At 32.5% G+C, this 72,089-nt stretch overlaps 1 protein-coding gene across 2 annotated transcripts; it reads left to right on the top strand.

Annotated features, from left to right (window-relative positions):
* The first annotated feature begins 39,192 nt into the window (after window positions 1–39,192).
* On the top strand, window positions 39,193–42,342 carry LOC112290071 (stearoyl-[acyl-carrier-protein] 9-desaturase 2, chloroplastic). Of its 2 annotated transcripts, XM_024536036.3 has the most exons (3): window positions 39,196–40,268; window positions 40,431–41,523; window positions 41,802–42,342. In XM_024536036.3, the coding sequence occupies exons 1-2, from the start codon at window positions 40,105–40,107 to the stop codon at window positions 41,518–41,520; spliced, it is 1,254 nt and encodes a 417-aa protein (XP_024391804.1). In that variant the 5' UTR covers window positions 39,196–40,104; the 3' UTR covers window positions 41,521–41,523; window positions 41,802–42,342. The 2 variants fall into 2 exon arrangements, with proteins under 2 accessions (XP_024391803.1, XP_024391804.1); XM_024536035.3 differs by having other exon boundaries at window positions 39,193–40,268; window positions 40,431–42,342.
* Window positions 42,343–72,089: the final 29,747 nt, after the last annotated feature.

Genomic DNA, 72,089 nt, shown 5'->3' with positions numbered 1-72,089 from the left:
TTTTTATAGGAAGAGGTGATATTTGTCTTTTTCTCGAGATATTCACTATTTTATATGACTCAAGAAGGAACATGTGAAATATATGGTGGATCTTCATAGACTCTAATAGATATAATCAATAATCAAGAAGATTGAATTATTCACTAATAAGAAAAGGTCTAAGTCAATAATAGTCCAACAAGGACAAGTAGTCTTGATATTACAAAAAAGTAACTATACCTTGTCACCTACATTGAATTGTGGTTGTTCCTTGCAATAGGCAATTGCATTAATTTTTTTGTCATTCTTAAGCTTCTTTTAACTGCACCTTCATTGTTACATGTAGCTCTAAGAAACTATTTTCCAAATCTTTTTCCATAAGATTATCAACTTTTGAAAAGTCAAAAATATCAAGTTGTAGATGATAACCATAGTTGACTAAAAAAAATATTTGTTGAATAGAAGAATGTATCAAATTATTGTATACAAACTCTACAAATGGTAAAAAAGTTGTCCAATCATTTTGATGACAGTTAATGGTACACCTCAAGTATTATTTCAAAACTTAATTCGCTCATTCTGTTTGCTTGTGAATTTGATAATGAAAAGCTAAATACAGATTTATATCTATCTTTAAAATCTAAAAAATGATTCTTCAAAATCTTGATACAACTTAAATCTCTTTATCTCATGAAATATCTTTAGATAATGCATGATTGCGATAGATGTTGTTAAAAAAAAACTTAGCCATTTTTTTTCCTATGATAGATTTTATATATGATACAAAATATGCCATCTTGGTAAAATAATCTACTACCATAAATATAGAATCATACAAACTTGAGACTAAAGGATCTATAATAAAATCCATAAAAATGGAAGACCACAATTGTTTTAGAATAGGTAAAGATTGATAAAGTTTGTAAGGTCGATGGTAAGGAGTTTTGGATCTTGAAGAAATATGACATGATCTTACAAAGTCTTTGACTGCCTTCTATACTTGAGGCCACCAAAAAATTTTCAATATTAGCTCCAATGTCTTGTTGTATTCAAAATGTCTAATTGCTAAAAAGTCATGAAAAATTTGAAGAATATATAACCATGCCCCACCTTCTAGAATGTATAATTTTTCCTTAAAATAGAGTAAGTTGTTCTTGAAACTTGACTTAGAAGTATTATGAGACTTAGAAAAATTATTCTTGATATTATGGATAAGAGGATTAGAAGACATGCTTGATTGAATTTTCTTAACAAACATTGAATCAATGATAAGTGTTGATTTTATTGTTCAAAGATGAAAATATTTTGGCATGAAGAGAATCATTTTTTGTTGATCAAAAGATGCATCTCCTTCTTTTGGTATAAAATAAGAACGTCTAGAAAGGGCATTCAACAAATCTTATTATTTTTCAGATCAATAAATAATCTTGTAATCAAATCTTCATATGGACATGCTTCAACAAGCTTGGGAACAATTTAAAAGATATGTTGACAAGAAATAATTGAGGTTCTTGTAATCTGTATACATAGTGACTAAATTCAAGGCACCTTTTAAATAATGATGCCATTCTTAAAATGAATCCAAGATTACAAAGAGATCTCATAATTAATCATGGTTGCTAAAATATTTCTAGAATAGAAAGCTATTAGATGGAATTTGTCATTTGCTCTTATTTATAATAATACTACACGCAAGGCAAAGTCTAATGCATCTATTTCCATAAAAAATACCTTGGAGAAGTCAACATGATATAAAATTGGTGCAAAAATAAATTTATTTTTTAAAACATCAAATAATTCTTTGGCTTCTTTACTCCACTCAAGTTTGTCTTTATAAGTCAAATGTCTAAGTGGAGATGCAACTTAAGAAAAATTCGTGATGAAGATTCAATAATAGTTAACAAAATTCAAAAAGTACTACACATCTTTTATTATTTTTAGAATCCTCCAATCCATGATAGTTTAGACTTTTTTTATATCCATCATTAGTCCTTCATTATAAATGATATATCATGGAAAGTTAACTTGAGTAGTGTAAAATACATATTTTTTTAACTTTACATATAATCTTATATTGTTAAAATTTTATGATATACAACAAACATAAACTTCATGCTCTTCTCTATTCTTAGAGTAAATTAAGATGTTCAAATAACAGATGACAAAATCACCAAGAAATTTATAAAAGACATCATTCATTAGTTGTTAAAAAGCAATAAGTGCATTCATGAATCCAAAAAGCATGACATTATATTCAAAATGTCCATACATGATTTAAAACATAATTTTTCATTCATCTTCTTTTTTAATGCATATTAGATTATATGCACCTTGTTAATCTATTTTTCTATAGATCTTTTTTTGATTGAATTGATCAAGAAGTCATAAAATCAAAAATAGATAATACCCATTCTTTATAGTGATCTTGTTGACTCCTTGATAGTCTACACACATCCATAGAGATCTATTTTTTTTCTTCACAAATAAGATAGAAGCCTTAATATCATATTGTGGTTTTGCTATTATGTGAAAATATTGTGTTTATATATTTGATATATGATTTACTAAATAACATGATAATGGCCATGTTAATAAATTTTAACTGGTTGTAAAATAGAATTAGATTACTATCCTAAAAAGAAGTTATTTAAAAGACTATTGTAAGAATTTATATAACTTTATTTTCTTTTGATAGTGATTTTTGAAGTTGATCTTATTAGTAGTAAATTTTAAATATTTAGATTCATCGTTGGTAGACATTGGTGATCCTTGAAGTTTTATTTTGGTTCTTTTATTTGGTATTTAGGATATATATTATATAAATCTTATTAGAAAAAGGCTTAGAGAGAAATCTTAGAAACAAAAAAAGAAGTTAGGGCATCTATATAAATGAATGGAAATAGAAGATGAAAATTTCTATTCCTATTTATCAAAAATCATGCCCAATAAGCTTCAAGGAGGTTGCATGAGGCCTTATTTGGAATTAAGACTATTCTTTTGGAACCATTTCAGCTTTAGAGACTAGTGTCAAAAACTTTAGATTTTTGGCTATGATTTAGGTGCAAATTTTGTATCATTTGGAGTTTATATAAAAGAGATATGGGTGTTAGGGACATATTCGTTAGAACTTTCTAGAGAGAAGTTTTTAGAACCTTCTAGAAAACAAGCCTCTGGAACCTTCTAGAAGAGAAGCCTCTGGAACCTTTTAGAGAGAAGTTTCTAGAAGCTTCTAGAAGGGAAGTCTCTGGAACCTTCTAGAAGAGAAGTTTCTAGAAGCTTCTAGAAAGGAATCCCTTAAAACTTTCTAGAAGCTTCCTAGTTAATAGAAGTAGCTCGAGAAGCTTCCTAAGTAGGAGTATATATAGGGATCGAGGCTGAAGAGTTCTTCAGTCTCGACAACACATCTCTTGGAGTTCTAGCTCACCTTTCTGGTGTTGTTCTTGTACTCATCTGTTTAATCTAGTTCTGCCACTTCTTCTTGAACTTCTTGTTAGATTTCAAGTCTGTATTTTGTGTCCGTGATAGTTTGTCGAGACTACACTAACTTGAGATATCAGAGCTAGTTCTTTCTTAGTAGAGTGTGGATTACCCCTCTACTTGAAGGTATACTAGCATTTTTTAGAGGTTGCGGATTACCCTCTTCTAAACTGATACTTCTTCTGTTACAATATTGGAGTCTTATTCTTCTTGGAGAGAGTGGATTACCTCTCTTCTTGAAATTCTTAAGGCATTTTATAGGTTGTGGATTACCCTCCTATAAACCAATATTGCCTCTTATAAGGTCATTTTTGTCCTTCTTTTAGAATGGCCGGAGGTCAAGACATTAATATGACAGAAAGTTCGGAGTCTAAGTTAGATGCTATTATGAATGCCCTTGCTACGTTATCACAAAGAACTGCGGAGATTGAAGGAGTGGTGGCAAGGCTTCATAATGATGGAGTATGTGGGATAACACAATCTAAACTACACCAGCCTCAAATTTCAGCACTTGAAGAAACAACTTTACCTCAGGTTCGACAAGAACCACTAGTTCTACAACATAAGGAGCCTTGAGTAAGCCTTCCAGATAAGTTTGATGGAACACGTTCGAAGTTTCGAGGATTCGTCAATCAAATTAGGTTGATAACAATTTTACAGCCCGAACGATATCCAACGGAGGAGTCACGTGTTGGGCTTGTTGGAACCTTACTTATAAGACAAGCTCTATCATGGTTTGCTCGTTTGTTTGAAAAATGAACATCCATATTAAACAACTTCGAAACCTTTTTGGAAGCATTTGCGGAAGCATTTGGTGAACATGATAAGGTTCGATGGGCTACAACAAAGATCCGGTCGCTACGACAGGGGATGCGTTCTACATCAGTCTATGCTTCGGATTTCAGGCAATTAGTATGCGACATTAATTGGGATGAAGAAGCATTGATGAGTCAATTCTATTGGGGTTTAAGAGATGATGTGAAGGATTTGCTGTTAACTCTTCCTGATCCACGAACGCTCAATGAAGCCATTAGCCAAGCTGTGAAGTGCGATAATCGCCTATTCCAACGTCGCCAAGACCAACGCTCAAGACAACATACAATTCGCCATGCTCCAAGTATGTCGGCAAGCGGTGTGAATTCGCATTCAGAGGTGGAAGACATGCAAATTGATGTGGTACGTATCAAATCTCTTACTATAGAAGAAAAAAAGCGACGTATAGAGGAAAATTTATGCTTGTATTGCGGTGGAGAAGGCCACAAAGTCAGAAACTGCCCCAAAAAGTAAAATCGAGGCATAATCAAGACTAAGGGAGTATTTGTTCAGGAAAACGAGGATGCCCAGCCACAGTAGGAACCGTGCGGCTGGACAATGAAATATCCCAACAACAATCAGGTTCCTTTCTTTCTGCCCAACCTGCACTTTGTTTTACAATCCCTTTGTTTATCGGCCTTCAAAAACTGAGAACCTTAGCACTACTAGACTCAGGAGCATCTGCTTGTTTTTTAGACGAAGAATTTGCAAAGCGTCATAAAATCCCTTTAGTACAAAAATCAAAACCTGTTCATGTTGAGGTCATAGATGGGCGACCTTTATTGTCTGGTAGCATCACCCATGAATCAAAACCTATAGAAGTAACGTTTAAAGACCATAGTAGTCATATTATTTTTAATATTATTAGAATTCCATCAAATCCTATTATTCTTGGTCTTTCTTGGTTGAAAAAACATAATCCATTGATAGATTGGAGGTTGCGGAAAATGACTTTTCTCACAAAACCACCCAAGAAAAAACCTAGTAAAAAACCTCGAAAAAAGAAATCCTTATTCATTGGAGCAAGAGCGTTTATAAGATCATCTAAGGAAGGCACTCTATTTGTCATTTATGCGGCTCCAACTACCGAGGAGAAGATCTCAACAGCAAGTATACCGGAGCAATATAAAGATTTTGAAGACGTATTTCAAAAGAAGAACGCCGACATACTACCGGAACACCGACCATATGATTGTGCCATAGACTTGCAAGAAGGAGCACAACCACCTTTTGGCCCAATCTACAATCTATCGCAAATGGAGTTGGTAGAGTTACGAAAGTACATCGACGAGAATCTAGCCAAGAACTTCATTTGTCATTCAAAATCATTAGCTGGAGCACCCATCTTATTTGTGAAGAAGAAAGATGGATCATTACGGATGTGTGTGGACTATCGAGGCCTCAACAAGGTAACAAAGAAAAATCGTTACCCATTATCCTTGATTTCTAGTCTCTTAGAACAACTTGGACGTACGAAGATCTTTACAAAAATTGATCTAAGGGGAGCTTATAATCTCGTACGAATCAAGGAAGGAGATGAGTGGAAGACAGCATTCTGTACAAGGTATGGTCATTTCGAGTATAATGTCATGCCTTTTGGTCTTACCAATGCTCTAGTGGTTTTCCAACATATGATGAATGACATCTTTCGAGAACACCTCGATGATTTTGTTGTCATCTACTTGGACGATATTCTAATATTCTCTAAAAACGAGGAAGAACATGAGAAGCATGTTCGTTTGGTCTTGGAGAAACTACGCAAGCGAGGACTATATGCCAAATTAGAAAAGTGTTTATTTCACTAGACAGAGATGGAGTTTTTGGGATTCATTGCGACTACAGAAGGTTTGAAGATGGATCCCAAGAAAGTAGAAGCAATCATGTCTTGGGAGGTTCCGAAGACGGTTAGAGACGTACAATGCTTTCTTGATTTTGCTAACTTCTATCAGATCTTCATCAAGAATTATTCTCAAGTTGCTGCTCCTCTCACTCGATTAACATGCAAGGATAAGTTGGAATAGGGACCTTTGGCGGAGAAGGCGTTTCAAGATTTGAAGACAGCATTTACTACAGCTCCAATTTTGGTACATCCAGACTTTACAAAGGCCTTCTATTTAGAAACTGATGCTTCAGATTTTGCTTTGGGAGCTGTGCTTTCACAAATGAGTGAAGATAAGAAGCTCCATCCAGTTGCATTCTATTCTCGGAAGTTCTCTGTTGCTGAAATCAATTATGAGATCCACAATAAGGAACTTCTTGCTATAGTGGATTCTTTCAAAGAATGGCGTCACTTTCTTGAAGGAGCTGCACATCCAGTAATCGTATATATGGATCACAAGAATTTGGAGTATTTCATGTCCGCTCGAGTTTTAAATCGGCATCAAGCTCGATGGAATATGTCGCTATCTAGATTCGATTTTGTTATCACATATCGACTTGGAAGGCAGCAAGGACTATCCGATGCTTTATCAAGGAGATCGTATCTTGCACCAAAGGTTGGAGAAGCAGCGTTTGATCAACAATGTACAACGTTATTGAAGCCAGAGAGATTTCAACTTTGTGCTACTATTGTATCATTTGATGCTGACTTCCTAAACCAGGTACATGCTATGACCATTAAAGATTCAGTAGCCATTGATATCAAGCAACGTACCAATGACGACAAGTTCAAGGTGGAGGGAGATCTTTTATACTTTGAAGAGCGATTTTACATTCCAAAAGGACTAGTACGACCCCGAGTTCTTCAATCTCGCCATGATTTTCTAGCTGCGAGACATTTTGGATTCAACAAGACCTTGGAGCTTATTTCCCAAGATTTTTGGTGGCTCCAAATGTGGAAGGATGTGAAAGATTTTGTCCTCTCTTGTGACATCTGTTCAAGATCCACGAATCCTCAGCATCGCCCTTATGGACTTCTACAGCTATTGCCAATTCTACGTCGACCATGGTCTTCAATTTCTATGGACTTCATCACGGACTTGCCATCATCAAACTCATTTGACAGCATCTTTGTCGTGGTAGATCGGCTTACGAAGATGGCACACTTTGTTCCTTGTAAGAAGACATCGTCTAGTGAAGTCACAGCAAGACTCTTTCTCGATAATGTGTATCGATATCATGGACTACCAGATGATATCATATCAGATCGAGGTACCCAGTTCGTGTCAAAGTTTTGGAGATCTCTCTTTGGGATATTGAAGGTGGATATCAAGCTTTCTTCATCTTTTCATCCTCAAACTGATGGCCAAACGGAACGGGTGAACCAAGTCTTGGAGCAGTACTTATGATGCAGCATCAACTATCAGCAAGACAATTCGACTGCATATCTACCGCTAGCCGAGTTTGCATATAACAACACCCTCCATGCGTCGACTCAACAAACACCATTCTTTTCCAACTATGGGTATCATCCAAAGCTTGATTTATTGAGTCCGTCAACAAATAACAATCCAACAGCTGAAGGATTTGCGAAGCAACTATCAGAGCTTCAAACTATGTTGAAGCTTCAATTACAATCCGCTCAAGAATCCTATAAGACGTCTGCAGATATATTTCGGAATCCAGCACCTACTTTCAAAGTTGGAGACAAAGCTTGGCTTCTTCGACAAAATATCAAGACCAAGCGACCATGTGATAAGTTGGACTATCGAAGATTGGGATCCTTTATCATCCAAAAGCAAATTAATCCAGTGGCATACCGGCTGGAGTTACCGGCTTCTATGAAGGTACATCCAGTCTTTCATGTTTCTCTGTTGGAACCTTATCGAGAGTCATCTTTTCCTGGAAGAGTGCAATGTCCGCCACCTAGTATTGAAATCGAGAACCACGAAGAATACGAGGTTGAAAAGGTATTGGATTCACGGCGAAGGTGGAGAAAGTTAGAATATCTTGTTCATTGGTGCGGCTATGACATTAATGAGCGAACGTGGGAGCCAGCTGAAAATCTTACGAATGTGCCACAAAAGGTACAGGAGTTTTATCAACGACATCCTGATAAACCTAAATCAATTCGATGATAGCTTCTTTCTCAAGCTTGTTCTCCCAACAACATAAGAAAAGGGGAGAGCACCAGCAACATTCATAGTTGATTTCTCCAAGATAGATCGTAGTTTGGTCTTTTGATATGGATAGCCAAGAGATAGATACTATGCCAGTCAGAGTATCGCAACCGAGTAGCTCAAGAAGGCGACCTCGAGATGAAGAACTACATGTACCACAACGACGACGGAGGATACCAAGTAACCGATCACTGGTGATCGTATTTGAGATTGAGCCTGCTTACGATGGTCAACCAGAAGGTGTGTTTGCAGGAAAATTTCACAATGAGGACACGGAAGTTCATGCTTGGTCAGAAGTCAAAGGCGTGGGCCACTACCGTTGGCTTCAAGGGTCGATGAACCACTTGCCTCGTGAACAACAGTTGGAGTTCATAGCAGAAGTTATGCGACAGATCTTCATTTTCTTGCGTTGGTACTGATCAACAACATTGCTTCTCAGAGACCTCGAAGCTAAAGGAGGGGGTGATGTTAGGGACATATTCCTTAGAACTTTCTAGAGAGAAGTTTCTAGAACCTTCTAGAAAACAAGCCTCTGGAACCTTCTAGAAGAGAAGCCTCTAGAACCTTTTAGAGAGAAGTTTCTAGAAGCTTCTAGAAAAGAAGTCTCTGTAACCTTCTAAAAGAGAAGCCTTTGGAAGCTTCTAGAAAGGAATCCCCTGGAACTTTCTAGAAGCTTCCTAGTTAATAGAAGTAGCTCGAGAAGTTTCTAGAACCTTCTAGAAAAGAAGCCTCTGGAACCTTCTAGAAGCTTCCTAGTTAATAGAAGTAGTTCGAGAAGCTTCCTAAGTAGGAGTATATATAGGGATCGAGGCTGAAGAGTTCTTCAGTCTCGACAACACATCTCTTGGAGTTCTAGCTCACCTTTCTGGTGTTGTTCTTGTACTCATCTGTTTAATCTAGTTCTGCCACTTCTTCTTGAACTTCTTGTTAGATTTTAAGTCTATATTTTGTGTTCGTGACAATAGGTGCTCAAAGGTTAAGATAATGATTTTGTATCTACAATGATTCTTTTGGACTAAACGTGTTCATACACAGAGCAATTAAGGATTGGAAAGTAAGGTTGAAAAAAGTAGTTTTTTAGCTACAGTTATGGCATATTATTTAATAGATTCTAAGTTGAGATGAAGGACATTGCAGGTTGAAATTAATGCTTACAAATCTAAGAGTAATAAGTGATCCAATTCACTAGTGGTTGTATTTTGAGCTCTATCTTAAGTACTTTGATGAGATTTTGGCTCAAAATTTTTTAAAATATGTATAATCATGTTAATAAACTTTATGCACAAATTTTGTAGTGTTTGAGTTTTGGATTTTTGAGATATGAAGAAAATAGTATCCAAGTACTTGTAAGTTAGGATTTAGAGAACTTGCTAGGGTTTCTAAGTTTCTAAAAGATCAATAGGAATTTTACAATTTGTTTTTTTTTTATAGTAAATTTTAAGGATAATAACTGCATTGTATAAGAATTTGAGAGAAATTAAATGGTTGGATCAAAAGATATGAATTTCTAAAGTTCAAAAAGAAGAAATTTTTTATAAAAAAAATATATTTTGAGGGATTTTTTTATAATTTGGATATTTTATATAAAGTGGAGAGATTTTGGAAGCCAAGAATTTGTATATAAATTAAAGGTGGAATAAATAAATTATTAGAGCTTATCTAATAAGTTAAAACTAAATTCTCTATAGCTAGATATCCTATGTATTTTTAGATTTCAAATTATACCATATGATATTAGTTGGAGATTTAGAATGATGTATGAAGTTCTTAGATAAGTTTTCATCAATATATTCCTTGAGTGCAATCAACTTGTTTTGTGATAGGCTGTAAATTGGTCGAAATGGTAGTTGAGATCTTTTGTGAAGATCAATGGAACAGATATAAGGGCAAGCTCTAAAAGAATATCTACTTTTTTTTTTCAAAAACCTCTTAGAAATCTTGATAGTAGCTAGGAATATCACTTGACATCTTTTCATTCTCAAAAATAGGCATGACATATAAATCAAAAGATAACCCTTCTTTTGTGACTTGCATAAAAGTTTTTGCACGTATCAATAAGAATTTGGATGTACTAGACTTATGTATTTCTAATTAACTAAGGAGATTTTGAGTTAAATTATCAAAAAATTAAGGTTACAAGAAATCCAATCTATTTAAAGATAATATCTTTTTAATGAAGATAATCATAAAATAATTAGATTAGATGAAGATCTTATTACATTAAATATTGCTATACTATTACAATATTTAATTACTACATCTAAAAGAACAATCTCATGTGTAACATCTCTAAAAGATAGTAAACAACTAAATAATACTTCTAAATGTATATGTTTAATTTTTTAACTAATAATATCTCTTATTTTTTGATAAAATCTTCATCTACAAAAAGGCTGAGGATCTTGAATCTAACAAAGCTAAGACTTTGTAATTTATTGTCCTAAATAAATTTCTATAGTAAAACAAGGTGAGAGATTTGAGGAACGAATAGGACCTTTAGTAGGAGTTATGCAAGACTTCTTTCAATTACACAACTTCTATTATCAAATTATCAAGAATATAAATTTCAAAGAATAAAAATCCTCAATACACTCTTCTATCACTGAAAAGAACTAGAAAGTCATTGAAAGATGATATAATATTGAATTAGAATGGCTATTGCCAAAAACAAGAAGATTAAAAAGTCTTGAAATAAGACTAAAGACTAAAAATGTGTTGACAAGAGTGAAGAAGGCTTCACTCTTGCTTCCATATATATTCTTAATTAGGACCTATGTGACAATGTCCTATAAGACCTTCAAAATGTATTGACTTTGCAAGACATCTATGTTAACCTACAAGGTAAGTTTTTTATATGTGCGCTACATAATAAGCTTGTTCTGCAAGCTATCAACATGTAGTTAACTTGTTGACCAAGTTTCTAACTTATCAATAAACCACAAATACATATAAAATCAAAACAAGGTTCATAAAGCTTCTAAAAAGCTTTTCTTAAAGGTATTATGAAATTAACCTACTTTCATTTACTTTTATCTATTTCTACCTAATCATATAAGTATTTCCACAAATGCATATGTATATCCATGACAAACATGATTGTTATCTTATAAAATAAGTTTCATATATATGCACCATATGATTAGCTTGTACTACAAAGACATATAATACATGGCTAATTTGTTGGCCAAATGTTCAACCTATTAATCACTTTTAGACATGTATAAAGATAAAACCATGTGTATAAAATTTTTAAGAAGATTTTTTATAAGTTATTACTAAATTAATTTATTATTAATTATTTTTATCTATCTTTATTATCTAGATAATTATAAGAATAATTAAGTATATTTGTGATATTATTTTTCTTCCTAAGAATAAGTTCTACAAAGAATAATGATCACATATTGATGAAGTTCAAAATGCAATGAATTGTATTTGCAACATTTCTTTATTTTTTTAAGATAGTTGATAGGTCTTTTTAGCCATTAATAATGTCCTATTTTAGTGCAAAAAAATAATCTTGTTATTTGATTATTCTTGAAGTCTTTATAATTTCTTTCAAATAAAATATTTATAACAATATCAAGAATCATTTCTATCTCTAATTAAATTACCAAACATTAGAAGTCTCTTCCGAGGTCATGATATCAAATGTATTGAAACTTGCTAAGTATTTGAAGAAGAACATGTCATTCTTAAAAGTATTTGTTTTTATTATGTTATCTCAAAAGTTGTAACAATTGAAATATCTTAATTAATAAGTCAACAAACCATAGTTTTTGAATTGAATTTTTTGATTGTTGATTTTTTTCGTCTATAGTGCCATAAATTTACAAAAACTGCAAACAAATATAAAAGAGATAATAAAATATTTTTTGAATTATGCCTCTTTTATAAAAAATATTTGCTTAACTCTTCATCTTGATTTTGATGGATGTTATTGATAAAAATATTTGATCTTCTTTATTGCATTTGCAAGATTTTTCATTGGTTCTTATGTGCATATATTAATATTATATCTTAATCAATAATATATATATATATATATATATATATATATATATAGATAGATAGATAGATAGATATATAGATATATATTTTGATGCTTCTTTGAGTTTAAGACTTCTTCCACATTAAATTCTTGATTATTATCTACTTCTATAAGAAACCATAATATTTATCTTCTTTCCAAAAAATTCACTATCTTACATGGCTCATAAAGAGATATGTGAATTTTGGGATGGATCTTCATAGACTCCAATAGATGTAATTGATATGCAATTGAATTGATTTATTCATATATAGAAAATAGTTGAAGTTTATAGTAATTAAATTTGTCACAAGAACAAATAGTCTTAATATTATGACAAAATAATCATACCATATTTTCAACATAGAATTAAAGTTATTTTTTATAATAGGCATCTACATTGATCTTTTGTTGTTCTTAAGTTTTTTTAGTTATGCCTTTTTTATTGTATGTAGCTCAAATAAATAATTTTTCAAATATTTTTTAATAGGATTATTAACTTTTGAAAAGTCAAAAGTATGAAGTTGTAGGTAATAATTATAATTAGCTAAAAAGCATATTATTTAAATAAACAAATGTATTGAATTATTATAAGTAAACTTTGCTAATAGATAAAGAATTATCCAATCATCTTATTAGTAGTTGATGGAATATCTTAAATACTATTCAAAAATTTAATTTATCCACTCTGTTTGTCTATCAATTTGAAGATGAGAAGCCAAAGATAATTTTTTGTCTATATTTAGAATCTTAAAAAGAATTTTCTAAAATCTTGATATAAATTAAATCCTCCTATAAAATATAATATTCTTGGGCAATTCATGATAGTGATAGATATTATCAAAGAAGAACTTAGTTATTTCTTTACTTAAGATAGATTTTGTACATAATACAAAATATGCCATCTTGGTGAAATAATCTACTATGACAAATATAGAATCACAAGAACTTAAAATTAAAATATTTTTAATAAATTATATAGAAATAGAAGACCATAATTATTATAGAATAAAAAATGACTAAATAAATTAGTGAAGTCAATAATAAGAAATTTTTATTTTAAACAAATATCATATGATTATACAAAATCTATGACTTCCTTTCACATATGAGACTACCAAAAATCTTTGGATATTAGTTCAAAAGTCTTATTTTATCCAAAATATTTGGTTATTAAAAAGTCATGACAAGCTTAAAGAATACATAATTATGTTTCAACTTTTAGAATAATTAAGTGCTTTTTAAAATAGAGTAGATTTTTTTTGAATTCAAACTCAGAAATATCATGAGATTTTGAAGTTTTTTTTAATATCATAAATAAAAAGATCAAATAACATACTTGATTGAACTTGCTTAAAAAAATTTCAATCAATAATTACTATAGATTTCATTGCTCAAAGATGAAATTTCTTTGGTTTTAAGAGAATTTTTTGTTATTTATTAAAATTTGAATCTTCTTCTTTTATTACAAAATATGATTGTTTAGAAAGTGCATTTAACAAAACTTATTATTTTTTTAATTAATAAATAATCTTAAATTTAAATTTTGACAAAGACATATTTTAATGGATTTGACAACATTTTAAAATATATATTGACATGAAATACTTGAGGTCTTATGATCCATATACTCAATGACTAGATTAAAAATTCCTTTTAGATAATGGCGCTATTCTTAAAATAAATTTGCAATTGTAAAAAGTTCTTTGTTGTGAATCTTATAGTTGATCTTAGTTGCTGAAAATTTTCTTGAATGAAAAGTTACTTGGTGAAGCTTATCATCTGCTCCTATTTGTGATAATACAATACCCAAAGCAAAGCTTGATGCATTTTTTTCTATAAAAAATGATATTGATGCACTAACACTTATATGGATCTTCTTTGATATTATCTTTTGTCACCATGGATTATCCTGTGTCATTATTTTAAATTAGAATTCACGCTTTATGGGAAGTATTTGGCAAACTTTATTCAAGCTACTGAAAACACAACTTGCCATATCTATAGCCTTCCATCTTCAAAAAAATGGACAAACAAAGTTTACAAATTGAAGCTTAAAAGATATGCTATGGAAATTTATAGTAGCTCATCATAATGATTGGGATGAATATTTGACATCTTTGAAGTTTGTTTATAATAACGGTATTTAAGCAAGTGTTAGTTATTCATCATTCTTTCTTAATACCGATCAACATTTGATTATGCCAATAATTCTTTATCATTCTATTGACACCAACAACTTAATAATAGAGGAGTTTATACAATGACTTATAATAGCCTTATAAGAGATACAATACTACATCTTTATTATGTAAAATTGACAAAAATAACATACAAATAACCATCAATAACATAAGATCTTTCAAAAAAGTGTCAGGTGTTATTCTCCAATGACAACTTTTTACTTGTTACATCAATCTAAATCTGTAAGTTGGTACCTCAATAGCTTGGATCTTTGCCTATTTTTGTAGTCATTTCTAATATTGAATATTGCTTCAAGCTTCTACTACATATTTGGATCCATCAAATCTTTCGTACTCATCCAAGGCACTTTCGAGACCAATATCAACCACCACCACCAATTGTGTTTGATAACCAAGAAGAATGTAAAGTAGACACATTTTGGAGCATCACTACTTTTGCCATGGAAATAGACATCTACAACTTCAATACAAAGTCCTTTGGAAAGGTTATCCTATCTACAATGCAATATGGAAACTTGCACAAAACCTCACCCATTATCAAAAGTAATTTGGAGATACCATTGAGAGCAAAACAAGGACGTTTTGCATCAATGGAGGGAAAATCATTGTAATGGGATATGGATAAGATATTTGTATTGTTGACACATATACATAGATAATTGAAGCTATATTTGAGAAGTTTTTTGAAGTTTTTAGAATTAAGGCTAGATTGGTGGTCTATATGGGATCCACCATAGAATATTCTAAAAAAGCTTAAGGTAGTTATTCAAGTAGGATCTATCATTAAGAATATTCTAAAAAGTTCCAAGATGGTTGGACAAAGTATAAATAGGACTCACCATGGCCATTTGAATATCCGATCAAATATAGATTTAGTTCTTTTTTTTTTAGTAAAGTTTGATTTTGTACTTTTTTATTCAATTTTATTCTATTCTATTTGACTCTGTTCTATGTTTCATTTTCTATTCTATTTAATTTTGTTCACTTTTGTTCTAGTTTATATTGTCCTATATTATAACAAAATTTATATTACTATAGATTGAAAGGATCTTAGATCTTAGGGATAATCCATTCTTATTTCAATACTAGATTGTATACTCTTATAGATCTATTTTGATATAGATCTATTTTGATATAGATCTATTTTGATAAAGATCGTAATTTGATTCAATTGGTTAAAAAGTTGAATTATCAAGGATAAAAGATACATATTCTTGATGGTAATCTCATTAAGTCCTTGATAATCCATTGTCACGGACACAAAATACATACTTAAAATCTAACAAGAAGTTCAAGAAGAAGTGGCAGAACTAGATTAAACAGATGAGTACAAGAACAACACCAGAAAGGTGAGCTAGAACTCCAAGAGATGTGTTGTCGAGACTGAAGAACTCTTCAGCCTCGATCCCTATATATACTCCTACTTAGGAAGCTTCTCGAACTACTTCTATTAACTAGGAAGCTTCTAGAAGGTTCCAGAGGCTTCTTTTCTAGAAGGTTCTAGAAACTTCTCGAGCTACTTCTATTAACTAGGAAGCTTCTAGAAAGTTCCAGGGGATTCCTTTCTAGAAGCTTCCAGAGGCTTCTCTTTTAGAAGGTTACAGAGACTTCCTTTCTAAAAGCTTCTAGAAACTTCTCTCTAAAAGGTTCTAGAGGCTTCTCTTCTAGAAGGTTCCAGAGGCTTGTTTTCTAGAAGGTTCTAGAAACTTCTCTCTAGAAAGTTCTAAGGAATATGTCCCTAACATCACCCCCTCCTTTAGCTTCGAGGTCTCTGAGAAGCAATGTTGTTGATCAGTACCAACGCAAGAAAATGAAGATCTGTCGCATAACTTCTGCTATGAACTCCAACTGTTGTTCACGAGGCAAGTGGTTCATCGACCCTTGAAGCCAATGGTAGTGGCCCACGCCTTTGACTTCTGACCAAGCATGAACTTCCGTGTCCTCATTGTGAAATTTTCCTGCAAACACACCTTCTGGTTGACCATCGTAAGCAGGCTCAATCTCAAATACGATCACCAGTGATCGGTTACTTGGTATCCTCCGTCGTCGTTGTGGTACATGTAGTTCTTCATCTCGAGGTCGCCTTCTTGAGCTACTCGGTTGCGATACTCTGACTGGCATAGTATCTATCTCTTGGCTATCCATATCAAAAGACCAAACTACGATCTATCTTGGAGAAATCAACTATGAATGTTGCTGGTGCTCTCCCCTTTTCTTATGTTGTTGGGAGAACAAGCTTGAGAAAGAAGCTATCATCGAATTGATTTAGGTTTATCAGGATGTCGTTGATAAAACTCCTGTACCTTTTGTGGCACATTCGTAAGATTTTCAGCTGGCTCCCACGTTCGCTCATTAATGTCATAGCCGCACCAATGAACAAGATATTCTAACTTTCTCCACCTTCGCCGTGAATCCAATACCTTTTCAACCTCGTATTCTTCGTGGTTCTCGATTTCAATACTAGGTGGCGGACATTGCACTCTTCCAGGAAAAGATGACTCTCGATAAGGTTCCAACAGAGAAACATGAAAGACTGGATGTACCTTCATAGAAGCCGGTAACTCCAGCCGGTATGCCACTGGATTAATTTGCTTTTGGATGATAAAGGATCCCAATCTTCGATAGTCCAACTTATCACATGGTCGCTTGGTCTTGATATTTTGTCGAAGAAGCCAAGCTTTGTCTCCAACTTTGAAAGTAGGTGCTGGATTCCGAAATATATCTGCAGACGTCTTATAGGATTCTTGAGCGGATTGTAATTGAAGCTTCAACATAGTTTGAAGCTCTGATAGTTGCTTCGCAAATCCTTCAGCTGTTGGATTGTTATTTGTTGACGGACTCAATAAATCAAGCTTTGGATGATACCCATAGTTGGAAAAGAATGGTGTTTGTTGAGTCGACGCATGGAGGGTGTTGTTATATGCAAACTCGGCTAGCGGTAGATATGCAGTCGAATTGTCTTGCTGATAGTTGATGCTGCATCATAAGTACTGCTCCAAGACTTGGTTCACCCGTTCCGTTTGGCCATCAGTTTGAGGATGAAAAGATGAAGAAAGCTTGATATCCACCTTCAATATCCCAAAGAGAGATCTCCAAAACTTTGACACGAACTGGGTACCTCGATCTGATATGATATCATCTGGTAGTCCATGATATCGATACACATTATCGAGAAAGAGTCTTGCTGTGACTTCACTAGACGATGTCTTCTTACAAGGAACAAAGTGTGCCATCTTCGTAAGCCGATCTACCACGACAAAGATGCTGTCAAATGAGTTTGATGATGGCAAGTCCGTGATGAAGTCCATAGAAATTGAAGACCATGGTCGACGTAGAATTGGCAATAGCTGTAGAAGTCCATAAGGGCGATGCTGAGGATTCGTGGATCTTGAACAGATGTCACAAGAGAGGACAAAATCTTTCACATCCTTCCACATTTGGAGCCACCAAAAATCTTGGGAAATAAGCTCCAAGGTCTTGTTGAATCCAAAATGTCTCGCAGCTAGAAAATCATGGCGAGATTGAAGAACTCGGAGTCGTACTAGTCCTTTTGGAATGTAAAATCGCTCTTCAAAGTATAAAAGATCTCCCTCCACCTTGAACTTGTCGTCATTGGTACGTTGCTTGATATCAATGGCTACTGAATCTTTAATGGTCATAGCATGTACCTGGTTTAGGAAGTCAGCATCAAATGATACAATAGTAGCACAAAGTTGAAATCTCTCTGGCTTCAATAACGTTGTACATTGTTGATCAAACGCTGCTTCTCCAACCTTTGGTGCAAGATACGATCTCCTTGATAAAGCATCGGATAGTCCTTGCTGCCTTCCAAGTCGATATGTGATAACAAAATCGAATCTAGATAGCGACATATTCCATCGAGCTTGATGCCGATTTAAAACTCGAGCGGACATGAAATACTCCAAATTCTTGTGATCCATATATACGATTACTGGATGTGCAGCTCCTTCAAGAAAGTGACGCCATTCTTTGAAAGAATCCACTATAGCAAGAAGTTCCTTATTGTGGATCTCATAATTGATTTCAGCAACAGAGAACTTCCGAGAATAGAATGCAACTGGATGGAGCTTCTTATCTTCACTCATTTGTGAAAGCACAGCTCCCAAAGCAAAATCTGAAGCATCAGTTTCTAAATAGAAGGCCTTTGTAAAGTCTGGATGTACCAAAATTGGAGCTGTAGTAAATGCTGTCTTCAAATCTTGAAACGCCTTCTCCGCCAAAGGTCCCTATTCCAACTTATCCTTGCATGTTAATCGAGTGAGAGGAGCAGCAACTTGAGAATAATTCTTGATGAAGATCTGATAGAAGTTAGCAAAATCAAGAAAGCATTGTACGTCTCTAACCGTCTTCGGAACCTCCCAAGACATGATTGCTTCTACTTTCTTGGGATCCATCTTCAAACCTTCTGTAGTCGCAATGAATCCCAAAAACTCCATCTCTGTCTAGTGAAATAAACACTTTTCTAATTTGGCATATAGTCCTCGCTTGCGTAGTTTCTCCAAGACCAAACGAACATGCTTCTCATGTTCTTCCTCGTTTTTAGAGAATATTAGAATATCGTCCAAGTAGATGACAACAAAATCATCGAGGTGTTCTCGAAAGATGTCATTCATCATATGTTGGAAAACCACTAGAGCATTGGTAAGACCAAAAGGCATGACATTATACTCGAAATGACCATACCTTGTACAGAATGCTGTCTTCCACTCATCTCCTTCCTTGATTCGTACGAGATTATAAGCTCCCCTTAGATCAATTTTTGTAAAGATCTTCGTACGTCCAAGTTGTTCTAAGAGACTAGAAATCAAGGATAATGGGTAACGATTTTTCTTTGTTACCTTGTTGAGGCCTCGATAGTCCACACACATCCGTAATGATCCATCTTTCTTCTTCACAAATAAGATGGGTGCTCCAGCTAATGATTTTGAATGACAAATGAAGTTCTTGGCTAGATTCTCGTCGATGTACTTTCGTAACTCTACCAACTCCATTTGCGATAGATTGTAGATTGGGCCAAAAGGTGGTTGTGCTCCTTCTTGCAAGTCTATGGCACAATCATATGGTCGGTGTTCCGGTAGTATGTCGGCGTTCTTCTTTTGAAATACGTCTTCAAAATCTTTATATTGCTCCGGTATACTTGCTGTTGAGATCTTCTCCTCGGTAGTTGGAGCCGCATAAATGACAAATAGAGTGCCTTCCTTAGATGATCTTATAAACGCTCTTGCTCCAATGAATAAGGATTTCTTTTTTCGAGGTTTTTTACTAGGTTTTTTCTTGGGTGGTTTTGTGAGAAAAGTCATTTTCCGCAACCTCCAATCTATCAATGGATTATGTTTTTTCAACCAAGAAAGACCAAGAATAATAGGATTTGATGGAATTCTAATAATATTAAAAATAATATGACTACTATGGTCTTTAAACGTTACTTCTATAGGTTTTGATTCATGGGTGATGCTACCAGACAATAAAGGTCGCCCATCTATGACCTCAACATGAACAGGTTTTGATTTTTGTACTAAAGGGATTTTATGACGCTTTGCAAATTCTTCGTCTAAAAAACAAGCAGATGCTCCTGAGTCTAGTAGTGCTAAGGTTCTCAGTTTTTGAAGGCCGATAAACAGAGGGATTGTAAAACAAAGTGCAGGTTGGGCAGAAAGAAAGGAACCTGATTGTTGTTGGGATATTTCATTGTCCAGCCGCACGGTTCCTACTGTGGCTGGGCATCCTCGTTTTCCTGAACAAATACTCCCTTAGTCTTGATTATGCCTCGATTTTACTTTTTGGGGCAGTTTCTGACTTTGTGGCCTTCTCCACCGCAATACAAGCATAAATTTTCCTCTATACGTCGCTTTTTTTCTTCTATAGTAAGAGATTTGATACGTACCACATCAATTTGCATGTCTTCCACCTCTGAATGCGAATTCACACCGCTTGCCGACATACTTGGAGCATGGCGAATTGTATGTTGTCTTGAGCGTTGGTCTTGGCGACGTTGGAATAGGCGATTATCGCACTTCACAGCTTGGCTAATGGCTTCATTGAGCGTTCGTGGATCAGGAAGAGTTAACAGCAAATCCTTCACATCATCTCTTAAACCCCAATAGAATTGACTCATCAATGCTTCTTCATCCCAATTAATGTCGCATACTAATTGCCTGAAATCCGAAGCATAGACTGATGTAGAACGCATCCCCTGTCGTAGCGACCGGATCTTTGTTGTAGCCCATCGAACCTTATCATGTTCACCAAATGCTTCCGCAAATGCTTCCAAAAAGGTTTCGAAGTTGTTTAATATGGATGTTCATTTTTCAAACAAACGAGCAAACCATGATAGAGCTTGTCTTATAAGTAAGGTTCCAACAAGCCCAACACGTGACTCCTCCGTTGGATATCGTTCGGGCTGTAAAATTGTTATCAACCTAATTTGATTGACGAATCCTCGAAACTTCGAACGTGTTCCATCAAACTTATCTGGAAGGCTTACTCAAGGCTCCTTATGTTGTAGAACTAGTGGTTCTTGTCGAACCTGAGGTAAAGTTGTTTCTTCAAGTGCTGAAATTTGAGGCTGGTGTAGTTTAGATTGTGTTATCCCACATACTCCATCATTATGAAGCCTTGCCACCACTCCTTCAATCTCCGCAGTTCTTTGTGATAACGTAGCAAGGGCATTCATAATAGCATCTAACTTAGACTCCGAACTTTCTGTCATATTAATGTCTTGACCTCCGGCCATTCTAAAAGAAGGACAAAAATGACCTTATAAGAGGCAATATTGGTTTATAGGAGGGTAATCCACAACCTATAAAATGCCTTAAGAATTTCAAGAAGAGAGGTAATCCACTCTCTCCAAGAAGAATAAGACTCCAATATTGTAACAGAAGAAGTATCAGTTTAGAAGAGGGTAATCCGCAACCTCTAAAAAATGCTAGTATACCTTCAAGTAGAGGGGTAATCCACACTCTACTAAGAAAGAACTAGCTCTGATATCTCAAGTTAGTGTAGTCTCGACAAACTATCACGGACACAAAATACAGACTTGAAATCTAACAAGAAGTTCAAGAAGAAGTGGCAGAACTAGATTAAACAGATGAGTACAAGAACAACACCAGAAAGGTGAGGTAGAACTCCAAGAGATGTGTTGTTGAGACTGAAGAACTCTTCAGCCTCGATCCCTATATATACTCCTACTTAGGAAGCTTCTCAAGCTACTTCTATTAACTAGGAAGCTTCTAGAAGGTTCCAGAGGCTTCTTTTCTAGAAGCTTCTAGAAACTTCTCGAGCTACTTCTATTAACTAGGAAGCTTCTAGAAAGTTCCAGGGGATTTCTTTCTAGAAGCTTGCAGAGGCTTCTCTTTTAGAAGGTTACAGAGACTTCCTTTCTACAAGCTTCTAGAAACTTCTCTCTAAAAGGTTCTAGAGGCTTTTCTTCTAGAAGGTTCCTGAGGCTTGTTTTCTAGAAGGTTCTAGAAACTTCTCTCTAGAAAGTTCTAAGGAATATGTTCCTAACATCCATACACATTCAGAATGATGAATTTTTTTTCTTCTCAAATAAGATTAGAGCTCTTGCTAGAGATTTTGAATGTTATATGAAATTTTCAACTAGATTCTTATCAATGTAATCCTTGACTTTAGCCAATTCATTTTGTAATAAATTATACATTGGTTCAAATGGTGGTTGAACTCTCTCTTGAAGATTTATTGAACAATCATAGTAGCAATGATTTGAAAGAATATCTACAATTTTTCTTCTCAAAAACATCTTTAAAATCTTAATATTGACTTGGAATATCACTTGAAGTCTTTCTATGATTAAAAATAGATGTGGCATAAATAACATAAGATGATCTTTTTTTTGTAGAATGCAAGAAAGTTCTTAAATCTATAATATGAATTTGGTTGTACTAGATGTATGACTTTTTATTTAGTTAAAAATATTCTTAGTTATATTATCAAAAAAAACAAGGCTATAATTAATCTAATCAACTTGAGAGTTATATTTTTTTAGCCACGATAAACTTAAAATGATTAGATTATAAAAAAATCTAATGATATTAAATATTAAAAATTTATTATGATATTTTGTTGTTATTTCTATAGAGAGGGTTCCATAAGTAATATCTCTAAAAGACAATAGATGACCATCTATGATTTCTACATGAATAAGTTTAGTTTTTTAATTAATGATATACTATGTCTTTTAAAAAATTCTTCATCTAAAAAATAAGTTGAGGTTCTTAAATCTAGCAAGGCCAAGGCTTTGTAATATTTAGGTCTTAAACTAATATCCATTATAAAACAAAGAGAGGATTCTGAAGAAACAACAAGACCTTTATTAGGTATTGTACAAGATTCTAATTGCATGGTTCTTATTGTAGCTAAAAAAAACTTATTTTTTGATATATTTTTTTTTTTGACATCCATACTCTTTATTTTATAATTAAATTAATTTTTTGGATAATATTGAATAATGTACTTAGATTTTCCACAACATAAATATAATCCTTTTCAACAACAATAAGTCTTTTTTTATTCAATAAGAGATTTGAAATATACCACATCAATTTACATATTCTCTATTTTTGAATGCATGTATTGAGAAGATATTAGTATTACCATTGAATAGTAATAATATTAAGTCTCACTTTTGTGACTTTTAAATTGAAATTCAAAAAGTTGGTTGGCATACTTCACAATAGAGTCACTTGTTTGATTTAATGTTTGAAGATCAAGTAAGTTAAGCATTAATTTCTTTACTTCATATTATAATTTGTAAAGAAATTGGCTAATGAGTACATCATGTTTTTTATACATGGATCAAAATTCTACCAAAAAAACATCCAAATTATCTAATATTGAATCATATTATTTAAGAAAAGATGAAATCAATGATAATAAAAGACTTGAAAGATATATTTCAATAAATTTGATTTATGATCCTAAAATTGGATAGCTTTGGAGTTGAAGTTCAACTACCAATTGTACTTAATTAATCAATCCTTGAAACTTTGATCTTGTATCATCATATTCATCATACTCATCATACTCATCATACAAGGTAATTTTTGATTATCTATTATAAATATATTCTATACTTGCATTATCTAATATAATACACTTATTTATATTATCTAATGTAATATACTTATTTGTAATATCTATATAATATAATGTCTTATCTAATATAATATACTTGTAATAACAAACTGACAAGAATACATTTACATTAGGTTTATTATAAGTGTATTATGTATTTGCAAGGTGATTCTTGATAATTCTTTTTTTTCTAATACACTTATGACTTATGAAGAGAAAGAGATAATACACTTTTAAGCAAGAAAGACAAAGCTTTGATATTATAAGTGTGTTCGTGTCAATTTTTCAAGGATAAGAACTCAATAAAGGTAAATAAAGAAATGAAACTTTTCTCAAAGAAAGATAGTAAAATGAAAATAAGAAAGTATGTATATCCAAAAAAAAAACTAGAATAGCTATTGCTAAAAGACAAGAAAACTAGAGATCCTTGAAACTAAATTAAAAGCAAGAATGGAATTGATAAGAGTAAAAAAGGATTCATTCTAGTTCCCATATATACTATCTAACTAAGAATTACATGGCGACATTCTATGGGACCTCTAACACATGTCCAATTGGCAAGACATGTATCTTATCTAGTAAAGTAAGTCTCTTACATGTATGCCACATGGTTAGCTTATACTACAAACACATACAACACATAGCTACCTTATTGGCCAAATGTTCAATCTACCAATTACCTTTAGACATGTATAAAGGTGAAACCATGTTCATGAAGTTTCTAAGAAGAATTTCTATAAGATATTATTAAATTAATATATTTTTAACTATTTTTATCTATTGATATTATTTGGATAAATATAAGAGTAAATACATATATTTATGACATATATGGATATTTTTGATATTTTGACAAATTTTAGAAGTATTTATTATATTTTTCTTAGTTTTTATTCAGAAATTTATTAAGATTTATACATCTCATGGTGAAACTTACAAAAATGAATCAAATTATTATATTATATTTTAGTGTTTGAGTTAATTTATTTATGGAAAATTTATAAAGTGTTGAAATTTAATTTTAAAAAAATATTTCAACTGATAAAAGAAGAGGACTTAATTTCAATATGTAGTTATGTGATAGTTTGATATATATATATATATATATATATATATAGAAATATTCCAAAAAACCATAATGTCTTTCAAAATTTGAAAAATAATTGTATTAATTTGAATAATAATTATTACTTTGAAAATAACATTCTAAATCTATAAATCACACATGTAAACCACAAAATATATATATATATATATATATATATATATATTTTAATTATTTAGTTTTAATTTGATACAAAATTAAAGTTTGATTAGAAAAATAAGGTTAAATTTAAATATTATTGATTTCTATGTGAAAAATAAAATAAAAAGTGAAATCACATAATAAATATTTTACACCAGGACAGAATTTATTCATCATGGTATACTAAACAACACAACATTCTCAAAAATTGGAAGAATGGGCTTTTCCAATTTCCCTTCAACAATTATAATGTATGTTATGTATCCTAACTCTACAAAAATCCACACTCAAACATGTTTTACTTGGAAAATGTTCTTAAAATTCTGAAATTACATTCCATTTCCATTTAGTTTTGGTAGTTTTTTATTTTGTTAATTTTTTATTGCCTTTCCGTCTCTTACCTTTTCTTTCTTTTTCACTTCGTTTTCCATCTTCCCTTTTTCCTTTTTTCCACGCATTGGGAACCCCGCTTGCAAATTTCTCTCGAATGCGGGGATTGTGCGGGCACAAGCTGGGGCGGCGGCGGCGGCGATGGCTTTGTTCGTTCTCTCGAGCGGGAGCTCAACAACCACCGTAGCGACGTAGCGAGGGGCCGGAGGGTAATGAAGTCTTTGGAGGACCGTATTTTGGAAAGCGGAAGGACGGGAGGGAAACGAAGGCGGAGCATGAAGCGGAGGGTTAGTCACGGAGACCGACTTGTGGCTCCGAAGTCGTCGTTCTGGTCGTCGCCGTTGCTTACAATCGCCGTGCGGGCTCATTACCGGCGCTCAATGCGAATGCGATGCTTCAGCCAGCAATCTCCCTCGCTGGATTATTCAGCGTAAGCACTTCTCCGCCGGACTCTCCTTTGCCGCTCTGGGAGACATTTTTCTCTTCGCTGTGTTGTGCATTCGCTCCGCCTTGCTCGTGACCACCCGTCTCTCGTGAGACGTGATGTTTCAATGGCAGCGTGATATCACCCAATCTATGTTCATGCTGTTCAATCACCTCTCATAGCTTCCACACAAACCCTAAAAAAATCGTTGAGACCAGGCTTGGTTCACGAGTACTCGTCCGCCATAGCACTAATTTCACTTTCATTTAATTAACCTTGATTGATTTTCATGTTGCGTATTTATTTATTTTTAAATGATGTAGTGGCCTTCGAGAGTGAGTAGCTTATAACTATTGAACACTTTCAGGGTATTGCATTGGATTGATTAACTAGTGGAGCTTATGTAAGCTAAGAGTCAAGTTTATCTAAGCCGTAAGGAAATAGTGCAATGTAGTTATAAAATTTGTTGTTATTGTTAATTTATAATGCCCCTGATTGAGAAATGTTTTTTAATTAATTTTCCTAATTAAATTAAAACTTAAAAAATATTATTTAATTGTTAACCAAGTAACATTTGGAATTTATTTCTCAAATATGTTAAGGTTGTTTAGGTGATATGGAAGTTAAGTTGATTTTTTAGTTATTGTACATGTATGTTTTTTTAAAAAAAGAATTGTCTATATATATATATATATATATATATCAAGGAATGTTAAATAGACCCAAGTTTTTACTAAATTGATCCATTCTAACCATCATGAAACTAAATAAATAAATGATCTTTAGATTTATTTTTTCACGATTAGATTTGTAACCAATAAAAATTAATCATATTCATCATTATTACTATATTTTTCATTCCCATATATATATATATATATATATTATTAAGATGTAATTGTATGTAAGCATTGGAGAATAATTTGGATTTGTCTATAATAAATTGATTTATTTTGTATTTTTGATTATCATCTAGCATTACACAAACAACAACATGTAGAGCATTTAGATAGATATGGAATTCTTGCATTTGTTTTTGTAATAATCTTAATAGGATTATAATGATAAGATCAAGGGATTGAAGTGCATTGCTACAATGTGTTAAAATTATTTTTGGAATCATTTATTTTATGTAAGAAAATCAAAGGTATAATAAAAACTAAAGCTCAATATTAATAAAATCATTAATTATTATTTAAAAATCCTTAGGTGGTTGTATCTTTACAAGTGTTTGATAGTTTTTAAATTTTAGAATTGTTTTAGTTTTATACATCATGTCTCAAAACAATCCAAGCATATATATATATATATATTTATCTTAGATTAAGATTTAATCTAAATTTGTGACATTCTTTAGGTTGTAAGATTTTATTTTTAAAAATAACATTCAATGGTAGTAATTAATCATACATACATGTGTGGATGTGTGTGTGTATGTATATATATATATATATATATATATATAATCTAATAATAAATTCACAAATATTTTTGTATAATCTTTTGAAGTTTATATAACATTAATTAACTTATTAGAACAACAATTTCGACTTATGTGACATGACTCTCCAATAAAGACACCAATTTTGAAAATACATTATTATTTTATTTGTTGTTAAGATGAATTCTAATTTGAACATATCTATAGAATTTATACATAATATAAAATAAATTATGCTTAATAAGTGTATTAAACACTTTGTCAAAGGATGATAGAGAATATGAATCTTTCTAAATTATAATATATAGGCATTGTAAGTCTATTTAAATTCATAGTTTAATATTTTTTTTTTTTTTTAAAATGATAATAATGATTTCTATGTTGACTTGAATTTTATCTAATTAAATAAAATAAAATAAATTATGTGATAGCTACAACATATTAATTCATATTTCTTTTTTAAAAATATTTCACATTCAACAGCTCAAATACAACTTAAACTTCTAAACTAATGATGGTTTTGTCAATATATTTGTTATATTTACTTTTTAGTATGACTTCTTTAAGTAGAAATTATTATAAGCAAAGACATTTTGAATTTTAAGAGATTTAAAGTATATATATATATATATATATATATATATATATATGTTTGGAAAATTATTTACTTAGTTCTCTGCCAAATTTTACTTTTAATTTATAAAGAATTTACTTTGGTATTTTCTAATGCATTTTTTTGTTAGATTAAATATCTTTTTGATGACTACACTTATAATATATGAAATATTTGGTCTAAAACACATCATTGCATACATAAGATTGTTGACTACATTTGCATATAGAATATCAAATATTTTCTCAATTTTGTCTTTAGTGCTAAAACAACATATCAAAGATATTTTTAAATAAAAAGGATATTTTTTGATTTTGATTTTTTGCATCAAAATTCATCATTTATGTTTTTTAAAGTATATTCTTTTTGTAATATTTAAAGTCTAGGTTCTCTTCAATCTTATTAAATATGTACATCTAAAACTCTTTTGGTAGATTTTAAATATTTAATGTCAAATACTTTACTTAATTGCATATTTAATTTATTTATATCATATTTTTCTTTTATTACAAGTAATATATTATCAATGTGTAATAAAAATAGATCATAATCATATAAGCCAATCTTTTTTATTTTTTTTGTAATACAAATATTTTTTAAAATTATTTGAAGTCTATTATTATTTTATTATAAAGATATTAAATATTTTACACCATTTCTAGTGGTTTTTCTTTAATTTTAATAATGATTTTTAATCCACATACGGAATATTCTTTTTTAAGTCTTCAAAATTCCTTAGCTTCATAAAAATAAATTTTTACTCACAATCATCTGTATAAAAAAGCTTTTATAAGATAGAATTGGTCAAATTCTAAATCATATTGTACAACTATTTTTAAAAACATACGAATAGAAGTTACCTTGACTATAAGATTTTTTTTTGTTTATATTAATATCTTCTTCATAAGCATATCTTTTTGCTTCTATTTTGGCTTTTTATTTTACTTTGCTTATTTCAAGAGATCTTTTATTTATCTAATTAACTTTACACATCTATTTATATTCTTTTCTTTAAATAATTTTATAAGTTCTTATATTTTGTTCTTATGAAATGAGTTGGTCTATATGTCTATTTCTTTATTTTATTTGTGTAGATTTGAAAAAAAAAAAAAAAAAAAAAAAAAAAACTATTGCTTTTCAAAATGCAAAGTTTTTAATCTTAATTGCAATTTAAGCAAAATTTATTAGACTTAGATAGTCAAATCTATTGCATTTATTTCTTTCTTTGTGACTTGTGCATTTAAATTAGTTGTTCTTTATTATGAACTACCTCAAGTGTAATTAGATCTAGGATCTTTTCAATACTTTGTAAAGATTTGGATCATTAATCTCTATCTCAAGAATATTAGATGTTATTTTTTTGTTCTTTTCTTTAATTAAATGCTTTGTTTTTCTTTCAATATGGATATTTTGTTAAATTTTACATATCAACTTCCGAAAATCTTATTTACATGTACATATCACTTCTTATATTATTTAATGATTTTTTTACAACCTATAAAAATATATTTTCTAATTTTAAGATCCAACTTTAATTCTTTTTATTTTATAAATTTGAATACATGTAAGGCATCTAAAAATTCCAAGTCTTAAATGAATTGCAAGCTTGCTACTTTATGTTTTATCATATGACTTATATTTAATAGATATAGATTAAAAAAGATTTATTAAAATACTTACAGTGTTGATAGTTTAAGCCTTTCAGGTTATCTCCAAATCAATATAATTAGACATATTTTGTTCTTTCTCTATTAACATAAAATTTAATTATTATATTTTATTATAGAGTTTTTTTTACTAATGAAATAATAGACAATTAATTTACCTTTTAAATCTTTAATTTAAAGTAATTAATTAATTTTGTCTCTTATTTTTAAATCCATAATATTTAATCTTCCTTCTAAAACAATTTTCTAGTTTTATTTTATATTTTGAAGATAGAAAGTGCTTTAAAGTTTTGCTTCATTATATATATATATAATTTGGCTTAATAAAGAAACTAATATAAGTTTCCATACATTCAAATATGTATAATCTAATGTATCTAAATTATGATAAATATATATAGAGATATATAAATATATATTTTTTAAAGCTTATTTTGTAATAATTTATATTTATATACAATATTATATCTTACAATAATGTACACATTTTTGAAAATTAGGACTTGTAAGTCTTCATTTACTTACATGACATAATTGCACAATTAAGTCATGTCTACCAGATTTTCTTTTTAATTAGATACAATTGCAAAACTATAGACAAAATAGTCTTCTACAAGTTCACAAAGTTTTCTAATTTCTATTAAATATATTACATCCTTTCTACATATTAAAGTTATGAACAATTGTTCAATTGATAGATGCAATAAATTTAAGAGAAGAAAATTTGTATGCTCATCTTCTGATTTGAAATTATTTTGCCAATCTACAAAAAATCTTATTGTAGTTATTTAAGTAATATAAAATACTTAATTTCTTCTTTATATATAAAATATATAATTATTGATTTAAATAAAGTTATTATGTTAATAGATTTATTGTATATAAGTTCTTTAATATATTCCACAACTTTGATATTAAACTTTTGTTTATTAAATTATATGACACTTTGTTTAAAAGATTCAAAAAAATTACTTTTATTCTTTTTTATTCTTATTTAGATGCATATTTTTAGCAAATTGTATAGTTGTTGTTAAAAAATAATTGTTTATCTTCAATTACTATAATCCAAAAAATTCTTTCTATTAAATTTATCTAACTCAAATTTTACATTTTAAATTTTTATTGCCATTGAATCATTTTAATTGTGCTTTAATATCAATTATTGAGAAAATAGAAAAAAAATCACATGCATAGAAAAATTAATATAAAATAATTATTAATACTAAGATCTCAAACTACACTTGTAATTATAATACTATTGAGTTAAATACTAGAGCTACTTATTTGCTCTAAAAAAATCTAAAAAAAGTCTTTAATACCTACCAATTAGGACATAGATTGTGCTATATAGAACATAGTCTCTTTGTCTTTTTAAGAAGAAATTAAAATAATGCATCTTTCTCTCTCCTTCTTTCATCTTTCTCCTTTTGTTTTAGAAGCCTTTATAGATATATTGTGAAGACATGGAAAATAAGCCTATTATAGAACATATTTTAATTTGATTAAAATATAATACTTTTACTAATTTTTGATGTATTTATAATTTATTTAATTTGAATCATCTTATAGAAATGTCTTCACTATTGGAATATAAATTATTTTTTCATAAATTTTATTATTTATTTAATTTTTTCATTTAAATTCTATTTTAAAGCACTTATATTAGTTAAAAATAAACCTCTCTAGCCAAATAAAAATAATTTAATTGTTTACATAACCAAACTATTTAACATCTTATAATATAATTTTATTAAGTTTTAAATTTTGATAATTATTTTATTAGTATTAAATAAATTGAATGAATTATATAAATCTTAATAGATTCTTTTAGATCTTTTATTTCTTTCAATTCTCTTATAACCAATACTATATATTTATTTGTTAATTTGACGTATAAATGCATATTTGTTAAGTTCATGTAATTGTAACATTTTTAAAAAATTGCTTCATTATTCTTGGTTAATTTATATTGGATAAAAAAAAATATTAATTTAATAAATTAATTTTGTTTATATACAACTATATCTACTTCAAAATTTTGTTAAAGCAATAAATAACAAAACAATCAAATAATTGATACACTCTTGTGTTACAAAAAAAAGTATATTTACTCAAAGATACTTATAATATTAAAATTATTATGACTATTGCCAAAGACAAGAAGATTAAAAACAAGAAAAAATTTCACAAGGATGAAGAAAGCCTTATTCTTGTCTCCAAATAAACTATCAAACTTAAGAGCTATGTGACAATTTTATATAGGTCATTTGATACATATCTAATTTATAAGGTAAGTTTCCAATATTTCCACCAAATTTACAATATATTAATCACTTACAAATACTTGGAAAGACAAATCTGCATCTATTAAGATTTGGAGAAGCTTTCTACTAGATATTATCAAATCAACTTACTTTTACTTATTTCTACCTAACTCTTTTCATATTAACGATTACTAATTTTGATGTGTATGTCGATGATAAAGCCTTAATTGAAAGTTAACTATTCTAAAATTAATTTAAAAATAAATATTAAATTTATTATGTAATAACAACATTAATAAAACTAATAAATCCTCTATGATATTTTTACTTATGTATTCTATTTCTTATAAAAAAATTATATAATTTATTTAAGATATATATATATATATATATATATAAATACATGAATAAATAATATACTTAATACATGAATTATGTCAAGTTTATTTACTATCATAGCTATTGTATAATATTTTATTTCTAAAATAATATAGAATAATCTTTTTCCTTTTTGGTGGTACAATTGTTGAACTAGCTTCTACTATTTTATACATTTTTAATTTTTTTTTCTTAATAATAGCATTTATCTCATTTTTTTCAAATAAAAGATGATCTATAATAAAATAACTCAAAAAATGCTTATAATTATTAACTTGTATGGAAAGAACATTTTAAAAGTTTTAGAGCAACTGATTTTTTAAAAATTACAAAAAAAATATTGTTTAGTATCTGAGCGAGTTTTTAAAATATTTTTATTTCATAAAAAATATTATATAGAATAATATTATGTATTTTTTTCCAATTTTCTGTAAATTATAGTTTGATAAAAGTAAAATTTTAATTAGAACTTTTAATTATTATATACAAAAGCTAAAAACTGATTTTTTTTGTTAAATTAATATTAGAACTTTTAATTATTTATTTATATTTAAAATTATTATAGAAAATTTGATATAAGATAGAACTAAATGTAGATAAAAAAATATTTATATAAATTTGTATTATTTAGATTTATAATAAACCTCTTGACATAATATAAAATTAAATGTAGATAGAAAAAATTGTTTAAAGGAAATTATTATAAATATATTATTTTTTAGTTATATTAAAAATAAAGATAAAATATTTAGTTTTAAAAATATTCTTATTTTTTAAAAAAATTATTTATACATAAATTTTATATAATAAGGCATGATTAGATTTTTCATTTTTTTTATTTGAATACAAAAAATAAAATTTTAATAATTAGATATTATAATGCTTTATATCATTATAAGTTTACTTGTAGTTGAAATGATCAAGTACCTAAAGAAAGTGGTAGCATGTAAATTTATTATTTCAAATAAATTGATAAAATGTTAATAGAATAAAATATAAGTACATTTTTAATCAAACAACCCAAAACATATAAAACTTAGTTATACTCCAGTATTTAGTATTTTAAGAATTACTCTCAAAAACAGGAATTTTTTGTACTTAATTTAATGAAATAAGATTATAATTATAAAAAAATATACTCGTTTTTTTTTCTAAATTAGATAAAAATTCATAATTGTAATAATTTTGATAACTATTTATTAAACACGTAAAACTAATCTATAGAAGAATATTTTACATCATTACTTCATTTTTTGTATTAATTCTAATATAGTTTAGTTTTATAGCAAAAATCTGAATCATATTTATTGTTTTATAATTTAAAAGTAAAAAATTTAAAGTATTTAGTTTCAAATTTTTAAAATTTAAATACAAAGAATTTTAATCTTAAATTATTTAGGAACCTTTGGTTTTTTAAATAAAAATAATTTGCAAAAATACTAAGATGACTAGAAAATCCAATATTAAAGAAATACATTCCATTAAAATACTTATTAGTTTTTATTATTGCTATCTTACGAAATATACGAAATATAGACGAATATATGTATATAAGAAATACGTATATATGAAATTAAATTAAAAAATATAAATAAATATGTTTATATACATCTCAATTTTTATAACATTCATAGAAATATAGTTTTGATGATTGTATGTGATGTTATAATATATATATATATATATATATATATATATGATTTTAATGACCATATAAATTTTGCTTAAGAAATTTAGTTTATAGAAGTATCAAAAGAATACAAAAATTAGAAGCATCTTAAAATACAGGATTGAAGCTGTTATTTATTTGTTGTGATCAATTTTTTTCATTAAACTCTTTTAAAAGTTTCTTTTAGATTGTAAGAGGTTAGATAAGTTCAATTTTTTTTTAATATTTTAGTACAATTGATTTTCAAAAATCTACATATAATTGTATTCCTACCATACTAAAATTAATGTTTTTATTAAATTAAATAATCACATAATATATTATTGGAATTTTTAAATAATATAATTGATATATTATTAATTCTAGTAAGAGTAAATTTAATGATTTTCAAATAGTCCTTTTGATATCCATATGTTTCACAAGTATTATATATGTACTTACACACATATATATATATATATATATATATATATGTCATAAAGAGATATAATCTATTTTTAATTTTTGAACCAATTATAAATATACACTTTGTGATCTATTGTAGTTCACAAGTTTTGCATGCACCTACTTATCTTACTATTTTTTTAGTTAATTCATACTTCTTTTGTGTGTCTTTATATTAATATATGTAATTTTTAAGACTATATCTCCAAGTGATATTGCAACAACCAACATGACTTCCTTGTAGACAACTAGATATATATATATATATATATATATATATATTTATTTTTTTTTGCTTTAAAATAATGTGTTAATTAAAAAAGAGACATCAAATATTTTATGAAAAAATATGTAGCAAGCTATTTATTTTATTTTATTTTTAAAAATTACTTTTGTCAAATATTTTTAAATTAAAACTAGCATTTTTTAAGGCTGCTAAAAACACAATTTTAAAAAATTTATTCTATTTTTTAATCAATATTGAAGCTAAACATTAGACTTCTAAACTTGACTTAAGCCTAGATGCACTTTTCTTAATCAATTTAAGTTGTGTGGAGGTCATGTGGGATGTAGCAATATCAATTGAGGATGTAGCATTGACAAGTCTTTATATACTTATATATATATATATATATATATATATATATATATATTTCTAATGATCTACAGCTCTTATTTGAAATAAAAAAATATTATAAAATAATTGTGAATTATTTTCTAGTATATTTTGTGCATTAGAAAAACTTTAAATTTTAATGTAATCAAGGCTACAATACTTATTTTTTAATATTTTAACACTATTTATTTTATTAATAAAAATTTAATGTTTTATTTTGTAAAAAAATATTATTACGCTTTTGCATAATAATTTTGAAAATGAAACTTAAATTTATTATAGTTCTTTACACTAAATTAGAATTAACCTATATGTATGTGTCTTTTATTTCAGAAATATTTTAATGCTTCCTATCATTTAAAAATATTAAATTTCTAAAATTTATCATACTTTGTACTTTTTTTTAAAATTTATTTTACCACCTTTTATATGCATAAATATATAAATACACACACACACACACACACATATATATATATATATATATATATATATATAGACATATATATATGTTTATTTTGAATCTTTTAGTTTCATTTTCAAGATTTTAGAAATGCAATTTTTATATATATATATATATATATATATATATATATATTGCATAATAGATTTGAATGTATATTTTACCAGAATTTCTATTTTAAGTGTACAGTTTTAAATTTCACATTTCACATTCAAATCTAAATGAAGTATTTCAATTCTCATTGAAAAAGTTTTTCCATGATCAATACAATAAATAATTAGTTTATAAAATGGTCTAGTGGCAGTAATCAAGTTATATAAGAATTTATTAGAGGATTAAATTGGTTATTTTGTATTATAGGAAGTTAAGTTGGATATACAATATCTTAAAAAAAATATTATTATTTAGAAATATTCTCTTTACTTATTAGAAAGATGCTAATAAGGCTAAGTTATTAGTACATATTATTGAAAAAATGATTGTATAAGTTTATAAAACTAATAAAAATAAAATCTGAAATTAATGATAATCATATCAAAAATTATATAAAATAATCTAGACATATTTATATTTATTTAAATTCTAAATTGTTGGGCAAAGCATGCTCTATATATACAGTGAGTTTCAGGGAAATGTTTTACAAGGTCTTTACATCTACAATCAACGTTGCAATTTATGTTGAAAAATGCTTGATGAGGTACGTTTAATGCAACTATAAGTGTGTGGAAGGGCTAACTGGCCTGCCTTTCCTTCCCACGCATACCACACACACCACAACTGAGGACCCTCAAAAATATCTCCCTTCAAGCACGTCCTCTCACAACAACCCCTGGACTGTGAAATTAAAGCCAGGCCTGTCGGAGTTGCTGAAGAGCTTGGTTTTGAAGCCCAATTGAAGAGAGGGAAAGAGATTTTGCCGTAGTGTGTGGGTGCAGCTGAGGAGAGAGAAGTTTCCCTTTCCTCCCTTTCTGACAATGAGCTGCTGGAGAAACTCAACCTCTGTGGAAGGGCGGGCAGTAAGTAGTAGCAGCAGTAGCAGTAGCAGCTCACATAACTCCAGGCCCTCCCACTGCAGTGTGGCAGCAGCATGACTTCATAGCTCTATGCAGACGGTGCAATCATGGACCGCCTACCCCCAGCAACCCAATAAACCAAAAAAATAATAAAAAAATAATAAAAAAAAATTACAAAAACAAAAACAAAACGAATTCACTTGGAAAAACACTTGTTTCTCTGTTGTCAGGGAGGTGACTGAATCTTACAGAGTCGGCCGTTCAACTCTCACATCGGTCATGCTTAACCTCCTCCTCAGACGCTGATCCCCGCAGGTTAAGCAAGGCTTTGATTTCAGTTAACTGCCATTAAAACCGTATGAAAACGCACACACGAGAAAAGAGGATAAGAAAAGGTAGGAAGGAAGGAAGAGCGAGAGGAAGACATTGGTTCAGCGAGCAATGGCGAAGGGGGCCATGAGTAGAGAGCGATGGTTGAGAGGCTTACTGACCCTCAAGAGCATAGTGACAGTTGCGTCCACATGCAGGGAGTTAACTTAAAGGAAAACAAACAAATAAATGAGTAAAAAGAGAACAAAAATAAATACAAACTGATGAGAGCTGTTATAATGTTGCGAAGCCCGTGGCCATCGTGCGCGAGTGAATGGCGTCAAGCTCACTGGTTGGAGTCTCATCTTATCTGGCTGAGATAGCTCACAAACATCAGCCTTCTTAGGTTTCCACTAAATTCCGTGACTTGGGGCATTGAGCTATACGATTCCTACGTTTGGAGACAAACTCCTCATGCACAGGCTTCAGGGAGCATCAAATTGGACCATCCCCAAAACAACCAGCAAAAACCTTCAACCCAGCGAGCTGCATTGGTCGTAGCCCCAAAATTGGAAGTACTACCACTTTGGGTGCTTTTTGCGATGGAATGAAACCGGATTATTCGTTGCCATCTTTAGTCTTAAACATTTCCCGAAAGGATTGGTCAATCACGTGAATATTTATTTTCTAAAAGTGAGCTATTTCTCGAAACTAGTCAGGAAAGGTTCTTGTCTTTCAGACGGGGAAACTACACAGCGGCACAATATGCACACTAAATAGCAATAAAGCGTCGTCCAGCGAAATGTCGAAAAAAGTTCAACGGATGTTCAGTGTTCTTTTTCATTTTCTTCGGCTTTCCCCTCCCTACGGCGAGTTGTACTGGTTTCCTACGTATTCATAGTAATCTCACGGCTTGAATTAGCAGTATCTGAAATATCAGGAAGTCTACGTGTTCGAATCACCTCTTCAAAACTGAATCACTAGCAAACAATCGAAAGTATCTCTCTCTCGCTCTCTGTATACATAAATATGTACATTCTCGGAGTCCAGTCCTGTATACATAAATATATGCACTCTCATTCGACGTGGTGAAAGGTAAGGATAGAATTTAAACAAAGCAGCATGCCGACAGTGGGTTGCTGGAAACAAAATCCGTCCAAAGCGCTTTTGTGTTCTATCTTTACTAAACATCTGTCAGGTCAAATAAAAGAATAAAGAAAACGCAACCTGAACCCAAATTCGATCTCTCAGATCTGTAGACTACCCTAGTTTTTCTTTTCTTTTTCCAGCAAGGTTTCATTACACTTTGCTCTATTACTTCATTCCCACAGTTCTGTGCACTCCACCGGAGCGCAACACGCATGTTAGATTTCTTCCTCCTGCTCTGAGATTCGCTGCTTTTTCCTCATCCGTAGTCCTTCGTGAGAGCCCAATTGCATTGAGGGGTTCCTTCCTGCTCCTGCATGACCTTCACCCACCGCGTTAACGCAGTAGCAGTGGCATTTTCATCAGCATGAGTGAGCTTTCAATACTAGAGTCAAGGCAAGCGCTGAGATTTCATAAGCTGCAGTTCTGGACAGCGGGTTAAAAGCTGCAGTACACTAGTGTGAATTATCACCCCATGCCCGCGCACCAGGGAGGACCTTCTTCCGCGGATGAACGATGGATAGTTCATTCATCCACTGGAGGGCTCGGGCAGGGCCCCAACATCTTCACCTCGCCAGCCCGGTTTGCCAAAGGGTGGCAGCCCTGGTGTCATGATGGTGCTTGTGCCACATAAAAGTTGGAATACCTTAAACCATCAACTTAAGGTGTTTTAGCTATCTTCGGGGGGGGGGTGGATTTTTTTGGTTTTTTGGTTTTCTTTCTGGTGGAGAAATAAGGTTCTGATGTGCTCCTACAGAAGAAAAAAAAAAAAAAAAAAAAAAAAAAGAAAGAAAGAAAGAAAGAAAAAGAATCACCACAGTGGTTGAATTGATTAAAATTAATAAAGCAGTTTTTGCATTTGACCCTTGAATCAAGGTATAGACTTGAGCAAAACAGTGCACTTCCATCACACTAAACTGCACCCTTCATTCTTGTAAAATTTGCTGATCATTGATGGGTTTGGAATGTATACAGAATCTTTCTACAAGACAAAGAGGCAGTTTTGGGATTGTGCGAGGGTGGTTTAGGTGAAGTCTATGGGTTGATTAAGGAATGTGACATGGTTTAAGGTATTTTGACATTAATACTGGCCATGTCCCCTGTTTGGTCTGGTCATGTCCGCGGCCCCGTTTTTGGAGGGGCAGCGGACAAGGGCAGTCGGTCTGCCCGAAAAGGTTTTAGGAAACGATCATCCATGAGACGTTCATCCATCGGACATCCGCGGTGGTAGGGCGTCAGGTGTCCTGTCAAAGCGGCAGGGTTACACATGGTGGTGGTGGGGGGGGGGGTTGCGAGCCGCATCAGAGACAGAAATCGTGAAACGGCGTCAGAGGTGCCGGTCCAAACAATCTGAGGAGTGCCTGGACTCCCGCCTCCTAGGGCTCCGGGTTTTAAGCAGCCCCAGCTCGACGCATTTCCCTCACCAACGCCATCATTGGGTTGCAAAGCCCGGGACTGTTCCATTGCCTACAAACTCAGGCCAATCACCATCACTCACCTCGTTCTCTCTCTCGGGGATTGGTCTGCACCCGCATTACTGCCGTGGCATTGAAGACAAACACCAGCTTCTCAGTAGTCTTTGAGCTTCTTCCTCGAGTGGTGGTTGAGGGGCGTTTACAGTCGGTTGTTGCTGGTTTCAGATTACCCGGGTTGCAGCTACGTCGCTTTTCGTTTCTCTTGAGTTGTGTCGCTGCATTTAAAGCTCAGTGTGGGGTCGGTAGTACGTGACGAGACTGGCATTGCAGGTTGGATTGGGGTAGACTGGGAGTGTCGGGATATGTGTGGGCGTTACGGAGAAGAGTAGCGGTGTGTGCGGGTGACTTGTGTAGAAAATATGTCGGGCGGCTTCTGAGAATGAGTAGTTGAAACTGTTGCTTCTGGAGCCGTATTCTCGTGAAACGGTCGTGACATCTGCATTGCTTAGTATGGTAACTCCTTGCCTCTGGGAGGTTTAGTTGGTGTCTAGTCATGAGAAATGGCGCTAGCTTTCAATACATCATTGTAAGAAGGGTGCGAGATTGAGAGAACATTTGGGTCACACTCACGGATTCCAAATTGGTCGGTGAATGAATTCTCTGATGAAGAGTGAAGGGAAACAACCACGCGGTGCTTCTCACGTGTGTGAATCGTTTTGGCTCACTGAAGAAGTGTAGTTTTCGTCGTCTATCATGAATCGTTAGTAGCCTTATAAAGTCGTTGGAAGCGTTTTTCCCTCTTTGCCCCTCTTCATCTTCTGAACCCCGCTCCAGGTCCTTACTTGGGGGTAAGGCTGGTTTAGGTCTTTACAAATTCTATCTGTTCATTGATCTTTCTCCCTCAGTTGATTAGCAACTCACTCGATCAGCCATGGTGATGAAGGGGCCTCTGGAAGCGCAAATGCGGGTCAATGCACTGTCGACACCTTCCTTCTCTGGTAGGCCAAGACTTGAAGAAGGCAAGCCACCATACTTGACCTCAAGCGTGCGGGGGTGGAAGCCGGTGAAAGTTGCCATGACTACCTCTATTCCCAGGTCAGTACCACACTCACTTTCCAGCTCCCATTACATGCACAGTAATCCATCATGGAGTAATGGATGCTGGGAAATGATTATCAGTGCCCAGAGGTTTTCTTCCTAGTTTCGTTGGACTTGCAAAGATTCGTGAAGGATAACGTGAGAATTTTCTGATGCCAGAGAGATGCAGGTAGGTCAAGTGGACACCTCTCTGGGGAAGGTATTGGCGCCATATCAGCTGAGGAAACGACGACCCGATCACATTCCGTTGGAGAAGCTGGAGGTGATCGCCGCACTAGACTCCTGGGCACAAGAGAATCTTCTCCCGCTCTTGAAACCCGTCGCCAAGTCATGGCAACCGCAAGACTTTCTCCCAAATAGCTCCTCGGATAATTTCTTCGAAGACGTGCGAGCGCTTCGGGAGCGGGCGAGGGAGCTCCCTGATGATTACTTGGTCTGCCTGGTAGGCGATATGATCACGGAAGAAGCCCTCCCGACCTACCAGACAATGTTCAACACGTTCGAAGGCGTGCGGGACAAGACTGGGTGTAGCCCAACGCCATGGGGCGTGTGGATACGCGCCTGGACCGCGGAGGAGAATCGCCACGGCGACCTGCTCAATCGCTACCTCTACCTCTGCGGCCGAGTGGACATGCGCATGGTGGAGAGAACCACTCAGTACCTGATCGGCTCCGGCATGGAGCCCCAGATTGACCAAAACCCCTACAACGGGTTTATTTACACGTCCTTTCAGGAGCGCGCGACTTTCATTTCCCACGGTAACACTGCTCGCCACGCCAAGCAGTTCGGCGAGCACAAGCTGGCTACGATCTGCGGCATCATCGCCTCAGACGAGAAGCGGCACGAAATCGCCTACAGCCGCATTATGAGCAAAGTCTTCGAGCTTGACCCCAATGGCGCCATGCTGTCCTTCCAGGAGATGATGAAGAAGAAAATCACCATGCCGGCGCACCTCATGCACGACGGAGAGAACCCCAGGCTCTTTGATGACTACGCATCAGTCGCCCAGCGCTGTGGTGTCTACACAGCCCACGACTACGCATCCATTATGAGCCATCTGATCAAGGTCTGGAACATCGAATCCTTGACGGGCCTGTCTAGCGAAGCGCAGCAAGCACAAGAGTTTGTCTGCCGGCTGCCGGTGAGGATCCTTAGGCTGGCGGAGCGATCTCACAACCGGACGAAGGGGGAGACTCCTCGCCGGAAGGCCTTCAGCTGGATCCACAACAAAGAGGTCGAATTACTTTGACGGGTATCTATTTGAAGCTTGGTTAATGAAGGTTTTGTACATAAAAATCTGGTGGTTTGGTTACATTAAGATTGATGTCATGAACGCTGGTTTTTCATGATCATCTGGAGGAGAGGGTTTATTGGGTATTAGTCACGAAGTAAATAGCGAAGCTTAACTCTTATTTTTTTTCTTCTGTTGGGGTGAGGTCTGGAGTCGGCAGAGTTGCTTTCGATTCATCGGCCAACGCTCGTACCGATTGAAACGACAACTCATGTATATTGTAGCTTTTGATTCATCAGGGACCAATCGACTTCTATTGCACGGCGTCGCCCGCACATGTACGATTGTGTCAATTGAGTCGTTTCCTCGGAGCGGCACGTTTCGGTTAGTGAATGTGGAAGCACGGGGACAAGCTCTCTTTTGGTGTTCAAAGCGTTGAACATGCCAAACCCTGAACCAAATGAAATACTGAACACCACCAACCTTTTTGGAATTCTATTCCCTGTTCCTCTGGTTACTGGTCACTGAATATCTGACTTCTCCGGCTCTAGTATTGCGATTAAAATAGAAGACCAACACTTTTGTGGACCTAGGAAATTAAATAGCTGGAGAGGTACTCTAAATCTGTGTAAGAATTTGGTGTAGTTCTTCACAGTAAGCACAGGGCCTTAACTTATAGCAGCATAGTACACTCGCGGAGTGACAACTACAGCTAATGCAGCAGTCAACATAGGTTTCACAACAGCTGTCCGTATTGTCTGCACTCTTACAATACAAGGATGTCTAATAAATTCCCCAACCACACATTGTTAAGTGTGACAGCTTTACTTGTTCTTCCAACTAATGGCTGCATATCCCTTTGACAACAACCACAAACAATCAAGAACCCCTGTGCATGGTGTACATGAGGTTGACTCATGACGTGAGCCGTGAATCGTAACCGCTTAATGGTGATACTATGTACCTCTTATAGGTCGGTCATGAATTCCTCGACGGTTCATGAATGTGTCGCAGGTCTCCAGTTCGTTAGGGTTCTGTTGAGGCTTGAAAGACAGTGGAAGCATTCAAATACTGTGAGGACTTGCCAGACAATGACTGGGTTTTTGGGAATTTTGTACCAACTATTAAGTACAACGTTTATCCTGACAGATGAATTGTGTAACATCTTGAAGTTTGTCAAGTAGTAAGAAGAAAAAAGAAACCTACCATTCAAGTGATGTGAATGCGAATAGGTGCTTCAAATGCACTGCCAATGAAACCGACCGAGCAACTATGCAAAGGAAGTATAAAGGTATTTGATGGACAGGGAACAAGCCTCACAGCAGTGAGATTTAATTTCAAGGTCTTCTAGATTTGGCTATTGGAGGAAAATGTAAACTTCAAATTGAAGATATTCTTTCTCCCAGCAGGTGGAACAACCTTCTAGCAGCCTGGTACAAGGTTTGTGCAGGATTCCTGTACTTGCTTAAGGATCCAGCAGTGAACACATCAGCTTACTTTACTTCATACATTCTATATATATATATATATATATATATATTATTTCTCGCAAATCTATGATTGGTGCGACGGTTGTTGTCGAAACACGAGGCATAGGTTTCATGTAGGACCAGCAAGAGGAAGCAATTGTTCGTGCAGTCATCTCACGTGCCACGTACATAAAGACTTTTACGCTGCCGAAAATCCAGGCAAGGCTCTCACATGTGGATATATTGGTGCAATCAGCAGGGGCTTCGAAGACGGACCGGAAGCGTCAGGAAAACCAAAGACTCAGAAGCACATTGAAGCCCAATTTATATGATAAGCAGGTACAAGTACACTTGAAAATATATATATATATATATATATATATACATATGTAAATTTTATGACGCTCGCCGAACCAAAGAGTCATCAACTTTTCCCATCGGGCAATGAGCTTACTCGCCCAAAGAAGCCATGAAATTACAACCACGTCCAAAGCAACCCCGCGATACCCAACACCAGCGCGAACATGTGCCGGCATCAAAACACTCCTCATGGCGCGCTCTTCAAATCCCCAACTACAAGAATCAAAGCGCACCAATTTCCAAGCTCTCATCACAGACAAAGCCCACAAGCAACATACAACAAGATCCAAACCTCCCTTAACCTCGATGGGCCAATTCTCGAGAACAGCATCGGCACTACATTGCTCTCCAGTTTTAATTGTGTACTGGAAGTAATGAGCTGCGGAGGCAGTTGAAATATGGAATCTTAGCACTCAGTTGTGGAGGGTTTGGATTCACCGCCGCATTGTCACGCTGCCTTCATCTAGCTGTTCATTGTTCTTCTGTGAAACAACAAACCATGAGAAAGAGCAAGCAAGCGAGCGAGAGGCAATGGAATATTCTTCCTCTAATGGAGAATCTAACTTCCATGTAGAGTTTAACTTTTGAAAATGCTCCAAATTCTTTAAAAAATACACTTTTTGTAAATACTCTACCATTTTCCAAAATTAATTGTTACTTGTATACATTGAGATCATGAAAAAATCTCTTAAAACTAATTAGTTTAAATTTGAGTTATAAAACTCTAGTTCTATGTGATGAATTCTAGAAAAAGGGATGTAATCTTGTGTTGTAGGAAAATCAGTAAATCAATCAATACATGAATAAAAACAAACAAAAAATAAAAAATTTTTTAAAGAAAAAAAGAAGTAAAAAGTAATTATTTGGAAAATAATTTAGATATTTATTATCTATAAAATAAATTAAAAAATAAATTAGTAAGATGATTTGTGCAATTATCTACCATCTATGTTGGAAATGTCATAATACGTTAAATATCTTGGTTATCTAATTTCTTATATATATATATATATATATATATATATAATATTAAAATATTGACTGTACACATTAGTAGAAATAGTACTACTTTGATTTATTTATTATTCTATTTGTAATTTTAATTTTAATTTTTTATTTAAATATTATATTAATAAATATTTTTAATATGATTTTTTAAACATCATATCTATATGTCTATATGTGTATATATCATAATAGAATTAAAAGTTTTAGAGAAAGAAAAACAAGCCCTTCTATTTGTTCATGCATTTTAAACTGAAGATTTTACAAATAGATTTAATTAGAAGAAGAAGAAAAAATGGATACATGCACTTCAAGCATCAACAAAGAAAATTTTTGCATGTAAAGAAAAAATTACTAGAAGATAGTTAGAAAATAATTTTAGAGTAGAATAGTGTATGTATAAATTAATTATATTTTTCTCACAATGTGTATAAATCATCATTTTTGTTGTTCTTTACTTAAAGCTCTATTATAGTCTATTTTGATCATTTATATGATTAGTCTTTTAAAGTGGGTTGAACCAAGTGCATTGATATTATTGTGATCTTCCAAGAAATAAAGCTATAATAAGTGTGTGAATACCAATACCTTCCACAACCATGCTTGTCAATTCTTTAAAACCTTTAACAATCTTTGAATTGCATTGCATTCATAAGTCATTCAAAATCTAACTTTAATAACTTTAAATTCTATCACTTAAAATATCATTCGATTGCTTAAAAGCAACGACCAACTTTAATTAAAATTAAAAAAAAAAATAATATTCACTATGCTCAATGCATTACAAAAAACTTCAAACTACTCTTGAATCTTGCAAGTTACTTAAAATCTAGCTTCAATGACTTTAAATCTGATTATATATATTGTCATTTAATTTTCTAAAAGTAATCATTAGCTCCAAATTTTTAAAAAATATACATAAAAATAACTCTTATTTAAAAGCATATATTTAAATAAATGAATTCAGTGATAATAAACTTTGAAGGATAAGAACACAAGAAATATATATAAAAAAAATATATATATCAATGTATATATATATATAAGAAAGAATTAGAATGGCTATTGCTAAAGACAAGAAGATGAAAGATTCTTAAAACTAAACTAGAATAAAAAAAGACATTGATAAAAATGGAAAAAGTATCACTTTGGTCTCTATATGTACAATTAAACTGAAGAGCTATGTGGCAACATTCTATAGGTCATCTAATATTTTTCTAATTTACAAGACATATATCCAATTTGCAAGGCAAGTTTTCAATATGGACGCCATATAACAAACTTATACTACAAGTAGCCAACATATGTAATGCAAAGTTTGTTTGTGTGCTAATTAATATAAATTTATATATATATATATATATATATATATATATATATATATATATATATATATATATAAATTTTTATATTTTATATATCATATTAAATTTCAATTTTTAAAATTAAAATATGAATATTAAGTATTATAATTTAGATTTTAGATTTTATAATAAATAATCAACGTATAAGAATTTTAAAGATTGCAAAAAATATTAAAATAGATTTTAAGCCAAATATATTTTTTGACATTGAAATTTAATAATTATATATAAATTCAATGTTTATTTGTAGTCTTACAAATATTCTAAAATATAACTACATTTTTATCCATAAATATGGAGTTTTTCTTATGTGAATTCAATAAAGAATTTATCTTTGATATAAATTCATAATTTCAAATACATTAAATAATTAAATATATCAATTGAAGTATTTAATATATATATATATATTACTTTGGTTTTGAATTTCTTTACACTAAATTTTTATGGTTGCTTGAAGCTTCTACAATTGTTTTTCAAAGTCTTTTCCTATAAATTTTATTGAATATAATATACTTTTTTTAGATAGTTCAAACACATACAACATGGATAAATTATCAAAATAGAATATAAAAATATTCATGACAAAGAAGCATGAATGATATCTTCTTAATTGAACTTAACTGTATGCAATTGGAATTTCTATAATGATGCTTGATAATTATTAACACACCTTAAATATTACTCCAACATTTAATTAACTAGTATTGGCTTCTAGATGAGAATTGAATAAATAAAAATGGGCTTGTCTCCAAAGACCAAAGTTCCATTCATATTGCATATTTAAATACTTTATATTTGCTTGAATACATTTTTTTTTTTTTTTTTTTTTTTTTTTAAATTTAAAAAATAAAATATTTTAAAAATTAAAAAAAATTATATAATCTAAAATACTAAATACATTTATGTAAAATTTGAATCAAACTAATATTAGACTTTTAAAAACTATTGTTTGTATTTAAATAAAATTATTTTTTAAAAAAATTTGTTTTAATCTTTTAAAATAGATTTTTAAAAGTGATTGTTAATGGTTGTTTTTCTATTTCTACTTTCAATTTCCTTTAAAGTAAACTTGATACTAGATATTTGCTAATTTATAACTACCAATTAGTTTATCATACAAATTTTGAACTTATTTCATCATAGTTTTTAGAATTAAATTTCTATCCTAAATGGATACATGTAAATCTATATTTTCACTTATATTTAATTTTACATTTTAAAATTTATTTCTTATCTAAAAAGAAAGATTTTTCTATTCTTAATTCTAATTTAGGATTCTAAATTTTGATAGTATAATTTGTATATACATATTAAAATAAAAAGGATCAAATCATAAGATATAATTGATTACTATGAAAAAACTTTAATTATAATAGATTAATAGTATTCAAATGTCTATTATAATTAAAATAAAAAACTATAAAGTAGTGGCTTAAATTTTATAGTTGGTAGAATTATTGAGCTTTAGAAGTAAAAATATTAAAAATATATATCTTATTATAATAGGTAGAGTTGATAGTTTTTGAAGAATAATATCAATTTAAAGACAATCAATAGTTTATAAAAATCTTATAAAGACCAATCACATGATGATAAAGTTATTAAGATACAATCTTATAAGTACCAATTAAAAGACATTATATATTGTTTCTTTGACTTATAAATAATAAATATGAAAGATAAGAATTATCTTACTTTCTATATTTTCTTAAGTGTGCACCTTCAAATCTTAATCATGTGTATATTACTTCCAATTGTGTTATTTTAATATTCACAATCTAAGACATTAATCTTTTTTCTTTTACTTTAAAGAATAAGCTTTAAAAGTTAAAATTGATTTATTTTTTAATTAAAACATTCCATCTTAGATAATAGCCAACTAATTCTTTTAAAAGCTTTTTACGTTAATAATATGTTTATATTAATTTTTTAAAATAAAAATTTATGCTTTAATAATATTTTACATTTATAGCATTTAATTATTTATGATAACTTTTTTGAAGGAAAAAAAATTATAAATGCATAAGAAATGTTTCAAAAATAAAGTTATTTTATGAACATCCAAAATAATATATATAAGTATTGTGGTTTTATCAAGCTAAACATTAGGATTGTTAAAACTCTCAAAAATAATTCAAAAAATGCTTTAAGAATCTACTAAATAAGACATATATCATGTTATATAGAACAATGCTTCTTCTTCTTTCTTTACTCAAAAAAAGCTAAATTTGATTATTTTCTTATATCAAAATTAGTCAAAAATCTGAGGTTCCTTAATTCATTTGACAATGATGTCAAGCTTGAATATCCCATCATTTCAAAATTAATCAAAGAATTAAAGATATCTAATTCTTTTAGGTATGATGTCAAGCTTGAGCAATTATTAATACCAAAGGTAGAAAAATCTTTCGACAATGATGCCAAACTTGAGCAACTCTATAATTTATAAGTAGTCAAAGATGTAAGGTTGGTCAATTAATTTAGCAATAATATCAAGTTTGAGCAATCTCTCATATTTAAGATAATTAAAGTTGTGAGATTAATCAATTCTCTTGATAATAATGTCAAATTTAAGCAATTACTAATATCAAAGGTATTCAATAATGGAAGGACTTACAATAGGTCAAGTCAAATTTTTAAAATTAATATATTAATAAAATTAACTATATCTATATAATCCTAAATTCTAAATTCCTAAATCTACCATGCCAAAAGTCAAAATCCTAAAATCAAAGTCAAAGCAGATATATCTTTTAAACTAGAATTTTGTATGAAAAAATATTTATACTATTAAAATTACTAACCTCAAAAATAAGAATGTATATTATATCAAAATTAAAAAATAAAATTATCAAGAAACTAAAAATATTTATATAATTCCAACTAATAAATGATAATTTTTAAATTATAAACTTATCATTGACTTTAAAAACTAAATAAGTTAGATATTTTATATATGTGCTTACAATAATCTTCTTGTCTATGTAAAAATTTTATCTATATTTAATTTTATATTTTTTACTAACTTATGAGTATATTATCTATTGATTTTTGATTTGTTTTTAATAGAATCTTTTAAAGAATACATTGGAAATTCTTTTTGATAGTAATATTAAGCTTAAAAACCCTCTTATATCAAATTAAGTCAAAGATATAATATAGCCTAATTCATTTGGTAATAATGTCAAACTTAAGCATCTATATATATCAAAGATAGTCAAAGATGTGAGATTGTCCAATTCTTTTGGCAATGATATCAAGTTTGAGCACCCACTTATATTTAAGGTAGTCAAAGATGTGAGGTTATCTAATTTATTTGGTAATAATATCAATCTTAAGCACCCACTTATATTTAAGTTAATCAAAGATGTAAGGTTGTCCAATTCTTTTTACAATAATGTTAAGTATTTGGACCACTTCATATTTAAGGTAGTCAAAGATGGAAGATTATCCAATTCATTTGGCAATGATGCCAAGCTTAAGCATCCATTCATATTTAAGATAATCAAAGATGTGAGATTGTCGAATTTATTTAGCAATGATATCAAGCTTGAGCATCTATATATATTAAAAGTAATGAAAGATATGAGATTGCCTAATTCATTTAGCAATAACATCAATATTTTGTAACACTTCATATTTAAAGTAGTCAAAGATTTGAGATTGTCTAATTCATTTGGCAATGATATCAAGTTTAAGCAATTACTTATATCAATGGTAGTCAGAGATATAAGGTTGTCCAATTCATTTAGCAATAATGTTAAGCTTTCACATCTATGTACATCAAAGGTAGTGAAAGATGTAAGGCTTTCCAATTTATTTAACAATAATGTCAAGCTTGAGTATCACTCTATATTTAAGATAGTCAAAGATGTGAGATTTTCCAATTTATTTGGCAATGACATCAAGCTTGAGTAACTACTTATATTTAAAGAAGTTCAAGATGTGAGATTGTCTAATTCATTTGGCAATGATGTCAAGCTTTTGAACTACTCCATATTTAAGATAAACAAAGATATGAGGTATCCAATTTATTTGGAAATAAAGTTAAGCATTTGCACCATTCTATATTTAAGATAGTCAAAGTTGTGAAGTTATCCAATTCATTTCGAAATGAAGTTAAGCAATTACACCACTCTATATTTAAGATATTCAATGATAGAAGGTTATTCAATTCATTTGGAAATAATATCAAGTTTAAGCATCCATTTGTCACAAAAATATAACTAAAAAAGGTTTCAAAAGATTCTAAAAGGTTCCAAAAGGTTCTAAGAAAGTTCTAGAAGGTTATAGAAGGTCCTAGAAGGTTCTAGGAGGCTTTAGATGATTTAAGAAGTTGCTGAAGAAGGATCTTAGACTTGCTTTGTTTTCAAGCCTCATAGAAACTTCTCTAGAAGCTTTTTAGGATTTAATATATATAAGAATCAAGGCTGAGGGGATCCTTAGTCTCAACAACTCACTTCTTGTGGTTTAGCCAAGATCTTCTCGCCTTGTATCCAGTTGTTGTTTTAATGTTAAGCTAACTCCATTTTTTGATCTTAAATCCTTGTCTTATATATGGTCTCTAATAGTTTGTTGAGACTGCTATAGAACAATATTAGGAGCTTAGTCTTTCTTGACAAAGAGTGGATTATCTCTCTTCTTGGAAGTACTATAGCATTCTAGAGGTCGAGGATTATATTTTTTTAGACTAATATTGTTATTGTTTTTTTTTTTTTTTTTTTTTTTTTTTTTTTTTTTAATTTTTTATACTATGGATCAAGGTTTTTTTTTCCTTTGAAGATGTGTATTTTTCTGATTTTCTATGATAGAACGTGAAAAAATCAATATAACGGATTTTAAAGAGATCAAGTTAGATTCTATTATTAATGCTCTTGAAGCATTAAGGATTAAGACAAAGACTTTATTAAAACAGAATGAAGAACTATATATGACCATATATAATGGTCAAGGAGCCAGAGTGCCTCAACTACCATATCAAATTATAATAGAGGTTCCAAATTTTTAAACGACTATGTCTACTTTAAACATGGGAGGTGCATCTACTCAAGGCAATGATTTGATAACAATAATAGCAAAAGAACTAAGGATCAGCCTTCCAAAAAAGTTCAATGGCACCTGCTCAAAATTTTGTGGCTTTGTAAACCAAGTATGACTAATCACCTTGTTTCAATCTCAATGATATTCTATTAAAGAATCTCATGTTGGTTTGGTTGGAGCCTTATTCTTGGATTAAGATTAATCCTAATTCGCTCTACTATTTAAAAAGAATTTTTTTATATTGTACAATTTTGAAGCATTTTTGACAATATTTGCAAAAATATTTGGTAAACATGATCAGCTTAGTTCTTTGTAGAATGGATAGGATTTTTTTGTTTTATAATATCTAGTATGTAAGATTAAAAAAAACTACTACACTAATGAATGGATAGTTTAGAAGGCAGAATAGATAATATAGTCAAAAAAAGTAATTATCATCAATTTTATAGTAGTTGATATTTCAAAGAAAGCACAAGTAGGTTAAAGAAGAAGTAGAAAGGGCTACACTATGATAGTCATGAGCCAGGGTAAGCTTGGTGCTACCTCTTTGTTCTTTGTTTTCTTTATAGAAGAAGAGTAATAGATAGTTTTTGAATGATGCAAAGTAAAATTCTAGAATAAAAGAAAGATTTGATATAGATGATATCAAATGAGAAAATAAATTTATTGTGCTAAATTATAAGTAAAGGATTGGAAAGTCAATGATGAAAGATGTTTGTGAAGTATGGATATGATTGGAAGAATTATAATACATTGAATATTGAGATTCAAGAAGAAGTATGTAGAGTCTAGAATTATGTAAAGCGGATTATTGGAAATGATAGTTAGTTTGGAAAATTTCAGTGATTAGTTTATGGAATGTTTTATGCAGTCTTTTAAGATAGTATAATATTACCTATTGTTATCATAAGTTTAGAGAGGAGAAGAGATAATAAATAGATAAGATAGAGTTATTGATTGTAATATATTTTTTGATAGAATGTAAAAGACATATAGCATTTTTGAGTGTTTTAATTCATCAAGAGATAGATAATTGTGTGACCCTAATGTAAAAATTCATGTAGATAGTCTTTCTCCATATTTGAATTCCCTTATATAGGTTTATTTTGATTAGACTAGTTTAGAGTAAGTGAAATGATAATCACATTCTTCAACAACTAAAATTTAAAACCTTCAATAAGGAACATTGTCATACTGTAAAAGCTTATAATATATAAAAATTAGTTAAAATATATTATATGTTAATAAATCTAGATGTATGTTAGAATAGTTAATAGATTAATTTAAAGAGAGTGGATTTAAGAAACTTTATTTTAAATTTTATCTTTTTTGATTATAGCATTTTAAAAAATCATAGGACTTGAATGTTTAGTATGAAGCCTTGAGAGGAGATTAGAGCCTAAAGAAGAATATCTTAACTACTAGGAGGCTTATTGGGAGGGATAAAAGTAAGGAATGGTTGGATGAAGGTAAAGAATAGAAATCTTCATTCTTGTTGGTCGAAAGCTATATCCAATGGATATCACAGACATACTCGTGTAAGCTAGTAATTACATATACAAATACGTGGAAGTAAGTAAAAGTAGGTAAAAGTAAATTAATTCTATAGTATTTAATATAGAAGCTTCTTAGAAGCTTTATAGATGCTATTTTGACTTCATAGGTGTCTTTAATTGACTTTTTGGATTAAAAACGTGGTTAACAAGTTGGCCATGTGCCACACATGTTTTTAGCTTGAAGATCAAGCTAACTATGTGGCCCACACATAGAAAAACTTGCCTTGTAAGTCAAGGCATGTGTCCTACAAAGTCAACACATATTGGAGGTCCTATAGAACGTCACCACGTAGCCCTTAGTTAGATAGTATATATAGAGACAAGAGTGAAGGCTTCTTCACTCTTGTCAACTCCTTTCTTGCTTCTAGTCTAGTTTCAAGGGTCTCTAATTTTCTTGTCTTTTGGCAATAGCCATTCCAGTTTTTCTTTCAATATACATACTTTTTTAGTTATATTTTATTATTTTTCTTCGAGTGAAGGCTCACTTATCTGAATTTCTTTTTATTGAGTTCTTGTCCTTGACAGATTGACAAGAGTACACCTACAATATCAGAGCTTTGTCTAATCTTGATTAAGAGTGGATTATTTCTTTTTTTTGATAAGATATAAGCATATTAGAAGTTATAGATTATCCTCTTCTAAACTGATATTATCCTTAGTATTTTCTTTGTTCTCAAATCATCTCTTCTATTTGTCTTAAGCGATATTAGACATCTTCTCTTTTCTAAGTATTATCAGGGCAAAACTTGTTGAAATGAAGAGTACAATGTCACAAATATAAGAGCAATTGAGAGAATTAATGCTTGCGATGCATCAACTCAATTTACCACCACCAGGAGCAACAAGATTGGCAGGAAGTGAAGATTTAGAAATGGTTGGAGCTGCTTCAACATCTGCACCAAATCATGTTCTTTCTCCTATGGTGGAACGTCCTTCCAGTGTTAGAAAACCAAGAATTATCCTACCCGAGAAGTTTGATGGCACCAGATCCAAGTTTTGAGGATTTATCAATCAAGTGCAACTTGTGATTGAACTTCAACTCCAAGGCTATCTAACTCCATGATCGCAAGTTAGATTCATTAGTACGCTTCTTTCAAGTTCAACACTATGGTGGTTTTCATCTTTTTTTGAACAACGAGATCCAATATTAGATAATCTAAAGGCTTTTTTGGCGGAGTTTTGATCCATGTATGGAGAACATGATGCAATTCGTGTTGCAACTAATAAGATCTGTATTTTATTATAAGGCAATCGATCAATAATGTTGTATGCTTCACAATTTTGACAACTTGCAAGTGATATCAAGTGGGATGATGTTGCACTTATTAGCCAATTTTTCTATGGATTAGAATATGAGGTAAAAAAATTAATGCTCCACTTACCTGATCCTCAAACATTGAGTCAAGTAATTGACTTTGCTGTGAAGTATGATAATCACCTTTTTGAATTTCGATCTGAGAACCGTACAAGTAGACCTCAATGTTACTATAATTCAATAGCAACACCAATACCTCTTCAACACATACATTCAAAAGTAGAGGATATGTAAATTGATGCAATACATTTCAAACCTCTTACTGAGCAAGAAAAGACTTGTCGTCGTCAAGAAGGATTATGTTTATATTGTGGAGAACCAAAGCACACTGCTCAACATTATCCAAAGAAATGACGCAATCACAAAATGAGGAGTATGGCTGTGAAAGAAGACAATATGTCAGAAAACAAATTTGTCCAGCTACAATAGGGACTGTGCAGCTGGAACCTTGCACAACATCTAGTAAAGGTCCTATTCTCTCTTCAGAGCTCTCTCCTTATTTTACATTAAATGTTATTTTAGGACCTAAATATTACAAAGCCTCTGCCTTGTTAGATTCACGAGCCTTGGCGTGTTTCTTAGATAAAGAATTTACTAAAAGACATATCATATCTTCAGTAAAGAAAACTAAACCTGTTCATGTAGAAATCATAGATGGTCGTCCATTGTCTTCTGAAGATATTACTCATGAAACCCTTCCTATAAAAGTAATAATCAATGGTCATAAAAGCTTTGTAGTATTTAATATCATTAGATCTCCTTTAATCCAATCATTTCAGGTTTATCGTAGTTAGAAAAATACAACCCTCAAATAGATTGGATTTCACAAACTCTTACTTTCTCTAAAAGTATAACTAACAGTGTAGTTAATCAAGTAGAGAGACATAAGTCCAGTTCAATTAAACCCGTATTTATAGGTGCAAAAACTTTCTTGTATGCTGCAATGAAAGAATCACCATATATTATTTATGCCACACCTATTTATACTCGTGGGAAGACTTCAAGTGGCATTCCAAGCCAATATCAAGAATTTCAAGATGTATTCGAAAAAAAGAATGTAGATACACTCGTAGAACATCATCTCTATGATTGCTCAATTGACCTTCAAGAAGGAGCACAACCGCCATTCGGACCAATCTACAGTTTATCACAAAATGAGTTGACTGAACTCAAGGAGTATATTGAAGAAAATCTAGCCAAGAATTTCATATGCCATTCTAAATCTCCGACACGAGCTCCAATTCTATTTGTAAAGAAAAAAGATGGATCATTGCGGATGTGTGTTGATTATCGAGGACTGAACAAGATTACCATCAAGAACAGGTATCCACTACCTTTAATATCTAAACTTCTTGATCAGCTGAATCAAGCTAAGATCTATACAAAAATAGAGCTTTGGAGAGCTTACAATCTAGTACGCATCAAAAAAGGAGATGAATGAAAGTCTGCGTTTCGAACTAGGTATGGACATTTTGAATACAATGTCATGCCTTTTGAACTTACAAAGGCACCAGCAACTTTTCAATATCTAATGAATGATATTTTTTGAGAGTTTTTGGACGATTTTGTAGTTTGTTATCTAGATGACATCTTGATCTATTTTAAGAATCCAGAAGAACATGAATTTCATGTTCGTCATGTGTGTTATAAAAATTAAGAGATATAGGATTCTATGCCAAGATAAAAAAGTGTGTATTCTATACTACTCAAGTCGATTTCTTAGGTTACATCATTTCAAATGATGGACTTATGATGGATCCTAAGAAAGTTCAAACTATTATAGATTGGAAGATCTCAAAAATGGTAAGAAATGTCCAATGCTTTTTGGAATTTGCCAACTACTATTGGATCTTCATCAAGGACTTCTCTCGAGTTGCAGCTCTACTTATACATTTGACTTGTAAAGACAAACTCCAATAGAATCAAGAAGCGGAAGTTGCTTTTGAATCTTTGAAGACAACATTTGTTTCTGCACCAATCTTGTATCATGTTGATTTTTTTAAAGCATTCTTTATGGAAACAGATGCATCAGACTTTGCTCTAGGTGCGGTTTTATCACAAATGGGAACAGATGATAAACTTTATCTAGTAGCCTTTGATTCAAAAAAATTCTCAACAACAGAAATCAATTATGAGATCCATGACAAAGAACTTCTTGCAATCATGGATTCTTTTCAAGAATGGCGTCATTATCTAGAAGGCGCTTCCAATCCAGTCATCGTGTATATGGATCACAAGAACCTCGAGTATTTTATGTCAGCACGCGTATTAAATTATCATCAAGCTCGTTGGAGCATGTCTTTATCAAGATTCGAGTTTATCATCACTTATCGACCAGGAAAACAACAAGATTTGTCAGATGTCTTATCTAAACATTCTTATCTTGCACCAAAAGAAGGAGATGCAGGTTTGAGTAACAAAGAAGAGTTCTCTTGAAGCCAAAGCAATTTCATCTTCGAGCAATAAAATCAGCATTGACTGTTGATTTAACTTTTTCAAGCAAGTCCAATTTAGTATGTCTTCAGATCCTTTTGTTCATGATATCAAGAATAATTCTTCTAAATCTCATGATCAGTATAAATTCGAGTTCAAGAATAACCTACTCTATTTCAAAGGACGCCTATATGTTCCAGAAGGAGAGGCACGTTTACATATTCTTCAAGCTCATCACGACTTTCCAACAGCAGGACATTTTGGATATAATAAGATTTGGGAGCTGATATCTAGGGATTTTTCGTGGCCTCAAATGTAGAAGGAAATCAAAGATTTTGTACAATCATGTGATGTTTGCTCGAGATCAAAAACTCCTCGTCATCAACCTTTTGGACTTCTTCAGCCATTATCCATTCTATAACAACTATGGTCTTCTGTTTCTATGGACTTCATCACGGATCTTCCAATCTCAGGTTCTTATGACTCTATATTTGTGATAGTAGATCGTTTTACCAAGATGGCACATTTTATACCATGTACAAAATCTATCACAGGTGAAGAAACAACTAAGCTCTTTCTTGACAATATATATCGCTATCATGGATTACCCAAGGATATTATATCGAACAAGAGAACTCAATTTGTATCAAGATTTTAGCGGATTCTTTTCAAGATTCTAAAAGTGGATATAAAACTATCTTCGGCATTCCATCCTCAAATTGATGGACAAACAGAGCGTGTTTATCAAGTTTTGGAGCAATATTTAAGATGTACCATTAACTACCAACAAGATGATTGGATAACTCTTTTGCCATTGGCAGAGTTTGCTTACAATAACACGGTACATTCTTCTACAAAATAAACACCTTTCTTTGCTAATTATGGTTATCATCCACGACTTGATACTTTTGACTTTTCAAAAGTTGATAATCCTGGTGCAAAAGATTTGGCGATTCATTTATCAGAGCTACATGCAACGATGAAGGCACAATTAAAAGAGGCTCAAGAACAACAAAAGGTCAATGTGGAAGTCAGTGAAAGGAATAACCACTATTCTTCTTGGGTGATAAGATATGGCTACTTCGTCGTAATATCAAGACCACTCGTCCTTGTGACAAGTTGGACTATTGAAGACTTGGACCATTTTTTATTTCTGCACAAATCAATCCAATTGCATATCGTTTACATCTACCGGAGTCAATGAAAATCCATCTAATATTCCACATGTCTCTTTTTGAACCATACAAGACAGTGGACATACCAAGAAGACGACAAGCTCCACCTCCTCTTATAGAAGTGGACAATAATGAAGAGTTTGAAGTAGAAGAAGTCTTAGATTCAAGGCGGCACCAAAATAAATTGAAATAACTTGTCCATTGGCTCGGATATGATATTAATGAATGCACATGGGAGCCAATAAAGAATCTTGCAAATGTAGCAAAGGCGGTGGAGGCTTTTCATCGACAACATCCATCAAAATCAAGATGAAAACCTTCTTTATAAAAGAAACAACATCTAGGCAAGATAACATTTTACTTTCAATCCTTGTTCGTAGCTTCTTTGTAGTTGTAATGCTCAAGAGATGGAAAACCAACAACCAGCGGATTCGACTCAAGAGCCTTCATTTGTTGACCTACCAGATGAGACATTACGATTTTCACAACCTTCAAGATAATGCAATCGAGATGAAAATCTTCAAGAACAACATGTTCTTCCTTGAATAGATGGCAAGATACAATGCGTTTGGTATCATGATTTGGGAAGGGACTCCCGATGTTTGGTGATTTTGCTAGAGGCAGGAACAACTCTTGATGGTGTTCCAAATGTTTTATTCGAAGGAAGTTATGAAGGCTTCAACAATGATCAAATGACTGAGTGGTCTTCCCGCCATGGTGTGGGACACTACCAATGGTTGAAAGGCCCTATCAATCATCTTTGAAGAAAACAAAGATCAGAATATGTGGCAAATACAATTCATCGCATCATAGATTTCTTCAACATATGATGACCACTCCTCGTGGAACTCGTCCCTAGAAAGGGGGGTAATATCACGGACATACTCATATAAGCTAGTAATTACATATATAAATAGGTAGAAGTAAGTAAAAGTAGATAAAAGTAAGTTAATTCTATAGTATTTAATATGGAAGCTTCGTAGAAGCTTTATAGACGCTGCTTTGACTTCATAGGTATCTTTAATTGACTTTTTGGATTAGAAACGTGGTCAATAAGTTAGCCATGTGCCTTACATGTTGTTAGCTTGAAGATTAAGCTAACTATGTGGCCTACACGTAGAAAAACTTGCCTTGCAAGTCAAGACATTTGTCCTACAAAGTCAGCACATATTGGAGGTCCTATAGAACGTCGCCATGTAGTTCCTAGTTAGATAGTATATATAGAGACAAGAGTAAAGCCTTCTTCACTCTTGTCAACTCCTTTCTTGCTTCCAATCTAGTTTCAAGGGTCTCTAGTTTTCTTGTCTTTCGGCAATAGTCATTCTCGTTTCTCTTTCAATATACATACTTGTTTAGTTATATTTTGTTACCTTTCTTTGAGTGAAGGCTCACTTATCTGAATTTCTTTTTATCAAGTTCTTGTCCTTGACCATGGACTTCAAGGAGGGTGATCCCTAATTCCTAATAAGGCCTTAAGGTTTTGGTATGTTGGTCAAAGGCTATGCCCTATAGGCTTTAAGGATCTTAAGATATCACCTTAGAGATTAGGATCTCTTTTGAAGTCATTTTAGCTTTGGATGATAGAGTCATCAAGTTTAGATTTTTGAATACAAATTAGGAATAAATTTTGTGTGATGTATAGTTTTTATAAGGGAGTTATTGGTACTCAAAGTTAAGGTATCAATTTCATACCTACTGTCCCTCTTTGAGGCATAACATATATTTACGGAAAGTAATAAAGGATTGGCAAGTGGAGTTGAAGAAAGCACTTCTTCGATTATATTTTTTGTATATTATATAATAAATTTAGAATTTGGATTAAGAAGTTAGAAAAGGTTGAAGTCAATACATCCAAATCAAAGGTAGTATGTAAGTGATTTTGTTCATAGTAATGATTTGAGCCATATCTTGAATTTTTGGATGAATTTTTGGCTAAAATCTTTTGAAAAAGATATATTATTGTGTTAAATATATATATAAAATTTGTAGCATTTAAGTGTTTAATTTGTGAGATATGAAGAAAATTGCATGCCGGTGTATAAAAACTAGGGAACTTAGTCTATGCTTATATTACAAAAAATCTGGTTATAAGGTTAATAATTATTTAGAGAAATATCAACGTATATAATAAATGAGGAGTTTATATCTCACACCACATTATCAAAAGCATTGGAGGAAAACGAAGGCATCTAGCCTCAATAGAAATTGTATGACTAGATTCTTTACTATCACAAATCAAAAAAGGTCTTGTTTTCTCTCCTAACCCTTTTCATTATTTTACTATATTTGTATACTTAGGAGTGACAAAAGTAGATTGTCATGCATTACTTCACTTGTAAGCATCTATAAGTTTTATTGATAAAGAATTTTCTAGATCACACAAAATTTGCATGGTCAAAAAATCCAAAGCCATATATGTAGAAGTAATAGATGGTCGACCTTTATCCTCTAGAGACATTTTTCATGAAACAATTCTATTAAAAATAACCTTTGATAATCATAGCAGCCAAGTAGTATTCAACATCATTAGATCACTATTAAGTCTAGTCATTTTTGGACTCTCATGGCTTAAAAAATACAATCCACGGATAGAATGGATATCACAAAAGTTAGAATTTTTTCTAATAGATCATAAAACCTTCATATCTATAAAAAAGCTTCTAACACTCGATAAGCCAAAATCTAAACAATATATATTTATTAGAGCTAGAGCATTTGTAAAGGGAGCCAAATAAAGTAATACGTTTGCTGTCTATACAAATCTACAATCAGAACTTGTGCTTGCTACAACAACAATTTTAGAGGACTCTAAGGATTTTTCAAATAGATTTGAAAAGAAAAATGTAGACATCCTGCAAAAGTATCACCCTTATGATTGTACAATTGACCTTCAAGAAGATGTTCAACAACTATTTGGATCCATCTACAATTTATTCCAAAATGAACTTGTGACTTGAAAAGAATACATTGAGAAAAATTTGGCTAAGAATTTTATTCAACATTCCAAGTGACTAATTGATACTTTGATATTATTTGTAAAGAAGAAAGATGGATCGTTATGAATGTATGTCGATTATCGCAGTCTTAATAAAATCACGATAAAGAATTAATATCCATTGCCATTGATATCTGGACTTCTTGATCAACTTAGCCAAATAAAGATCTTTACAAAGATTGATCTATGAAGCACTTATAATTTGATATGCATTAAGGAGGGAGATGAATTGAAGACAATATTTCGCACCAAGTATGGATATTTTGAATACAATGTCATGCCTTTTGGACTTACCAATCCTCTAGCCATATTCCAATACTTAATGAATTACATATTTTTTGAATATCTTGATGATTTTAATGTGATCTATTTAGATAATATTCTAATCTTTTCAAAGAATCTGAAAGACTATAAAAAATATATCTGTCTTATGGTGGAAAAACTACAAAGTGCTAAACTATATGTAAAATTAGAGAAGTGTATATTTCATGCACATCAAGTCAAATTTGTTGGATATATTATTTCCAACAAAGGCTTTTTTATAGATCCAAAGAAAGTACAACCAATCATCGATTAGGCAAAGCCAAAAATTGTACATGATGTCCAATGCTTTCTTAGATTTATAAACTTCTATAGGATTTTTGTTAAGAATTATTCCAAGATCGCTGCTTTACTTATGCGGTTGATATGAAAAAATAAACTAGACTCGACTTCGAAGTAGAAAAAGTTTTTCAAAGCTTAAAAGTTATTTTTATAATAGCTTCAATTTTGATACATTTAGATTTCAACAAGTCCTATTTTATGGAAATCAATACCTCAAACTTTGCATTAGGAGCAGTTTTATCACAATATGGAGAAAATAAAAAAATACATCTAAATGCATTCCATTCTAGAAAATTCTTAGCAACAAAAATTAATTACAAAATCTACAATAAGAAGCTACTTGCTATCATAGATTCTTTCCAAGAATGGCACCACTTTCTTGAAACTCCTCTCATCAAGTGATTGTATATATAGATCAGAAGAATCTTAAATACTTCAAGTCAGCCCGAGTCTTGAACCGTTGCTAAGTACGTTGAAGTATATCTGTGATTGCTCATTTTACTTATTCCAGAAGAAACCTCCCAGCATAAATCCATATAGGAGGATTCGAATATGAGGAATGACTAGTTGCTTAAGCGTTCATGTTAGGGTCACACAATCAATTACCTCCTGAATGTATCATCTCTATTTCCAATATCTGAACACACAAGAAAACTATAATCTCTTCCTTCACCTTATCGGTCTCTTCCTTACAGCAATTCAGTCATACCAATAACTGCTATTTCCACCAATATATTCACCCTCATAATCTCCAATTATAATACTGTGCCCTCACAGCTTTCAGCATACAATTATCCTCGTTTCAATCACTGGAATTCTTCACACAGAACTGCCATTCACATTACAATGTTTCATACAAACACAGACTCATTCTCTCTGCTGAACTACAATCAGATTTCAGCATTCAATCTTTCTTCTTCTCAAATAATACCAATCACATTTCCATTCCATAATTCACTTCACAATATTCAGAAACTTTCAATCCTCTTATTCCAAGAAAATAACAAATAAAAGAAAAGAGGTAGCATCAAGCTTACCTCGGCTCACAACTCTCACAGTCTGGCATTTTCTTCCCCTCTCCCATCCTCCTTATACTACCCCGAGATACCAACTCCTATACTACAAATGATAATTACTTTTCTTGATTATTCATCCATTCTACATGCTAAACCACCTTTTCAGCAGTTATCTATTCCTGTTTACACTATACACTAGGTATCTACATTGTGAAAATAACTACTTATTCTACATAGCCCCACTCCTAACTGTGCAGCGTCCTCACAAACACTCAATTGATACCTATCTAAAAATTATCTCTTAAAACTCTAAAAAAATTGCAATCCCTCTGGCCTATCTAATTAATCAATTGCCACAGTATCTGTTATTGGTTCCACCGATTCCGATTCCAATTGCAAATCTTTGTCCTCCTCCAATCCTTCTATCGGCTCCTACCTCAACTGAGCTGAAAGGTCTTCATTGTACTCACCCAGTTTACGGACTTGAGCTTCCAATTTCAGGATCTAGGCATCTCTCAATTCCAACAGGCGCTGAAAGTGACTCCTCTCTTCTGGAACTTCGGAAACTGGCAACGTCGATACTTGTACTTGATCAATATTGACTAAATCCTCTACCAATCTTGTCACTTCGATGTTCAAGGCCTCAACTTCAATCCTTAACCGCTCCGTTTCACATCTGTATTGGTTACTCAATACCAATTTTTCTTGCGCCAATAACTCGATCTTTTCTCGTTCTATTACCAATTGATCCTTCGCTTTTTTCAATTCTAAAATTAAATGACTGCGAGCCCGAAGTAATTCTTATCTGTGAGTCTCTACCATGCATTCTCTTTCTTTCTCCTAAGCTTTCTGATGTTCCCCAATTTTTTGCTCCAGTAGCAGCTTGGATTCCACATTCGCTTGCATGATCCATTCTTACTCTTCAATTCTTTAGATCTGCTCCGATATCACCTTTTTGCTTGCCTCTAATTCTTGTTTACCACTACCTTCTACATCCAATGCTCGTGCCATGCAATATATTTACGAAATGTAATTCAATAAAGAATTTTTAAGATGTACGCCTTCTGACAGTCAGCCCTCTGGAAATGCTAACTGATTGATATCTAACAATGTCGAGACTTCATTCTCCTCCTCCACCACCGAACGAATCGGATCCGTTTCCGGTGCCACTCGACGATTGAATTTCTCAATTTCATGTATTATCTCCATTGTATTGACATTCTGTGCCAATGAATTCCGTTCTCGTTGCAAAGGCATTGGCACTGGTTCAAAACTTCCTTCTACTGGCAATGTTTGCTGCAATGTGTATGCGATCACAGCATACACATAATTGGAATATAACAATGCTGTAAACTTTTTTATTTTGCGCTTGGCTCCTATTTACGCATGAATACGAGTTGCTACATAAGCTGCCTAATTGAACACTATCCCTTCAAATGTTCCTACCGCTGCAAACATTAACCGTCTTGACATATATGTGTTGTATCGATACAACCTTAGATGCCTTAGCACGAAGCGCAACCATTCCATGAGCTCTGGTATAATTGCCTCAGCCGTCCGCCAACATTGGTTCTTCTCAAACGATGACATATCACTTTTGAAATAACTTCCCGATCGGAAGTCACTGGACTCCTCAACACCCATCAGAATCTCTCCTACCGAAAGAAACAGTACTTTTTCGAGGATCTTCTCATCAATACCGATAACGCGCCCCTGTACTATGCTCGATCCATCCTGTGGATCATAGTTCGCGATGTATTCTTCCACTAATGCCACATTAATTGAAGGCAAACTATTTGACCTTAACAAAAACTGAAACATTTGCGCTTTTTAAAAATCTCATATTCTCCTTGGTGTCCAGCAAATCTCTAGCTTCATAGGCTCCATATTGATAACAATTACTACAGATGGTGGTCCTAAATTGCATTTAGCTTTCACATTTCAGCCACTTTTCTCTCTATCCGTAGCTCTCTTTGCACTCTCCATCGCCATGACGCACACTCTTTCAAGCTCTAACCGTCAATACTCTGCTCCAGTACTTCGAAACACCTAAAATTATAACACTGAAAAGAAACAATAACAGAATGCGACACCTGAGAATGACCGTAAATGGGTGCCCCACTCCTATTCTTTTAGATAGTGGTGATAATGACAACATGTTACTCCTACTGTCCGTTTCTCACCCTCGTCCCATCTGACACATTAGTAATTACTAACTATCCTTTCAACCGCCTCTACACCCTAACGCACTTAATTAGGTCTATCCTAAGTACATTCGACGTGACCTCCTCCAGAAATTGAAAACCCGTCCCAGATTTTACGTATGATATAATCATAATCGATTCCTGTTAATGCGGGTACTGAATCGCTGACCCATGAAATCTTCCAATTGAACAGATCCATTGGAAAACCCTTCAATTACATGATATGGCCTATGTTAGCAAATTTGAAATTTTCCCAGAAAATGATTAAACCTACTATCAAACAACAATACCAAATCATTGGGCATAAAACTCTTCGGACGCAGTTTACTATCATAGTAACTCTTCCGCCATTTTTGAGTTGCTTCCATGTTGAAGAGAGCTGTAGTCTGTATTTCATCCAATTTGTCCAACTCTGCCAACCGATATTGAAGTGATTCCTTATCTCTAAGACGTTCATCCAACATAATGCACAAACTCTGAACTTCCAATTCAATGGATAATATTGCTTCTTGCCCGTATACCAATTGGAATGGTATGGAATTGGTAGTCACTTTATATGCAGTACGATACGCCCACAATGCCGCAAACAATTTAGTATCCCAATCTGTTCCCGTGCCCAAAATTATTTTGGTTAAAATCTTACATAGAATACCATTGGTCTTTTTCGTCTACCCATTGGCTCGAGGATGATATGGTGTTGTTTTCCTGTGCTTGATTTCGTACATGTTCATCAAGGCTGCTATGGTAGCATTTATGAAATAGGTGCTGCGATCACTAACCAATTCTTTTGGACGCCCAAATCGAGTAATAATATTCTTGTATAGAAATATGGCCACCGTATTGGCATTATCATTGCGGGTAGCAATAGCCTCCGCCCATTTGGTTACATAGTTCGTGGCCACTAAAATATACCGCTTTTATCCATATCTCGATGCTGGTGTAATGGGTCGAACAAAATCAATTCTTCATTTCTCAAATGGTGTCTGTGCCAAGATTGGTACTAACAGCATCGCTGAAGTACCCGTGGGTCGACCAATTCATTGATAGGGATCACAACGACGAACAAATTGGTACGCATCAGAAAACATTGTGGGCCACCAATATCCGACCATTAAAGCCTTGCGAGCAGTATTGTCTCTCGTAAAATGTCCACCACAACTATCCAAATGACATCCTTCCAAAATTGTACGAACTTCACTTTGAAAGATGCAACGACGTAAAATTCCATCTCGCCCTTATTTGTATAAGGCATCTCTAATCATAGTATATGGTGTATTTTTCAAAATCAGACGCTTCTTTAGTTTTTCATTATAAGAAATGGAAAAAGTCTGAAACGTTAGATATTGGATCAATTCAGCAAATTCGGGTGTAATGACATCCACAACACATAGTTGTGCATCCAAAAGAGCATCGTTTATTGGCTCATTACCCAATATATTAGATAAATGGGATAAGTGATCTGCATTGGCATGTTTCTTTCTTGGTCGTACATTGATAGTAAAATTAAATTCTTGAAGTAATGACACCCATCGAGCAATGCGTCTACTCAATTGAGGCTTATTAATCATGTATTTTAGGGCATCATGATCCACATAAAAGACAAAGGGATATCCAAGCAAATAGTGCCGAAATTTTTGAACCGAGTATATCATATCCAACGCTTTTCGTTCAGTAGTAGTGTAATTATGTTCGGCAGCCACCAATTGCCGACTAGCATAATAGATAGGATGATCCAGACCTTGGTCATTCTTCTAACTTAGCACTGATCCAATAGCCACATTGGATGTATCAACATACACATGAAAGGGCTCGATTCAACGAGGGGCCACTAATATTGGTGCAGAGACCAATTTTGACTTCAATGCTTCAAAGGCCATGGTACATTCTATGGTCCAGATGGGACTAGTCCCATGTAATGGAAATTTCTTCAATAAGTTTGTTAAAGGTTGACAAATAACTGCAAACGACCAAATAAATCGTCGATAATAACTGACATGGCTGACGAACCTTTGAACACCGGAGATTGTCTCTGATTTGGACAAGTTTATTATATGTGTCACTTTGTCCAAATCCGTAGTGATACCATGGCTAGAGATGATATGTCCCAATAATTTTCCTCATGGAACATCGAATTGACACTTATCCGAGTTCAACGATATCCCAAACTTAGCGTACTGAGCTAAGCATTTACCGAAACAATTAAGATGATCTTGTTTTATACTAAATACACAGAAGTCATCTAAAAAGATCTCCATAAACAGCCGGAGATAGCCTTGGAAGGCCTGAGTTATCACTCTCTGAAACATGGCTGGGACGTTACATAACCCAAAAGGCATCATGCGATAAGCGAATGTGCCCCAATCCGTAGTAAAGGTCATCTTGAGCTGGTCTTCTATTGCAATTTGAACCTGATTATATCCAAAAAATCCATCTAGGAATGAATAACATTCATGATCTGTTACAACGTCCAATATACTATCTGTGAAGGGCAATGGGAAGTAATCTTTCTTGATGGCTGCATTAAGTTTCCGGAAATCTTGACAATTTCGGATTTTTCTATTCTTTTTTGGCACCATCACGATTGGAGAAACCCACTCACTATTTGGTACCGGGAAAATAAAACCAACTGCAAGAAGCTTGTCCAATTCCTCCTTCACCATGAGGGAATATTTAAGATTAAGGCGATGTTGTCTCTACCGTATCGGTTTAGCATTCTCCTCTAAAATGATACGATGCTCACAGACTTCAGCGAGAATACCTTTTAAATCATCATAAGTCTAAGAAAAATTGAATTTATGATGCAAGAAAAATTCAGTCCAGCAGGTCAATTCTTGTTCCTTAATACCTTCGTAGACCTTAATTGTCTGAGGTTCTGTTGTGGTCACCAAGTTGATAGTTTGACATAAAAGTGCAATGACGATGTTCTGTTTCAACTCACGTGCTAGTTTAAAGTCAGTCGATAAGTTTGACATGTATGAAGTAGTGAATCCTGTGTCCAGGGTACTAACATGGTGCACATCATACTTGATCATCCAATCAGTACTAACATAATCTAAGTTTTTCAAGTCCGTCGGGTATATCAAGTACTCTCCCGGATCTCCTTTATTGGTACACCACTCCAGGATGTAGTGCTGCCTCCACGGGTGCCTCCGTAATTGGTGCTACTGCATTGTCATCAGAGATAAGCTCATCGTCCGACATTAATTCAGATGCTGGTAATTGAGACTCTCCATGATATTGTACCGGGTACATTTGTAGAACAATCTGGTCCCGGCCTTTTTCAATTATCAATATGCCTCGGCTCCAATTGTTCTTAGCTTTGGCTTGATAAAGCCAAAGTCTGCCCAATAAAATGGGATACGATAATGTAGAACTCTATAATCGGAATATAATATAATTGATTTTGTATGTGAATCCCATGATTACAGTGGCAATATTACGTAAGATTTTCATTGGCTTTACCCGACTATGATCTGCCATTCACAAGACCAATGTCGTAGGTAGCAATTGCTTTAGATCCAAGTCCTCCATTGTATCCACGTTCATTAAATTCACACTAGAGCCACCATTTACTTGTACCCCTAGAATTAAAATTCCATCGATTGATACATCGATTGCTGGTGATCCCGGATCTGGGTTTAAGCTAACTTCATGAATTTCTTTAGTGCGGGATTTTTGTCATATTAATGCTGAATTCAATGTAGATTGATATTTCGGTACTACAGCCAAAAGTTGCTTCATTGTAATTGAAGACTGAATAACATCCAAATCCCTCAGAATGTCATAAGATTCTAAATTAAGAATAATTCCCAATACTCTTTTAGGTTTCATTGGTTTCGATTTTACTCTATTTGACGGCAATTCTTTTATGGCGATTGAGATTGCCGTTGGTAACTTCACCAACTTATCTACCACTTAAGGTTTCTTTAATGCATAAGATCTTTTATTGGGTTATACAGGTATTGGTACTTGGTTAGTTGGGATCGATCTTGATGGTATCGGTGTCACGGCCATAATCATGTAAGCTAATAATTACATATAGAAATAGGTAGAAGTAAGTAAAAGTAGATAAAAGTAAGTTAATTCTATAATATTTAATATAGAAGCTTCCTAGAAACTTCTTAGATGCTACTTTGACTTCATAGGTGTCTTTAATTGACTTTTTGGATTAGAAACGTGTTCAACAAGTTGGCCATGTGCCACACATGTTGTTAGCTTGAAGATCAAGCTAACTATGTGGCCCACACGTAGAAAAACTTGCCTTGTAAGTCAAGGCATGTGTCCTACAAAGTCAACACATATTGGAGGTCCTATAGAACGTCGCCACGTAGCCCCTAGTTAGATAGTATATATAGAGACAAGAGTGAAGGCTTCTTCACTCTTGTCAACTCCTTTCTTGCTTCTAGTCTAGTTTCAAGGGTCTCTAGTTTTCTTGTCTTTTGGCAATAGCCATTCCAGTTTCTATTTCAATATATATACTTATTTATATATATTTTGTTACCTCTCTTTGAGTGAAGGCTCACTTGTCTGAATTATTTTTCATCGAGTTCTTGTCCTTGATAGATTGACAAGAGTACATTTACAATATCAGAGCTTTATTTTTTCTTGAGTAAGAGTGGATTACCCCTTTCTCTTGACAAGACATAAACGTATTGGAAGTTTGCGGATTACCCACTTCTAAACTGATATTGTTCTTAGTATCTTCTTTGTTATCAAGTCTTTCTTTTCTTTTGTCTTGAGCAGTATCAAACAAATTTTTCTTCTTAGTGTTATTATGGCAGATGTAATCGTCGTTTGACTCGGACTCAAAATACCAAGATATTTGATCAGTATAGGTGGGTTCGATCTCGGGGAAAGACTCGTTGTATGAATTGGATATGTTATGTCACAATTGATTATGTATTAATTATCTAAAACTTCTAAAGTTCTCTTCCTCATCTCAATTCAATCCCTTCACAATCTCTACAATCGTTCACTGCCTTGCAGCTACCCAATATCACTGACATTCCTGACATCTACAGGATGCTTAATTTCTTTCTACAGTACTTCAATTCTCAATTCCTTTACTTTTACTCAATCTTCCAGTGCTACTAAGACAATGCAATAATCTCTATTATCACAATCACACTTTCTTTCTCCAAATTAATTAATTCGAATTCATAATTTTCAATATCTCAATCACAGTTTCAGCAATCCTTTTCTTAAATCCAATACTAAAGAAAAACACAAAAGCAAAAAAAACAAAAGGATAGCTCCAAGCTTTACCCTGGCTCATGACTATCACAGTGTGGCCCCCATTCCTTCTTCCTCAACCTCTTTATCATACTCAACTGACATGGCAGTTAATAGATTCCAAAAGGTACGTATTTTGGCCTGTTAACCGCTTTTCCCGCTAACTACCAATTCCTACCAATACCAATTGATAACCATCCGACCAATTCCAGATTTTACCAACAAAGAATTGGTACGGGGTTTCGAAGACCAATTATCAATTCTACATAGTCCCACTCCTAGCTGTGCAGCGTCCTCGCAAACACCAATATACTCCAATTTTACAACATTTGCACATCATCTTCTTCCTCCAATTCTTGAACTTGTTGTTCGTCTTATTCTGTTCTAATATGCTTCGCTATTGGGTTGGCTTCGTCTTCTTCTCCCTCTTCTGTCTGCTCCTCTTTAAGTTGCGCTGTCAGATTTTCGTTCAACGCTCCCAATGTGCGCACCTGAGATTCCAATAATGCGATTTGGTTGTCTCGCTCCTTCAGCTGCTCTTTGAGTACATGCACCTGTATCTCCGGTTCTCCTGACGATGTACTGGCGACATTTGCTGCTTCCTTCTGCTTGTTCAATGTAGACACCTCGGCTTCCAATTCCTGAATCCGGAGTGTTAACTTCTCGTTCTCCACCTTTGAACTCTCCGACTGCCTACGTAAATCATCCTCCGATTTAGTCTTCTCGGCCGTCGATTCTTCCGCCTGATTCATTTCCTCTTAACACTGGTTCCGCAACTCAATACACTCCTGCTTGTTAAGCTCCGCCAGAGTCTTCATCATCTTGTGATGCCTGGTCTATTCCCCTTCTCTCTCCTTGACCTGATGCTCTAATTTAGCATACTTGAGGGCGTCCGTTACTGAAACGCGTTATAAATCCTCGATCTTCTGCTGTTGCTTTTCTAAAATCTTGTTCTTCTCCTACAATTTCTGTCGAAGACTCAGCTCGTTGTCCATCCTTACAACTGCCAAATGCAGCTGGTTAATCTGTGCCGAGATCAACTCCTTAAGCTCTCCTACCTACTGACTACCTCCCAATGAATTCACCCGTTGAAAATACTGCACTGATACTGGTGTTGCTTCTGCCCTATTGGTGCTGGGGGGGACCAATTCCATTGATGATGAACTCGCATTGGTCCGATCGCGATTCCTAACTTGACTGCATTCTGCTATCGGCGCTCCTTCTACTCGTGTTGATGGTATTGGTACTGGCTCCAGTCTTTTCTCCGTCGCTACAGGTCCTGATCTTGCCACCAATACTAGTTGCTGCAGCTGATACTTAATGGCGCTACCCACGTAATTGGAACACAACAACGTGGTAACCTTCCTTGTTCTCCTCTTCGTGTCCAATTTCGCATGGATCCTTCTTGCAACATATGCTGTCCAATTGAAGACCATCCCCTCCAATGTCACAATTACCAAAAATAACAATCTTCTCGATATATATGTCGTATGCCGATTCAACCCTAATCTCTTCTGCACAAACCGCATCCATTCTACTAGCTCTAGCGAAAGCGCATCCGCTGTTTTTCACCCTTGACTCTTCTCAATTGCTTCATTTCCCGACTTGAAGTAGTTGCTTAGAACAAAATCAAACTCCAGATCTCCCGATATTGGCAACTCACCCATGGGAAGATATAATACCTTGTTCAGCACCACATCTATACCAATAATTCTGCCATGCGCCACACTGGATCCATCCTCCGGATCCTAATTCTTCAAATATTTTGTTACCAATGTTATGTCAATTGGTGGCAGCTTTTGCGAAAACTTCAAAAACCCATACATCTGCGCCGTGTAAAACTCTCTCTGTCTCTTCTGCGACCAAAAGATGTCCATAGCTATCGACTCTATATTGGTCACTATAACACACTCTATTGGTGGCATTTCGCCCTTCGACCTGATTGAACGCTATCTTTCATCTCTCGTAGCTGTCCTCTTCTCACGAATCACCATCTCTTCTACTCACAACAATACTCTAAACTCACACTCGGGAATACAGCTCACAAAAATTGTAATGTAAACAATGCAAAAATAGAGTCCCACTCCTAACTTCTACCATGTTTCTCCTCCTGAATTGATGTACTCTGACATGTTCTTGACGCCTAGCCTATTAGGATCTTCGTAACGGCCTCTGTATTGCACTTCCTGTCTTAATCGCATTATTACTCATGTTACAATTTCCATCATAACATTTGTGCCATCACTTCAGCACGTAATGACCACTCGTTCCTCCTCCCCACCAATATAGAAAAAACCTGTCCCGGTTTTATGTATTATACAGGCGTAACCGATTTCCTAAATTGCCGCATCATTGGCTTCTTCCGTTGATATTGGTGTGCCAGGCTTCAAATTGGTAACCTCCTCCTCCACTTCTTCATCTTCTATTTCAGTGTTCAAGTCTTGATATTGGTGCATTGGTCTTCCCAATAATTGGAATTGGTTCTAGAATTGGCTTGATCCCATTTGTAAAATTAGTTCTCTTACGGGTTAAGACTAGCCACCCAAATTGGTTGAAATTGGCTCCTTAAAATTCGTGAACAACCCAATATACTCGTCGAATTGGTTAATAAAATTGAACCTGCTATTGGTTCTGGTATCAGACTTTCCTTTTTAAACAGTATTGGAGTACCTTCGCCATGTATTGGTTCTTGTTGATTTTCAATAATTGGGTCTGTTCCAATATTTGAATTGGTCCTTTGTCTTTCAATATTTAAATTAGGTCTTTTCCAATGTGAAATTGGGTATTTTCCAATTTAATTGGGTCATTTCCATCTTT

This window comes from Physcomitrium patens, chromosome 12 (genome assembly GCF_059467195.1).
Source record: "Physcomitrium patens ecotype Gransden chromosome 12, ASM5946719v1, whole genome shotgun sequence".
Taxonomy (NCBI): domain Eukaryota; kingdom Viridiplantae; phylum Streptophyta; class Bryopsida; order Funariales; family Funariaceae; genus Physcomitrium; species Physcomitrium patens.
The sequence above is the reverse complement of the archived record's forward strand: the minus strand, read 5'-3'. Positions and strand labels throughout refer to the sequence as shown.

What these genes read in the sequence shown, in the direction of transcription:
- LOC112290071 (XM_024536035.3), top strand. Translation starts at nt 40,105, where the DNA reads ATGGTGATGAAGGGGCCTCTGGAAGCGCAAATGCGGGTCAATGCACTG. An exon ending in ATGACTACCTCTATTCCCAG is followed by an intron (nt 40,269 to 40,430) that starts GTCAGTACCACA and finishes TTCTGATGCCAG; the next exon opens with AGAGATGCAGGTAGGTCAAG.